Genomic DNA, 69,343 nt, shown 5'->3' with positions numbered 1-69,343 from the left:
GCTCATAGGGCAAAGGTTCTGATACCAAACCTCTTAATCTCAAGTTCGTGTGCCCAATGAGCAGTAAGCCAACCACTGAGACATGTGCTGGGAGATGGAGAGAGGCTCATTCGAATTGGCCAAAATGAAAAGGCAGGAAGATAAGTTCTCTCAAATATGCCTTAATAAAGAAGAAAGCAGAGGGTCTTTATAGAGCTAAGAGGCTTAGGAGGAGGAGTTTCAAAGAAACAAAGGGGAAATCCATGTTTCTTTCACTCCAGATAAGCCCTTGGGAAATCAGACTTCTGGGCATCGACAGTAGCTGGGGGTTGTTTATCTGGTGATTCTAAGTTCCTTGAAGACATTCTTTTTCGTCCGCAAAACAAGCTCATAAATCCTTGTGACCCTTGAGTCACCCCTCGAGTTAAACAAGAAACTAGCAAACTAACAAGATTAACTTCTTTTCATCTGTGTCTGTGTTGGGAACAAGGTTGAAGGTTTATCCTATTATTACATACCTGGCTCCAGTTCCATACCGAGGGAGGCAAGCAGAGAAGACCAGAGGCTACCGTCTGCTCAAAACCCAAAGCAGTAGCTCAGACACTTTGCCCAGGGGAAGAGCAGACCATAAGAAAAGAGAGCCCCAAGCTCTCCCCAAAGGAGTTGACTTTTATTTGAAACAGAGTTTGGAAAAGTTCAATCATAAGAGCACTCTTGAAAACAAATCTCCTCTTAATTTAGAGGAGCAAGCTAAATCATAGGCCATGTGGTTCACTGGAGAGAACTAGGGAAAGTGACAGCTAAGGTCATAACAAACCTCAAAGCCTGGCCTCAAAAATTACCCCCTGCCAGCATTTGACTGGGTCAGATTGCTGAGGAATTTGTGCCCCAGGGCATCGTTAAAAACAATAGAGCAATCAGCTGGTAATTAGTGGAGCCTAAGGGCTGGGTGTGATACAAAAAATGAGTCACACAGCTAAACAGAGAAATCAAAGAAAGAGTAATGAAAGAGAGCCCTGCAGAAACCACTGCCATTCCAGGGTGACTGTGCACAGCCCCAAGGCTGAGCCTCTAAGAAGGGACACCAAAGGCTGCACATGGCAGTGGGTAGAGTGGAGGGGGAGAAACTTCATTAAAACACACTAGCCAAGTCACAAAACAAATAAAAAGAAAACAACAACAGAAGCGAGTCCCGTAGAGGGGGCAGGGGGATCAGTATCCAGAGTTACTGCGATGTGTTACCAAAAATGTTCAATTTTTATTAAACTTGTTTTTTAAATAAGACATGCAGAGAAACTGGAAAGTAACATTCATACACAGGGAAAAAGCAGGCAACAGAAATGGCCTATGAAAGGGACCAGATATCATATTTAACAAACAGAGACCTCAAAGTTGCCATTATAAATATTTTTAAAGGAAACCACGCTTAAAGAAGTAAAGGAAAGATCAATTTCTGGCATGACAGCATGAGGAGCTCCACCGACCCCCTCCTCAGTGGAACTGGTGAAAATTATTTAACAAATTTTTAAAAAAATTTTTATTGAGTTAATGATAGGTTACAATCTTGTGAAATTTCAGTTGTACATTATTGTCTGTCAGTCGTGTTGTGGGTGCACCACTTCACCCTTTGTGCCCACCCCCCACCCCACCTTTCCCCTGGTAGCCACTAATCTGTTCTCTTTGTCTACATTTTTAAATTCCTCATATGAGTGGAGTCATACAGAGATTGTCCTTCTCTAGCTGGCTTATTTCACTTAACATAATTCCCTCAAGGTCCATCCATGTTATTGCAAATGGAATGATTTTGTTCTGTTTTGCAGCTGAGTAGTATTCCATTGTATATATGTACCACATCTTCTTTATCCATTCGTCTGTTGATGGGCACTTAGGTTGCTTCCACATCTTGGCTATTGTAAATAATGCTGCAATGAACATTGGGGTGCATAGGACTTTTGGGATTGCTGACTTCAAGCTCTCTGGATAGATACCCAGTAGTGGGATGGCTGGATCGTATGGTAGTTCTATTTTTAACTTTTTGAGGAATCTCCATACTGTTTTCCATAGTGGCTGCACCAGTTTGCATTCCCACCAGCAGCATATGAGGGTTCCTTTTTCTCCACAACCTCTCCAACATTTGTTACTATTAGTTTTAGTTATTTTTGTCATTCTAATGGGTGTAAGGTGATATCTTAGTGTAGTTTTGATTTGCATTTCCCTGATGATCAGCGATGATGAACATCTTTTCATGTGCCTATTGGCCATCCGTGTATCTTCTTTGGAGAAATGTCTGTTCATGTCTCCTGCCCATTTTCTGATCGGGTTGTCTGATTTTTTGTTGTTGAGTTGTGTGAGTTCTTTATATATTATGGATATTAAGCCTTTGTCAGATATATGACTTGCAAATATTTTTTCCCAGTTAGTGGGTTGTTTTTTTGTTTCAATCCCGTTTTCCTTTGCCTTGAAGAAGGTCTTTAGTCTGATGAAGTCCCATTTGTTTATTCTTTCTATTGTTTCCCTTCTCTGAGAAGACATGGTGTCCGAAAAGATCCTTTTAATAATGATGTCAAAGAGTGCACTGCCTACATTTTCTTCTAGAAGCCTTATGGTTTCAGGTCTCCCTTTTAGGTCTTTGATTCATTTTGAGTTTACTTTGGAGAATGGTGAAAGAGAATGGTCAATTTTCATTCTTTTACATGTGGCTTTCCAGTTTTCTCAGCACCATTTGTTGAAAAGACTTTCTTTTCTCCATTGTATGCCCTCAGCTCCTTAGTTGAAGATAAGCTGTCCATAGATGTGTGGTTTTATTTCTGAGCTTTCAATTCTGTTCCGTTGATCTGTGCACCTGTTTTTGTACCAGTACCATGCTGTTTTGATTACTGTAGCTTTGTAGTATGTTTTGAAGTCAGGGATTGTTGATGCGGGGTCGGTGAGCCGAGGAGTCGAAAGAAAGATTTCTTAGACTCTTAAGATCTGGCAGTAGTGCTCTTTTATTTAGAGAGTAGAATAGCATAGGGACAGGACCCATGGGCAGTCAGAGTTTCTGCTGCCGCTGCTTCTGCTGCCCCCGCTGGCATGGGGACAGGGCCCATGGGCAGGTAGAGCCACTGCTGCTGCCCCGAGTTGAGGGTTAGGGCTAAATTTAAGGCATAGGTATATGATTCATCTCTTTACAAGACAAAGGAAAGAACATGAAAAAAGTTAAAATGGTATCAGTGCAGGTGGGGTCTGGTCGTTGGGTGATCCCATGACTTTTAGACAAGAATCAAATCGGATTAAGTAAAGGTTAGAAAGGTTAGACGCCACCACCCTAAACCAGTTACATGAGATTGCCAGACAGCAACCAACTTAAGTTCTTGCCTTCCCCATTAAGAGTTTCTAGGGACAAGGTCATCTCTCCTCTTCTTCCTGGTACAGAGAGGGAGGCACCTTTTACAGATAGAGATTTACCTTACAAATGTAAATGTGTCCCAATAAGGGCAAGTTCCATTTCCCAGAGCCTCCTTCCCTGTCCCAGTTTGTCAAAAGCAATCAGCCCCAAACAATCCCGATGGGAAAGAGACATATCTTGGGGTGGCCAATTTCAGGTCCCTACAAGGTCACCCCCCCTTCCTTCACAAACGCAAATGTCTCAAAAAGGCAAGCAAAATTCCAGTCCTTGGAGCCTGCTTCTCATCTGTAGTTTTAAAAGTAACCAGCCTAAAAATCCTCATCATAAGCCGTTTTAAAATTAAGCAGCCTAAAAATCCTCATCAATTGTGATGCCTCCCGTTTTGTTCTTTTTTCTCAGGATTGCTTTAGCAATTCGGGGTCTTTTGTTGCCCCCTATGAATTTTAGGATTCTTTGTTCTAATTCTGTAAAGAATGTCATTGGGATTCTGATTGGGATGGCGTTGAATCTGTAGATTGCTTTAGGTAGAATGGACATCTTAACTATGTTTATTCTTCCAATCCATGTGCATGGAATGTCTTTCCATCTCTTTATGTCGTCATCCATTTCTTTCAGAAAAGCCTTGTAATTTTCGTTGTATAGGTCTTTCACTTCCTTAGTTAAATTCACCCAAAGTATTTCATTATTTTTGTTGCGATTGTGAATGGTATTGTGTTCTTCAGTTCTTTTTCTGTTAGTTTGTCATTAGAATATAGAAATGCTACTGATTTATGCAAATTGATTTTATACCCTGCAACTTTGCTGTAGTTGTTGATTACTTCTAAAAGTTTTCCAATGGATTCTTTGGGGTTTTCTATATATAAGATCATGTCGTCTCCAAACAGTGAGAGTTTCACTTCTTCCCTCCCTATTTGGATTCATTTGTTCCTTTTTCTTGCCTGATTGCTCTGGCCAGGACCTCCAGTACTATTTTAAATAAGAGTGGTGATGGAGGGCATCCTTGCCTCATTCCTGTTTTCAGAGGGATGGTGCTCAGTTTTTGCCCATTAAGTATGATGTTGGCTGTGGGTTTGTCATATATGGCCTTTATTATGTTGAGGTAGTTTCCTTCTATGCCCATTTTGTTCAGAGTTTTTATCATAAATGGCTGTTGGATCTTGTCAAATGCCTTCTCTGCATCTATTGAGATGATCATGTGGTTTTTATTCCTCAGTTCGTTCATGTAGTGTATCACGTTGATTGATTTGCAGATGTTGAACCATCCCTGTGTCCCTGGTATGAATCCCACCTGATCATGATGTATGATCCTTTTGATGAATTGCTGAATTCTGGTTGCCAAAATTTTGTTTAGAATTTTTGCATCTATGTTCATCAGTGATATTGGCCTGTAGTTCTCTTTTGTCGTGCTGTTCTTGTCAGGCTTTGGTATCAGAGTGATGTTGGCCTTGTAGAATGTGTTAGGAAGTATTCCATCCTCCCTAATTTTTTTGAATAGTTTGAAAAGGATAGGTATTAAATCCTTGCTGAAAGTTTGGTAGAATTCCCCAGGAAAGCCACCTGGTCCTGGGGTTTTATTCTTTGGGATGCTTTTGATTGCTGTTTCAATCTCTTTCCTTGTGATTGGTCTGTTCAAATTGTCTGCTTCTTCTTGACTAAGCTTTGGGAGATTGTAGGTGTCCAAGAATTTATCCATTTCCTCTAGATTATCCATTTTGTTGGCATATAGTTTTTTGTAGTATTCTCTTATAATCCGTTGTATTTCTGTGCAGTCTGCTGTTATTTCTCCTCTTTCATTTCTGATTTTGTTTATTTGAGCTTTCTCTCTTTTTTTCTTTGTAAGTCTGGCTAGGGGTTTGTCAATTTTATTTATCTTCTCAAAGAACCAGCTCTTTGTTTCATTGATCCTTTCTACTGCCTTTTTCATTTCAAAAGCATTTATTTCTGCTCTGATTTTTATTATTTCTCTCCTTCGGCTGACTTTGGGCTTTGTTTGTTCTTCTTTCTCTAATTCGGTTAGGTGTAGTTTAAGATTGCTTATTCTGGATTTTTCTTGTTTGTTAAGATGTGTCTGTATTGTGATGAATTTTCCTCTTAATACAGCTTTTGCTGTATCCCATATGAGTTGGTATGGCATATTATCATTTTCATTTGTCTCCAGGTATTTTTTTATTTCTTCTTTAATTTCTTCAATGATCCATTGCTTGTTCAATAGCGTATTGTTTAGTCTCCACATCCTTGTGCCTTTCTCAGCTTTTTTCTTGTAATTAATTTCTAGCCTTATAGCATTATGATCAGAGAAGATACTTGTTATTATTTCAATTTTTTTAAATTTGTAGAGGCTTGCCTTGTTTCCTAACATGTGGTCTATCCTTGAGAATGTTCCATGCGCACTTGAGAAGAATGTGTATTCTGCTGTTTTGGGATGAAGTGTTCTATATATGTCTATTAAGTCCAATTGTTTTAGCTTTTCGTTTAGCTCCACTATTTCCTTGTTGATTTTCTGTCTGGATGATCTGTCCATTCATGTGAGTGGGGTGTTGAGGTCCCCTACTATTATTGTGTTGTTTTTAACATCTTCCTTTAGGTCTGTTAATAGTTGCTTTATGAACTTTGGTGCTCCTGTGTTGGGTGCATAGATATTTATAAGTGTTATTTCTTCTTGATGAAGTGTCCCTTTGATCATTATATATTGTACCTCTGTGTCTCTCTTTACCCACCTTATCTTGAAGTCTGTTTTGTCTGATATAAGTATTGTGACATCTGCTTTCTTTTGTTTGCTATTAGCTTGGAGTATTGTCTTCCACCCCTTCACTCCGAGCCTGTGTTTGTCCTTGGAGCTGAGGTGTGTTTCCTGGAGGCAACAAATTGTTGGATCTTGTTCTTTAATCTACTTTGCCACTCTGTGTATTTTTATCAGAGAGTTCAATCCATTTACATTGAGGGTGATTATTGATGCATGAGGGCTTAATGCTGTCATTCTGTTGCTCGTTATCTGGTTTTCTTGCATTACCTTTGTTTCTCATTCTGTGTGTTTTAGCTTACCCATTGACTTCTGCAATTTCTTATGCTGGGTTTCTTAGATTTTTCCTTATTTATGTTTTGTGTCTCTGTTCTGTTTTTCAGTTTAGTGGCTACCCTGAAGTTTGTATTCAGATTCTCGTGTATAACATAGTCCATTTTCTAGTGGTCTCTTACTTCCTTAGCCTAGACTGGTTCAGTCCCTTTCCTCCTCCCCTCCTAAATTATTATTTTCATCTCTTATTCCAGTTCGTGTTATGAGTTTGTGGTTAGAGTGATAAGATCGTCTTTGCTTTGGTGGTTTCCTTCCCTTTATCCTAATGCTATAGTTGAATATTTGCTATCCTATTCTGGTTCTATCTATTTGTCCCTACTCTGTGTTTTGTGACCCCTTTCTCCTTTTTTTTCTTTTTTCAGGTATGAGAGCCTTCTTGAGGATTTCTTGTAGTGGAGGACTTTTGGTTACAAATTGCCTTAACTTTTGTTTGTCTGGAAAAGATTTAATTTCTCCCTCATATCTGAAGGTAATTTTTGCTGGATAGAGTATTCTTGGCTGAAGATTTTTATCTTTTTAAAGTCTTGAATATGTCATTCCATTCTTTCCTAGCTTGCAAGGTTTCTGTAGAGAAATCCACTGAAAGTCTGATAGGAGTTCCTTTGTAGGTTATTTTCTTCTGTCTTGCTGCCCTGAATATTCTTTCTTTGTCATTCATTTTTGCCATTTTTACTACTATATGCCTTGCGGTAGGTCTTTTTACATTGACAAATCTAGGAGATCTGAAAGCTTCCTCCACACACATTTCTCCCTCAATCCCTAGATTTGAGAAGTTCTCCTTTATAATTTTGTTAAGCACACTTTCTGCTCCATTTTCCTTTTCCACACCCTCCGGTATTCCGATAATTCTTAAATTGGATTTCTTCATTGAATCTGCTAGTTCTCACTGATTATTTTCATTTTTTTAAATTCTTAGTTGTCTTTGTTCCTCTGTCTGGAGCCATTCAGCCTGTCTATCTTCGATTATGCTAATTTGCTCCTCTATGGTGTCTACATGTGCATTCAGGGACTACGTATTCTGTTTTATCTGATCCATTGTATTTTTCATCTCTAATATTTCTGGTTGATTCTTCTTTATAGTTTCTATCTCTTTTGTGAAGTAACTCCAGAACTCGTTGACTCATTTCTCTATAATTCCCTTTACCTCATTGGGTTTTTTGATGATAGCTACTCTGAACTCATTTTCACTTAGTTTACCTATTTCCAAGTCCTCAGGACTTAATTCTGTGTTTCTACTGTTTTCCTTCTGGTCTGGAACTTTTATAAATTGCTGGATGGTAGAGGAGCGGTTTTTGCGCATGATGCTATTATTCGGTTGCAGTTACAGCCTGTCACCACTAGATGCGGGTCGAGAGCCACGCATTCTGAGCCCTCCACCTTCAGCTGTGATGGTGGCGTGCACCGTGGGTTGGGGGAGGAGGGGCACTTTCTCTCGCCTGCCGACCTGGATTCCGATCAGCTCTAACTTTCTCATGTCCCGGGTCCCTGGCTTGATGGGGTCCCCACACATGGAAGCTTTCCCCCGTTAGAGGGTTTCCACTGCACAGGTGGTGGGAGTCCTGGACGATCCCCAGACACGCGGCCCCTCCCCTGCTCCTTCCGTCACTTGCAGCAGCAATCCCAGACTCTAGGGGAGGAAGCAAAGTTCTCTCTTACCCCGTCCCAGCTCCTCCGAGAGCGGCTGCAGCCTCTCTGACCTCTGTCGTTTTGCTGCTGTGGGTCTCTGATGATCTCTGTATTAGAGTTATTAGTTGAAATTCAGTTCTTCCGGGTTTTGGTTGTAGTTTGGAGGGGAGAGAGTCCCGGGTCAGCTCACCCCGCCATTTTGCTGATGTCACTCTGCCTAAAGTTTTTCAAAAATCATTCAAAGCCTATAGAAATGATCCTAATGGCAAACAGCAAGGGAAGAAATATCTATTCAAGAAAACCTATGAAAATTTGGTAAGAAATGTGAGTCTATGACATTTGAACCAAGACTGCACCTCCCTTTTTCTCTCCCCATTCAGAAATTCCACTCCAGACAGCTGCAGCCCAAAACACAGGACTCCCTCTCCCTCAGACAAGAACACAAGGCCCCTCTTCCCACAACTCACAGCCTGAGGGTTTTCTTCCCAGGAGGTGCAGGACTTGAGTGTCTCCTGTCCTGCCCCAGCCACCTGTTACTGAAGCTAAGTCCCAGCTGAGTGTGTTTGGGGGCACCCTTCTTCTGTTCAGGCCCTGTTCATGGAATGAAGGCTCTACCTTGGGCATAATGCACTGAGAATAACGGGGCCCCAATCGCCCTTACCTCAGCTTGTGAAATGATGGTTCCACACCAGGAAAGGGAGGCTGAGAGGACTTCAGGCTCCTGCCCCACCCCAGCTCCTGGAGTGGGAGTGTCACTCAGAGAGAAGCTTTCCATTGTCCCTGCCCCTACCTCCAGAGCCCTAGATCAGAGATTTTCGCTGTGGGGGGAGCAAGTCATAAAACATGTAACTCCTATTCTCTTCTCAAATGATGTGACTTTGTTTGCAACAAAGTGACAAGAAATTTTCACATCTTGAGGTATACGGGGTAGGTATTCTGGCCTGAACTAAAGCCTGACTTATGGCCTATCAAACATACATTGTACATCTGCTCTAACCATTAATATGAAGAATGCGTTAGACATTATCCCAAAGGCAAAGGGTGCATCTTTTCTTTCCTACAACTGCCAGTATCAGTAGTCCTGAAGATGTTTCCTTTCCGGGACATCAGGGTCATGTTGACCTGCTAATCTGCAACTGAATACCTCTTTGAAACTTTGATGAATATACATCTTGGGCATGTTTGATGTATGTCCTAAGAGGTATAAAACTGCACTGAAAACCATGCTTCTCTGGAGCTCTTTCTTCCTTTGTGAAGGCTGCTTTCCCAGGTTGTAATCCTCAGCTTGGCTCAAGAAAAATTCACCTTATTGCTCCTATCCACAGAATGGTCATTGGTTATTTGCATCAAGAAAAGCACGGAGTTCAAGCCTAACATGCTCTCAAGAATGGAGGTGGCTGTGAAGAAAGGCAATAGGGAGAAGATTCATGGGTTTAATGAAAATACAGGCTCAACTGTGGACTAGCTGGTTTGCAGGAGGGAATGGAAGGGTAACACAAGTAGGAGGAGTCCCTCTAAGGTCAGAACAAACATCAAAAACTGACATCAGAAATTATTCCTTCCATGGAGACAAACTATGATTGGATTCGTTTGTAGAACAATTTACGCCCCAGGACATGGTTGAAAACAGTAGAGCAATCAGCCAACAACTAGTGAAATTAAGAGCTGGGTGTGGACAGGGCAAGAGGGGAAGAGAGCCCTACCAACACCACTGTCATTCCAGGGTGACTGTGGACATACTCAAAGCGGCATCTTTCTGAGGAGCAACAGAGGAGATTTTACACTCTGTGTGTGTGTGTATGTTGGGGGTAGGGGTGGGGCAGCACAATAGACTTCAGTGAAACAATCCGGCCAGTCACTAAAAAATAAACAAGCAAGTGATAATAACAAGCCCCAGAGGAGGGAAAGAAGTACCTAAGGTTGCTCCAATATATTATAAAAAATTTCTAGTTTCCAACAAAAAAAATATGAGCCAAAGAAATAAGAAAGTATGACCCATACATCCCAAAAGAGCAGCAAGAAAACTGCCTGTGAGAGTAGCAAGATGACTTAACAGAAAAACCTCAAAGGAGTCATTATAAATACATTCACAGAACTAAAGGAAACCGTGAGTAAAGAAGTAAAGGAAGGTATGATGACAATGTGGCATCAAATAGAAAATATCAATAAACAGACAGAAATTACTTTAAAGGAACCAAATGGACATTCTAGAGTTGAAAAGTACAATAACTGAAATAAAGAATTCACTAGAGGGGCTCAACAATATACTTGAACTGGTAAAAGAAAGAATTAGTGATTTTGAAGATAGATTGAGAGAAACGAAAGCCAAAAGAGAGAGAGAAAAAAGAATAAAAACAAATGAACAAAACCTCAGAGAACCTTGGAACAATATTAAATGCAACAACATAGATGTGATAGGAAGACCAGAAGGAAAGTTGAGAGAGACAGCAGCAGACAAAAATATTTGAAGAAATAGAGGCTGAAGACTTCCAAAATTTACTGAAAAAACAATAAAATACACATTCAGGAAGCTCAAAGAAGTAAAGGAAGATAGGAAGACAATGTCCCATCAAATAGCGAATAATAATGAATAAATAGAAATTATATACAAGAATCAAATGAAAATTCTGGAGTTAAAAAGCACAATGAGCAAAATGAAAATTTTGTTAGAGGGGCTCAACAGCAGATGTGGACTAACAGAAGAAAGAATCAGAAAACTTGAAGATAGATCAATGGAGATCGTGCAACTGAAGAACAGAGAACACAGAATGAACGATACTGAACAGGGCCTCTGAGCAATGTGGCATATGCTTAAGCACACCAATATACATGTAATGGGGGTGCCAGGGTAGAGGAGAAAGAGTTGTGGTTGGGCTAATTTACCACAATAACAAGTAAGTAAGTGAGTTGGTTATCTTTTATTATTTTTTGGCCTCTTCTCCTTACTCCTCACACTAGCCTGTTTTGTGATAGAATGCTCCTGTTTTTTGCATATTGGGAAACTGAGGCACAGAAAGCCATATTGAACGGGACAGGGTACGCAGCAGATAAGTGGCAGAGCCGGAACCCTGCCCAAGCCCACTCCACAGCCTGCACACTCATGTGTACGGTAGACTTATCAGTGCCCTTGAGCTGACGCCCTGGGAACACGGGTGTGACTGACCAAGCTGGGCTTTTTACCAGCTGGAGGCAAGGAGGATGCCCGCCATGGGAGCGCGGTGGGCGTTAGTGAGGGCGTTAGAGATAGCCCGTTCCAGGACCTGGGTGTGGGTGGGTGATCTGAGGGAGGAGCTAAGGAAGTGGGGGATTTGCTGTAGATTGAGTGCTGTTAGAAAGCAGGGGACAGTTCTATGATTGAGCTCTTTCTAGGTGACACGGTGACCCTATTTGCGTCTGTTTTTAGACAAAATTATGAAGCAGCCTTGTTTTGCTTCATTTAATCCTGGTCTCTGAGTAACCTCGGTAAACTCCGAGGTTGATAGTCTGTGAGAGTTTTTATGTCCCACAGAACAAAAGGGGCTGGCTGAGAGCCTCAGGCAGACTCAGGATCATATTGAGATCTAGCTACGAATGTCAGATCAGTTCCCGGTGTCAGGGGCAGCTTTTTTGTCTCCCAGTTCCTCTTTTGGCCAAGGACAAATGACGTCAGGCCTCAGGACATTAATTCATGGTGTAAATTTTTACCCTCGTCAAGATTTTGTTGATGAAGATCAGAAGTGTGTGCATGAAACACCCTCTGTAGTTGGTCCAAGGCTAATCTCTGCTTTCTTTCTGTCGTAGGATGAGTTGTTGAACCATCTGATGTGACAACGGCTGTGTAGAAGCATTTAAAGCTCTGGACAGGGCATATAAACCAGCTGTAAAATAGGCAATTAACACAAACAAAATGGCAATTAACGCTTGCAATGGGTTCCAGAATCTAGCTGAGTCTGTTTTAGACACTCTGGTCCTTTTTCTTTCAGCTTAGTCACCGACTGCTCTATCTGCCCTGGAGGACTTAGGTAGGCGTAACAAGAAGTATTTGCTGGAGCACTAACCCCCCTTCACTAGCTGAGAACAAATCAAAGCCTGCATGATTGTCCGTGACGCTTTAGTGCATGATGCATTTAGATTAGTTTGTTGGGCCTTCGGAACAGAAGTGCCATCATTTCTGACTTTTGTGAAGGTTAGAGACAAGTTTGAACCACCTTTTCTAGCTGTTTTATTCCCTTTGCGGGATTGTATTTGTAGAGTATGCATGAACAGGGAACCACTTATCCCTTCTATAAGCTTTTTAAAAAATAACTTGTGTTTATTTTGTTTTAGAAGCTTCTGGATACTCTTTTCAGGACCTATGATCGACTGGAGGGCGGTAGTTTTCAACATCTGGATACCTCCAACAATTGCTCAGAATATACGGGATAAGTTAGAATATTGTAGACAAGTATAAGGCTGATGTCCACATGAGAGGTAATATCCTACTGGAGTCCACATTATATTGGGAGTATAAATATCCTTTATTATAATAAGAATGAGTAATTGGACATGTGTTTCTAGATTTATGGTGCCTTGAGCCTTCACTGATACCAATACAGTATTTCAAAGTGGCCTTTTGCTTAGTGCTCCTGAGGTTTTTTTCACCCAGCAATCTGACTTGGAACTTGTAGACTGAACAATTGTTGGCGCTCATTCAGGGCTAGGAAGAGTTCCAGCACGGAAAGACATTGTAAGACACGGGGCTAGATACTGTCTTCCTTGAAAGACTGTTGTACTTTGTTCTGGAGTACAGCTAAGCTACTAGAGATCAGTTTGATCCTTTCAAGCTGTCTGTTAGCAGAAAATCCCACACTTTTTAAGGAGTTCAGCAATACATTGGGCCAAACAACGTAAAAGTCACAATGTCTAGCTCCAATTAAAAATCAATAGGCATATCTCATAAAGGAGGGAAATACTGACATGAGCCGCTACATGGATGAACCTTGAAGACATTACGCCCAGTGAAACTAGCCAGTCACAAAAGGACAAATACTGTATGATTCCACTTATGTGAGACACCCAGGATAGTTAAATTCATGGAGAGAGAAAGTAGAAGGGTGGGTGCCAGGGGCTGGGGGAGGGGATGAGGAGTTAGTGTTTAATGGGGACAGAGTTTCAGTTTTTTAAGATGGAAAAAGTTCAGAGACGAATAATGGTGATGGCTGCACAACAATGTGAATGTTCTTAATGCCACTGAACAGTATACTTAGAAATGGCTAAGATGGTAAGTTTCATGTTATATATATTTTACCAATATTTAAAATTTTTTCCGAAAAAATCAGTAGGCGTGAAGAGAAGCAGGAAGAGAAAATATATTTTCAAGAGAAAAATATATCAGCAGAATCAGTAAGAGATCTGTAAGAGACAGAGATGATGGAATTAACAGACAAAGACATAGAAACAGCTATCATAAATGTGCTCTGTGTACTCAAGAATGCAGAGGATCAGGAGAGAAAGAGAAGCTATTAAGAAAAGAAAGACTAGCTGGGATTAACAACAGAGTAGATATTACTGAGAAAAGACAGAGAAAGAATGACGAGAGAGAACAAAAGAAAATCAGCAACTTGGGACAATGTCAACTAGTCCGGCGTACATGTCGTTAGAATCCTAGAATGAGAGAAGCAGAAAAAAATTGAAGAATGATGTCCTGAAATTTTCCAAATTTGATGGAAACCAAATTTGATGAGATCCAAGAAGCTCAGTGAACCCTAAGCACAGGAAACATAAAGAGAACCACACCAAGGCACATTCTATTAATAATTAGTTTAAATGTAAGTGGCTTAAATTCTGCAAACAAAAGGCACATATTATTAGATTGGGTAAAAAAGCAAGACCCAAATATGCTGTCTATAATAAACCTACTTTAAATATAAAGACACAGATAGTTACAAGTGAAAGAATGAAAAAAAGATATACCACGCAACCACTGAAGAAAACGCACCTGGAGTACCTGTATTAACATCAGACAAAGGGGACTTCAAAAGGAATATTGCCAGGGTTACGAGAAAAAATTTCATTATGCTGCATTCAAGAGGAAGACATGGCATTCCTAAATGTGTGCATGCCCAAATGACAGGACTTCAAAATACACGAAGCAAACCCTGATAGAACTGCAAGGAGAAAGAGACAAACCCACGAGTACAGTTAGAGAGCACAGCATCCCACCCTCCTGAGGATAACCAAGCAGACAGAAACTCTGGAGCGACGGAGAAGTTTCGGCAACACTATCAACCACGGTGACCTAATTAACATTTTCAAAAGACTCCATCCAACAATGAAGAATCCTTTTAGACTGTTCCTCTTTCTCTGAGGTTCCAACACAGGCAGGTCCTCTGATCGAGCAGGAGGTGTTCTTGCTTTCTCCTGATTCTCCTATAAGCCCACAGGGGAGAGACCTGCTGTGGAACTGAAAGGCTGCCATAGTCTACACTCTGATGGCGTGTTTGAGGAGGCCCCTGGAAAAAGGCCCCTGACTTGGTTACTCTGTGCCTTCTTATGGGAAAGGGGAACGACAAAGGGTGGCAGCCTCACACCGTGCTGGAGAAGGACCATGGCTGAAGCACATCCTTGCACCGCTTTGGGCCTAGAGAATAATGACACTGGTTTAATTGGAGATACAGACAGGATGAAAACGGCTTACGGAAAGCATAAGCCATGACCATGTGTGACACACCATCCTTCAGAAGGGCTCAGGTAGAAGAAATCAAACCAGTCACCAAAAAAATTAGAAAAGTAAGGGATAGTGTTTAAAGAGGGACACTCCTCCTGTGATACTGCCATACTTCCAGCCGGCAGGGAAGCTGAATCTGAGAAAGACAGTTGGCCACTGTGGAGATCTGTACCAGATCGTAGAGAGGTAAAAGCTTTTGTTGTTTCATTAAGTAACTGCAACTTTTCTGACTTTGATTCTGTTGTCTGCAAAATTTTTCTCCGTAGTTGACCTGTGTTCTGCTTTTTTCTATTTTCTGTCCCTCTAATTAATGAGTCCAAATTCTGGTTTCTTTTTACCTGTGAAGGAGTCCAGCGTTTATAGCAAAGGATTCCTCAAGAGTTTGGGACCCCTACTATTTTGTCATTTTGCAGGAAATCGTGGGGAACTCTGCCCCTCCAGGGGGATCTGTAATTATCCAGTGTGTAGTTGACTTGCTGGTAGCCTCAGAAACTACAGAGCAACACAACACCGACTCTTAGGCCTTGTTACAATTCCTCACCTCGCAGAGACATAAGGCCTCATTAGACAAACTGCAGTATTGCCAAACTGAGGTCAGATATTTAGGGCATTTTCTGTAGAAGGCCACAAAGTGTTAGAATATAGGAGTGAGCCCACTTTGCAGATGAAATGGCCTACAACAAAAAAACAACTTAGACAATTCTGAGGGACTGGCTGGATATTTTCCACAGTGGGTTCCAGCTTTTGCAGAACAGACAAAACCCTCTGATTGGTAATAGAAGATCCTCTGATTTGATCCCTAGAATCTGAAGAAACTTCTGAACAACTGAAATTGGCTGTAGTCTCTCCCCAGGCTCCGAGGTTTCCAAATTTTGAAAAAACATTGCACATGATTTCCCATGAAAACAAAGGCACTGCTACCAGAATTTAACTCAAAAGTTGGTGTTAGACTCTTGACTAACCATGTATTTCTGCATGCTCTGAGCTTGCGGCAGCAGCAGCCACACTTATTGGAAGGGCTCAAGCCCTTCTCGGGGTCATGTGACTTATCCACATGTCCCGCACGCAGGGACACCTATCTTTCAAGTGCATAAGACCCAGCATTGTAGGCGCCAGAAGACTAGCTATGAGCAAGCGTTATTATCCAACCCAGATGCTGTGCTTGAGAGATGCAACGTCCTAAAACTCTGCTGCCCCTTTACCAGACCCTGACCAAAGAGCCAGTCGTGGCTGTACAATGGCAGCAGAGGAAGACGTTAGGCCTTGACCTGATTCGTCTGACATTCTTGTTCAAAGTTCAGATCTAATCATGTTTCCTGCTGGGTCATGTGTCAGGATGAAAACTGCCGAGTTAAGACTTCCTGCGTTGTGGTGGCTGCTCGTGAAATCTCGGAAGCTTAGGGTTTGCCCAGAATTAAACCAGCACAAGCCGAGTGAACTACTGGCAGTTGCTTGGACCACAATTCTCAGTTCAGGACTTAAATTGAATCTACATACTGACCGTAAATATCTGCTTAGGGTATGGCATGCAGCTGGGCAAATTTGGAGAAATGGGGCATTCTTGGCCTTGATGGGAACTAAAATATCTCACGGAAACATAAGGGCTGAATTGTTAGGGACTTTACAACTCACACGTCAGCAATCATTGCAGCGTTCACATGGGGCAAAACGACAGTGTCTAAAGGAGATGGTTTTGCTGACAGAGCTGCAGAAGCCCCTGTTAAAATGCAGCAGACCCCAAACTTAGAAATCCCACTGATAATACAAGTAACTTCTGTTCATTTTCAAAAATATGCTTCACAAGAGGAAATGGACAAATGGGTTGAGAAAAGGGCTAAAAGAAATTCGACTGAACTCTGGGAATCAGCTAACAAAATAACTCCAATGCCACACCGCCCATCTGCTCGATTAGTAACGTATCATCAGCAAAGTCACAAGAGCCAGGCATCTGGGAGGGATCTTAAATGCACAGGACTCTTCCCGTGCCCACTGGCAGATGACTTATGCAAAGGCATCAGCGACGTGCTGTGCATCAGCACAATTCTTCCCACATCACTGCCCAGGTCAGTACGGGAGCTTTCCCAGACCAGCTTTGCCAGGCGCCTGGGGGTAGTCGGACTCCGTAGATTCAAGGGCTGTGGAAGGTAAGAGATTTCATCTCATTATGGTTTGCAGGACATCCAGATGCCCTGAGTCCACTGTCATTCAGGAATCCTGTAAATCTTGCTATCAAACACCCTGTCACCCTCAGTCCTCCGGACGAGTAAACTGGATGAATCCAACTCTGAAATCTTCATTCAGCAGCCTACCAGATGAAAATGGCCTAGAGCTTTGCCGTGAGCCTTGTTAAAAATGAGAGTGACCCTCCCAGCAAGCATGGTACTGCTCCCTTTGAACTTACTAACTTTTGTTTGGCAGGCCCGTGAATTTGGGTCTGAGACCATGTCCTGTGCCCAATTTAGCTGAATCCCCCCATAATCATGTGGAATATTTAAAAGTGCTTCTCTCCTCTCTAGAAACCCTGAGACTCAAAGTCATAAGGACCTGGAAGGACCCACAAGAGGAGGTCTGCCACCCCACCTGCAGGGAGATGTGACGGACAGAAAGGTGCTCCGGAGGAAAGATGGCCGTCACCACACTGGGAGGCACCCTTTGCAGTGTTTTGATATGGCTGCCAAAGTGAAGGAGAAATCCAGTGGGCTTCCTGCTTCTGAGGGAATAGAGCAAGGTTCCCACAAGGACTTGAAACTTAAGTTTTCTAGCATCGCTGATATTGGTACTTGAACTCAACTGAAAAGAGCTTTTCTGGTGAGGTTATTATTATCGTAGACAGCCCTGCTGTCTTTTTCACAGTAGTGATTATCTCGATTACTTTAAGACTCACAATTTACCAGAAACAAACGTTATTTGTAACGCTGCTGGTCTTTCCTTACTCCCAGTAATAGTCTCCACAATCACACATTTCTGATCAGCTCCCTACTGTACTCCCAGGATAGACATGGTCTGAACATAGAGGTCCAACAATCCGATTATCAGCAAAGTGAAGCTGGGACTATCTTCCAGAGTAATTTTTGGTATTACTAAAGTAAAAGTAACTTACATGCGTTCAATACTATTAAAGAAAAAGTTATGCATGACATTTGTTAAAGCACGGTAAGGCAAACTTTATCCAAGAGGGGCCGTCCAGGCAAGGGACCACTGCGAGAGGCTTCTCGCAGTGGGGAAGAGAGGTTGGGCTCAGCTCCAAATACAGCAAGGAAACGTGGGAATTTATAGCCGAGGAGCAGCGTGGGGGTCAGCGGATGGAAATGACAAAGAAAACATCAGGGATAAGGAGGGATTCTGGCTGAACTGACCCAACAAGAGTTTGGCTGGAGGCAGGCCAGGGGGGATCAGACAGTCTCTGGGGAGTGAGGAACCGGATCAGATACCGAGGGTGATCAGATGTCAGGGGTGGGGGAGGAGGGATTCTGGCTACACTGACTTAGCAGGAATCTTGCTACAATTGGACAATGCAGAGACAAACACAGAAGCCCCAAAGTCAGGCCTAGTTGACAAGAGAGTCAGAGGAGCCCGAGCAGAGCTTGGTCAAGGAGAGAACCTTTGTCAGTGCTCAAGCCCAAAATTTGATACAAAATGTCTGAGGCTAACAGTTTTCCTAGCTGGAATCGTCTCCCCTGGGCCCTCCGATTGTGGAATCTGTTTATTAAGGGGCCTGTTTGGGGCCATCCAAGGACAAAAAGACACCTATTAGATACAGTCCTTGGAGGAATAGAACAGGCAAGGTCTAGCTAATGACTTTTGATGTTAATACTTTGACTACCAAACTTGGTGCTTTGGGACAGTTACAAAAACACATGGTACAATTGCAATGGAAATGGGGGGAAACTTGGAAATGGACTATTGGGAATAATTTAATGGTGGAACCAAAACTCACCACAAAGGTCTCAGAGGTGCACAGCGGTCCAGCAGCTCGGCAATTGGTCACAAGCTGCTCTGAGGTGTCACTGGGAGTTCAGCATGACCAACCTGCACGGTAGGAGAATTATTGATTTGGACTGATGTGAGAAGCTGCCTATAGGTGGGTTTGTGCTCAAGACATATTGTAAGTAGAGCCCTGGACAGTCAACACTGGAAACTACCCTGCTGAGGGGCCCATAAGAAGGCTTTGACACTAGGTAATGGCCAGGGTGTCTTTATGTTTTGCATCTGGAAAATACTATTTAGAATGCTAGACCAATTACTGAAGGGCCTAAATTATCATGTAAGTGTGGACTTACTTGTGCAATTGATGGGAACTCAGGAGAAATGTATTGGGCTTTACAAGAAAAACTCTTAGAAAGTTGGACTATTAGGCTCTGGTGGTATGCTATTCCTTAGGCTTAGATTGAGTAAGACTTTGGGTAACTACAAAATAATACACAAACAGTTGATCATGTGAAAGTGCAAGCAATAAAGACAACACACAGTTTGTCGAATTAATACATGCCGAAGGAGAATTTTTGCACATTGCAAATCAACAGGCTCCCCCAAAATGTGGCGCCTTGGCACACTGAACATTTTAAGCAGAAGGAAACTGAGAAGCAGCGGGTTCAGGAAGGACTCTGACCTCCCCTGAAGGGTGATAAGCTCTATGTGAGAGGGGCCCTCCTGTACCCGGAGGAAAGGAGAGCCACATCTCCGAAGACAGAGGGAGTGAGAGGACGCCGAGCGAACAGTTTCCTCCAGTTTACGGCACTTAGCGCACGTCCTCTTTTGCTGCATCACATTCTTCCACAACTTCCCAGTCTTCCTCAAACCCGGCACAAAAACACTCAGGCGTAACCACTTCTTCGGGTCTTTTCCCTACGAAGGCTCCCATGTCACACAAAACTCACATTAAATCAATGTGTGTGCTTTCCTCTTGTTAATCTGTCTTTTCTTACAGGGGCCCAGCCAAGAACTTAGAAGAGTAGAAGGAAAGGATAATTTTTCCTCCCCTACATAATCAAGAATTTGCTTTAAGGGGCCGGCCGCGTGGCCGAGTGGTTAAGTTTGTGCGCTCAACTTCAGGGGCCCAGGGTTTCACCGGTTCAGATCTTGGGTGTGGACATGGCACTGCTCATCAAGCCACGTTGAGGCAGCATCCCACATAGCACAACCAGAAGGACCCACAACTAGAATATACAAGTATGTGCTGGGGGGCTTTGGGGAGAAGAAGAAGAAAAAATGAAAAAAAGAAGATTGGGAATAGATGTTAGCTCAGGTGCCAATCTTCAACCAAAAAAATAAGAATTTGCTTTAAGCATTTGCCATGGGTATGACATGTTTAATGGTTTTTCCCCAAGCCCCATACTGCACTGCATTTTTAATTGATCCCATTGTGGTTCTGATCATTTCTTTGATTTGGATTTTACTGTGAACTTGCTGAATATTTAGATGGCTGCAAAATGCCAAGAGAAAGGTAGAAACAGCAGTGGAGAGCATTAAAATTGGAGTGTCACGATAGAATATTAACAAAAGGGGGGAAATTTAAGGGTAAATAAAAATAAGATTGAATTTTCTTTGTTACAAAAGGGAAAGAGAATTTTTCTCCTTTCCCTTTTCTTAGAACTTTTCCTAGAGAAAACTCGTTTTTGTAAGGACTTCCTCTGTCCTTCCAACATGTGTGCAACTCTTTTTAAAGGCCAGAATTAAAACCCAGGAGCATGCTTCTGAAGGGCCTGGGAGCCATGTCTTTTCAGTGTCAACATCAAGGAGGACAGTGCCCCTCTCCCTGTCACAGTGTGAGCTTGGCCGAGGTGACTCAACGATCTGCTCAACATGGAGATACGAGAAATTTTATTTTTCCTTCGGATAGAAGCAATTAACTAGCACAGACGGCCACCCCAATTACCAGGCGAATTTAGGGTGAACTGTGAAAGCAGGTACAGCAAATGGGGCTGTCGAGTTCCCTCGCCTGAGAAGTCCTCATACCTGAGAGCGTGCGTGTAATGGGTTGTATCTGCTCCGTGTGAAAATGGTGGTGGGGCCGGCCCCGTGGCCGAGGGGTTAAGTTCGCGCGCTCCGTTGTGGCTGCCCAGGGTTTCCCCGGTTCGGATCCTGGGTGCAGACATGGCACTGCTCGTCAGGCCATGCTGAGGTGGCGTCCCACATGCCACAACTAGAAGGACCCACAACGAAGAATATACAACTATGTACTGGGGGCTTTGGGGAAAAAAGGAAAAATAAAATCTTTAAAAAAAAAAAAGAAACTAGTGGGATTTCTTTTCTGTCTTTGTAATCTCATTTTCTCATTTTTTAAATAGCATATTACCCGTGGCACAGCCCAGTCTGGTTTAACGTTTATTCAATAATAGAACTATTTCTTTTCTACATTTGTGGAGAGAATTGTCTGGGTTGGCAGGAGATTTTATTTTTTTTAATTTTTGCCTCAACAGCACAAAGTCTGCCTTCCACATTATTGTAGGCAAGAGTTTTACCAAACGTTTTGTCTTGACATAAAATGGACCCAGCAGCGTGTCTCGTTGGCGCCCCCCAGCCAGCGATGTTCAGGTTTTCATTAGAGTTCGCCCCACTTCAAGGAGCAAAGGCCTTGTTAGGCGGGGGAGGGCGGGGTGACGGCCAGCTCACCCACTTAATGCAGGGACGGCTCCTGCTTGCTCCCGGCACCGTGTAACGGCGGCCAGCGGAGTCAGGGCTCCAGCTCCGGACAGTCAAGCAGTGCTGTAAGAAAATGCCACAGACTAGGGGGATTAAAACAACAAACATTTATTTCTCACAGTTCTGGAGGTTGGGAAGTCCCACATCAGGATGCCGGCAGATCCACTGTGGTGGCAGTTCAGGGCCCACTTCCTGGTTCATAGATGGCTGTGTCCTCATGTGGTGGACCGGGCTAGGGTTCTCTCCCAGCCTCTTTATAAGGGCACTAATCCCCCTCATGAGGGCTCCCCCCTCGTGACCTAATCACCCCCCAAAGGCCTCACCTCCTAATACCACCACACTGCGGATTAGGATTTCAACATACGATACTGCGGGGGGCGGGGTGGGGGGGGGAGGTCACAAACATTCAGTCCTTAGCAGGGCTTAAGAATGCAGATTCCTTTTAATTGTGGTACTGCCATCTTCAACACAAGGGAGGCCTCAGAAGCAGGAAGCACAAGCTATGTCAGCAGATCTCTAACCCAGAAACATGTCATCTGAGAATCTTAGAGTCAGTGACCTTCAACAGGTCATAGAAGAGAAAGCAGTCAGACTTCAGCACACTGCCGAGACTTTGGCACAGAGGCCCGTGGGCTCTCGTCAATTATAGAGCCGATTCTAGAAGCTCAGGAAGCCCCCTAATTGGGTTTGGGACCCAGAGGCCTGGTTTTGGGGTCTGGAGAGAATTGTAGGGTGAGAAGGGCTCACCTGAGCAAGGAATATGGCATCAGGAATCCTGGGTTCAAGTCCTGGCTTCTGTCTGACTGGTAGTTTTACTGAGACCCATTTCTCTGAGCTTTTGTAAAAATAGGTACTCTCCATATTACATGAGATGGTTTTAAGGCTTCAGCGAGATGATATTTGGGAAGATGCTTTGAAGACTGTAAGGCGTTAGACCAATACTACTTAATATGACTCCTCTTGCCTCTGCAGAGCACTCCACACCCCGAACTCCGCGGGGCCAACGCCTCCCCTTCAAACAGCAGGGAGAAGCAGCCCCACTGCAGTTCCCTCCAGCGCCGCTGGGTGGCATTCTAGCTAGACAACACCCTCCCTCCGTGACTCCTCTGAGGCCCCTCCAGTCTTGAGCCTGCCAGCCCCCAAATCTGGGAGGTTTTGTAGCTCGTGTGTCTGCCAGATGATGATAAAAGGACCCGGAAAGATGCTTCCAGGAAGCCTTTCTTGACAAACACCACACATAGTCTAGACCCACCCCACCCCGCCCCCCAGCCCACTCCTCAAAAGTTAGAGAGAATCACCCTCAGCCCTCCGTCTTCACCCCACCCATCCCCCACCTTGGCTTTGGGATTTCTCTGCATCATTATTTTGTCCCCAGCTTGCTAACTGCAGCTTCCGCTGTTGAGCCATGTGTCCCAGACCACTTCCTTCTGCCTCTGTCCGCCCAGCACTGTTTCCCAGAGCTGGACCGGATCGAGGGGAAGAAATCACCAAAGAGGAGCATGTCAATTTCCGCGCATGAGCCTCACGACACCCCTTCTGTGTCTGTGGGGGAACGCCAGCAGGGGGTCGGGAGTTCAGGGCTCCCCTGCTTCTGCCATCGGTCAACCGGGGAGTGCTAGCTGAGCCCTCCCGTCTGTGGCTTGCACCTGCAAGAAGCAGGGTTTGGATGCAGTGCCGCTGCTGTAACTCTGAGACGGGAAGCTGAGGCGGGGAGGAGAAGCAGCAGGTGGACGGCTGACCCCCTGCAGAAGCAGTTCTGGGCTCCTCCACCCTCCACGGCTTTAGAAGGACTCCCCGTCTGTGCCTCCACTACCTCCTTCTGCCAGGACAGATGCCACCTGTTCACAGGGTTATCTGAGGCAGAAGAGACCAGGGAGCAGGGACCCTGAGTCCTAGGCGACAAGCCTGAAAAGGTGGCCGTGCCCTTGGCCTTTGGCCTGAGTGAGCCCTCTTGCATCTCTCAAGTGGGGGCCTCATACACTCAGTTCCCAGAGCTCTTGAATTTTGGTCTCCCTCTTCCCATCCACAGGTTCCCAAAATGGAGTGCCTCAGTTCACCTCTCCCCGCCCCAAAGCCCCCTGGGGTCTGAATTCAAGAATTGTTACAATAACTTAGGGGGAAGCTGACATTCAAGCACACACATTTTATTTTTCATAGAATGCACCCATTAATCCTTTACAGTTGAATAGCCTGGAAGTCTTCCTAGTAGGACTTTCCGCCCCGTGGGAGAGGCGCTGCAACCTCAGGTTCCCTGTGGGGCTGCACCCGGGTCTCCTGCTAGGGCGCAACAGAGGGGTCTTCTCAAAGGCTCGGGGAGCAAGGGCGTGTTCAGGGTGGGCTGTGTCCCCTGTGCGGTCCCTTGCAGGACGTTCACAGACTGCTAGAGGGCTATCTGCTTTAGCTCAGCATGCAATGACAGGTGTTTTTCTTTGGCATTTAATCCGTTGCTGGGACGGCATTCCACAAAGAACAGGGGCACGCTGCCGTCTGCCCAGGCTTGACAACGGGCACAGCCACACGGGAACATCGACAGGGATCTCGTTCGAGGTGCACATGCGGACTCCCTGGGCTGAGGGAGGAGGGGCGGCCCTCTTTTGTCGTGTTGGGGCCACTTTGGGAAGAGTCGTAGGAGCGAGATCCTCCACTCTGGGGTTTAGGCTGCTGTCCACCACACCCGGACTCTTCACTTTTGCCCACTGGCCTCTCCTTCTGTCTTACCCTCATCAGTGCTCCCTGTCCTGAACACTGAGGTCACTCCACCTGGGGCTTCTCCCATCTGTGAAAGGACAGGTCCCCTCTACCCAAGAGGAGACTTCCAGAATGGCACCTACTCCACCTTCCTACAATCCAAGGTCATCTGGGGAAATACGCCAGGGTGGGGAGGGTGGACCTCACTCTGGGTGGGAGACGCTGGGGTCAAGTTTATCTGGGAACCATGGCAGGTTAGCAGTCATCTGCAGCCAGAAACCGGCCCTATAGTCTATTCAACGCCCCCAAACCCCCAAATACTTCCTCCCGCCCCAGGAGGCCTCCCCAGGGTCCTGGAGCCACCTGGATTCTCCAGTTCAGCCAGCCGCCTGGACAGTGGGCATTCACCCAGGTCAGTGTGGTACCTGGGGACCCTCAGAACACCACCCTCAACCCCTCCTCTCGGGCGCTTCCTTCCCTACCCTCCTGGCATCTCTCCCTCCCGTCAACATCTCCTGGGGGCTGTTACTCCTCCTGGAGCAGGGGCTCTCGGTCCCCTTCTTGCACCCTCTCATCCTCTTCCTTCTCCATGCAGCCCACCGTAGCAGCCAAACCAGCACCCACACCACCCCCAACCACAGCAGCCCCCGTGGCCCCCACTGCAGCTCCAGCTGCCACCATCCCAGCCTCTGCAGCCAGTGCTGCTGCCGCCATGCCTGCGCCCACCACGCCCCCCGCCAGGCCCATGAGCCCAGCCCCCACGGCGCCCCCCACAGCAGCCAGGTGGCCACAGAAGCGCATGGTGTAGGAGTCCATGAAGATCTTGGCCTCGGCCTGCAGCTCAGCCTCCAGGGCCTCTAAGGCCTGCTCTCTCTCCTTGCACAGCAAGGCCACACCGTGGCGAGCCAGGATGGCATCCTTCTGGGTGGAGAGAAGGTTCCGCATGGTGTCGGGCAGGACCCGGAGTGCGGAGAATATGCGTTTGGTGGCCATATCCTGTGACAGGGAGGAGGAAAGAAGGCGCCCTGACCAGGAGACCCAGGAGCCCTCCCATGTGTGGGCCCCACCTGGTGGGACACTTGGCCTCCCACGCAGCACCTGCGGGCTCACCTGCTGCCGCACGTATTCCTCAAACTCCTTTTTGGCAGCTTCCACGGTCCTCAGGTCGTGCAGCTGGGCGGCCATCTGTCCACAGGAAAACCCAGGCTACCTCCCTCCTTCTGCCTGCTCTGGGCATGCCTATTCTTCATCACCATCCCAGGGCACTTCAACCTTGCCTCCCTCCTGGCCCTGGATCCTCCTGGGGAACTCCCTACCTCGTCCGGAGAGGTGAACCCTGGCCCCGTCCTCCCCATCCAGCCGGAGAGGTTCTGCAGAGACATCATCAGAGGGGGTCAGGGTGGGCAAGGGGCCAGGTGGGGTCTGCTGGTCCTTCCTGGGGGTGGTTCGCACCTTGATTTCCTGAGCTAACTGCTGCCCTGTGAGCAGGCGTCTGTCCCCCCTGGCCACGGGGCGCCCCTCGCTCCAATACCCCTGGCAGCGGCTCTTGGCATGCTGGGGGGCGGCACTCAGCACATCCAAGACATAGGCACGGAGGTGGTGGGAATCGTCATCTGTGTCTGAGGAAGAGATTCCTCCTGCTGAGGAGACCGGGGGCTGAGCAGGACCGGGCTTTGGGAGGAGAAAGGGTATCAGAGGCTGGGAGACGCTGGCTAGTGTGAGGGGGCTCCGGTGGCCCGGAGGAGGGCAAGCTAGGGAGGCCTTTGCCCCTGGGGACACTCACCTTCCGGGTTTCCGTGGGCTCTGCTTGCCCACCGCCTCCCTGGAGCAGGCAGGAGGTAACAGCGGGCTCGCCTCCCTTGGAGCAGCTCCTGAACCTTAGGGTATTTCCTGGATGACTTCTGAGAGATTGGGGAGCACTCTGAGCTAGGGGATCCAGCCTCCAGTTCTTAGCTCGCCTACAGGACCCCTCCCGGGCTCCCCTCACCTCCTGCCCAGTCCTCCCGCCCCCTCCATCCCCTCCTTCTGCACCACTCACCTGGATGATGTCACCCACATGCCCCTGCCCTGCCTTGTTGGCGTGGGATGAGTCACGAACTAAGAGATCCAGGTGCTGGAAGAAAAGGGGTCCTGACACCAGCAGCCAGAGGGTGTCAGGATCTGGGGTGACAAGTCCAAAATGGGTGTCTCACCTGGATTGGCACCATTCCATAATGCCTGCCCATCACCTCAGCCACATGGACAAACATCTAGGGGCAGAGCAGAGGGTCACAGCTGGGCCACTCCAAGGACTGTGCCTCCCCTCGCCCCCTGGGCCCACTGTAGGACCCATGCTCCCGGTTCTCAGCTCCAGGGCTCTCCTGTCTCTCCCCCAACCAGGCATCTTGTGCTTCACCCTCTACCCTCAAGCCCACCAACCCAGTTCCAGTGTCACGAGATCCTAGGCCAGAACTGGAAGGCACCTGCTTCCGGTTGGGCCAGTCCCCTGGCCTTATAGTCAGGGCAGAGACGGGTGGCACCCCCAAGACCAGATGTCCCCTCACCTCCAGATAGTCCAGGTCTGTATCCTTCAGCTCCTGGGAGGTGTTGAGGATCTGGAACCAAGGAGAACAAGGAGATGGAAGAGCATCTGTGAAGGCAGAGACACTGGGAAGACCCCGGTGAGGAAGGAGCTTGCAGGCACTCCAGGCGCCTCAGGCCTGGGAGAGACCAGCCCAAGGGGCCTCCACAGCTTGCAAGGCTAGACCGGCCTTGAGGAATGGAAGGCAACCTGGGAAATGGTCCTGCAGATCTTCAGCTGTCCCCAGGGACCTTCAACGAACCTTTAGAACAAACCATGCTCCCCCTTCACTGACCAGGGGCACTCACCAGGGGCAAGCTCCTGCCCCGACCTGGGCCCATCTCCTAATCCTCCAAGAGAAGAGGTTAGCAGTGCCTGCCTCGGGACGCCGTTGGGGTCACGAGATGGGACAATGGGTGCACGCCCAGCCCAGCGCCCGTACAAACGTTCATGGAAGTCCTCCCCCACTGCCTTCCACTGCAAGGATGCCCTTGACCCCCAAGGAGTGATCCCCTCTACTGCCTCCCCGAAGCAGCTTAAACACGCCCCGCAGAGCAGGGCCTAAGGGGACCATGGGAGCCTCCCGGCGGTGGGGCAGATGGCACCGCCCCCCTTGCAGGGACCCCCCCAGAACCTGTTGGGACCCCGGACACAAAAGCTTGTGAGAGCAGGGTGACCATTCCCAGTGTGCTGAGGGCCAGACCCGACTGAGATGCCCCGGGTCTGGAGGAAGCTGAGCTGGGGGGGCGGGGGGCTGCACCCTCACCTGGTAGGAGCTCAGCATCGTGGTGAGGGCACACAGCTTGGTCCTTGTTTCTCTGCTGAGTTCAGGGCTCATGGCATCTCCCGTGTCTACCAGGAACACAGCCACCTGTGTGGGAAGCAGGACGGGGGACAAACGGAGGAGCCAGGCCTGCCTCACTCCACCATACTCTCCCCCTAACCTCTGCCCACCCCATCTTCTCACCTTGCCCCCAAAGATTTTCTGGGTTCCCCTCCTCTTTGACCATCTCTGTTCTCTCTCTTACCCCTCCCTGACCCAATCTTGACGTCTGCTGCCCTTTCCCCCCTCACCTTCCTCCCCTCTTTCCCCAGCAGGAAGGGGTGGCTCCACATCCATATGCCCCTGGTGAGGCTATTGGCACCCCACCTGAACCCCTGGAGGGACCCCCCTCCTCTCGGCCAGCCGCTCTCGCCGGACTCCTGTGGGGCAGACAAGCGCAGCATCAGTTGGTCCATCGTGGCCCCATTCCCCTCCCAAAGCCAGGCTGGGACCCCGAACCTACCCCCCAGCCCCGCCCTTACCAGGCCCGGCAGGCCCCGCAGCAAGTGGTTGAGGAGGAAAGTCTTCCCTGAGTGCTGCTCCCCCAGGACAGCAAGGAGGCAGACGGGGGTGTCCCGGGCCAGGGGGTGCTTCAGGCAGCGGTTGATGGCCCCCATCCTCAGGATGAGGCCTCCGGAGGCATTGATTCGCACCAGCAGCAGCGGTTCTGCCCTCACGGCACAGGTCTCCTGGGCCAGGAGGAAGAGGGTCCCTGAGCATCCAGCTTTGGGCGTCGGGACCCAAGTCTGCAGTGTGTCCAACCCTGAACTCTGTTCCCACCCCGACATTCCAGAATAGGGCCGAAGCCCCCTGCCTCCTCTGGGATTGGCCCCGGGTCTCTCTGTGCCCCCCACTCCGCGGTGAGGCCGGGTCCCCTGACCTGGAGCACGGGGGGCAGGGACTTCTGCGGCAGGAGCTTCATCTTCTCCCCCAGACTCCGGAGGCCCTTCTTCTGCTTGCATATCTTCCGGCACTCGGGGCAGCAGGGTGGCTCGCAGCCCGGGACGCGGTGTGTGCTGAAGCACCGCGTGCAGAAGTCGTGGCCGCAATCCAGCGAGACGGGCTCGCGTAGCCTCTCCAGGCAGATGGAGCAGGCAGGAAGCTCCCGGGGGGCTGTGGGCCGGGGCCCCAGGCCCAGCTCCAACTTGGGGAATGGCGTGCGGGACCTGGGGTCAGAGCGGGGTGTGGGGTGCAGGGGCACAGGCCAGGGATTCAGAGGGCAGGCTGCTCCCAGAGAGACCACACTCTGCCCATTCCTCACTGACTTGTACCCCAGAGCTTAGGGATCCCAGAGCGGGGGCAGCAGAGCAGTGGGGAGAGTGAGCCAGACAGGGATAAAGCCTGCATGGAACCCTGGGTCTGCCACACCACCACGTACCACCAGGGGCAAGCTCCTGCCCCGACCTGGGCCCATCTCCTAATCCTCCAAGAGAAGAGGTTAGCAGTGCCTGCCTCGGGACGCCGTTGGGGTCACGAGATGGGACAATGGATGCACGCCCAGCCCAGCGCCCGTACAAACGCTCATGGAAGTCCTCCCCCACTGCCTTCCGCTGCAAGGATGCCCTTGACCCCCAAGGAGTGATCCCCTCTACTGCCTCCCGGAAGCAGCTTAAACACGCCCCGCAGAGCGGGGCCTAAGGGGACCATGGGAGCCTCCCGGCGGTGGGGCAGATGGCTCTGGTTCTTAGAAGATTCCTTCCACTCTCCTGCTCTCAGCTGGAGTCGGCCTCCCTGAGCACCCACTGATTTCCCCTGCCGCCTCCTCCCCAGCCTGGCCGATCCAGCCTCGAGCTGCCTCCCCTGGGCCGGCCCTCTGGAGGCTCGGGGCCACAGGCCTCCCTGTTTGCTCCTGGACCAGGCCCACTGCGCCAGCCCCACCGGCAGGCCCTGCTACTTACCAACTGTTGCTGCTGTTTCCCATGAAGCTCCGTTTTCTCTCCTTGGAGAGAAAATTGGGGGAAAAAACAACAACAACAACGAAAAGGTTTTTAGAAGAGAATCTAGACTTCTATCTTTCTCCTGGGTTCCGGTGGCCCCTCATCCTCCCTCCACAGACCCATCCCCCAGCCCCAGGTGGCCCCTTCCCGCCCCAGCCCTCCTCCCCAGATCTCAGGACTGAAGACTTGCCTGTTTGCCAAGCCGGTGACAAAAGGAAATGACTGACAAGGCGGACCTCGGCATGGGAGGCTGGGAGTGGGGACAGGGTCCAGAAGCAGAGGCCAGAGACCCAAGAGACCTTCAGCCAGTGGCTGGTAAGGATGGCTTTGCTCCTGGAAGGGCTGGCTGAGCTGTGGCAGGTGGAAGCTGGGGTGGGGGATGGTCTCCCCAGGGGAGATGACTCCGTCAGAGCTGGAAAATAGATGTGACAGTCGGGAAAGAGGAGGCTGCCTCTGGACTCACCCAGGGGGAGGAGACAGGACTGCGGGAACCAGGGCTCCGGAGGAGGGAGGGACCGAGCTAGGCTCAGAATCCCTGGCAGAGGCTGGGATGCAAGCAAGCCGAGGTGGTGAGTCGCCATGGAGACGGAAGGGAAAGATAAGGACAGGGAGGGGGAGGGTGGATGGAAAGAGAGAGAAGCCATATGGATGCACAGGCAAAGATGAAACCGTGGGCAGTTACTGCCCCTGCTGGCCCAGGCGGGGTCCTTCCAGGGACACCAAGCAGGGTGTGCAAAGGGGGGAAAGCACAGCCAGAGCTGCCCTACTGGACGAGTATTCACTGAGCACCTACTATGTACAGAGCCCTGTGATGCCCCAATACCACCTCTGGCCCTCACACCCCCGCCCCTGGGGGCCAGTCCCAGCTGGCACCAAGCTGGTCTCATTGGGGCCAAGTCCCAGCGGAAGCTTTCCTCAGCACCCTCACCCCACCCACCCACGCCTGGCTTCTCTGACATCGGCTACGTGTCACCTGGCATCTTCCCCTTTCAAGGGCTTTCACCCTGCTTCCAGCTTGTGACAGTCACCTCTGGACCTTCTAACCACCGTCTACCCCCCAGTGCACAGCCAGCATAAACTTCCACAAGCAGAGCTGACCCCATGTTGCTCAAACACCTGCTATGGCCCCTACCACCATCACGTTAAAATCCAAACTGCCTGGCCTGCAGGCACGGGCCTGGTCCCCCCTCTCCAGCCTTCCCTCTCGCCCGCCCTCGCCTGCCTCTGCACCTTTGCTCTGTGTTCCCAATGCCTGCAGCACGGCTCCTGCTCATTACTCCTGAGAGACCCTCGGGGGCCCAGGTCAGGGGCCATGTCCTCCTTGGAGACTCCCTGCCTCGTCCCTCCCAACTGGATGTGATCTCACCCTCAGGTGGCTTGTGGCTCAGGGACCTGATTTGTGACAGATTCAGTGTGGCCCAGACTCTGGTGTCAGGCTGATCCAGGCTCGATTCCCAGCTGACCCATACGAGCCAGGGCCCTGGGTGCCTCCCTTCACCTCTCCAGGCTCTGAGGGGTCACACTTACGTAGAGAAAGCCACTTGGCCAGGCGGAGAGTCTATTCTTAAGCCCTAAGCTAGGATGTAGAGGCGGTGGGGCATAGGATTCATACCCTGGAGAAGTGTGGTGAAGACCGCCCCCAGCAGAGGACACCCCTGCAGCCAGAGCTGGATCTTGTCCACCCCGGTCTTTTGCACTGGGGACCAGAGGGCCTCTGTCTGTGGGACTGAATCAAAGCCAGAGAAGCAGCACCATCGACTCAAGCCCCTCTGGGCTGGCAGTGAAGCCTCGCCTAGGACGGGAGCAGGGCAGAGCTGCGTGCCCAGTCTCCCCTCTTGGCGGAGACCTGGCTTTTCTAAATCACCCGGGCCTTGCTTCCCTGGCAGGGAGATGCAGCGAGAGCTTCGGCGCTGGACTCTCATGGAAGTTCTAAACCTGCCTCTGTCCCAGCACGAGATCCTGGTAAGTTGCTTTCCTCTGTGAGCCTGCTTTCTCAGCACTGGGCAAAGCTGTAGCAGAGCGGATGGGCACCCAGTCTTCCCCGAGCCACACACTGGTCTCCAGGCCCTTGGGGTGCAGCCGGGAACAGAAGAGACAAGGTCCCCTCTAGTGGGCACATGGACCAGTGGGAGACGGAATGCACCACTGTGATAGAGTGAACCAGACTGGTGGGGGTCGGGGTGGGGCACAGGGGTTAGGGCGGGCTATCCTGGTGAGCAAAGGGGCGGGGAAAGGTTGTTCTAGGCAGAGTGAACCAGAGGGGACGTCACCCGCTGGAAGGAATGAAGGTACTCAGGTGGTGGGAACACTCACCGAGGCCAGAGCCAAGGAGGCCTGGGCATGCAGGACCTGGTGAGTCATAGGAAGGGATACGGGCCCATCAATGGGTGTCCCAGGAGTGGTCCAGCCAGGTAGACGTGTGTCACAGGAGCATCATGCTTAGGGATGGCTATGTAATTTGTGGGCCTGGTGCAAAATGAAACTGCCGAGCCCCTCTCAGGGGCAGGAAAGTCAACCCCTCTCCCCACAAGCCCACCGCCCCAACCCACGGCCAATGGGTGACACCAAGAGAGGCCACCTTTATGCTGGGACATGCTCCGTAGATGGATTAGGGGTGAGCAAGAGGTCTCACCGAGTTTCAGCCCTGGGAGAGGATGGCTGCCACCCTGTCCCACCCCAAGGTGCCTGGAGCCAATCCGGGTCCCCAGTTCTCCTGAACCCCAGTTCAGGCCTCCAGGTGGTGGGAGTGCCAGGGAGTGGGAATGGGTAGCCCAGAACCCGTCCTGGGGAGGCAGTGGGAGGCAGGACATGCGGGGAATTGAGGCTCCAAGCCCCCAGTGCATGCTCCATTTTCCCATCAGACTCCACTTACGAAACTCAAACTCAGAGGTGAAAAGATCAAGTCTCCAGACGGCAACAACAGAACACTGACGCCCAGGCACAGGACCTTCTGAAGGCTGCCCTGAGCAACTGCACAGCTACACTCCTGCCAAGCCAGCCCTGGGCACTCTGGCTTCTGTATGGACAAGAGGTTAGAAGGACAGGGCTGGAAGCGGGCAGGGAGGCCAGCCTACAAGGAGTGGAGACCCCACCCAGGCCCCGGGCCGTGCAAGAGACGCAGTGGGAACAGACCAGGCAGAGAGGCAGGTGGGAGAAACTTGGAGCTCGCTGTGGTGGTGGAGAGGCCGGCCTGCTCCTCTGCTCTCAGAGGCCCCTGGCAGTACCTGGGGCTCGGAGGGGAACCCTTGCCCAGCGAGGCCGACTATGAGGTCAGGTGCCGCAGCCGCCTTCTGTCCATTAGGCTCCGCAGGCCTGTGAGCAGTTCTACAGTCTCTGACAATGTTTGCAACTTGATGGGGAAATAAGTGTTCCCAAACTAAGAAAAGAAAACCTCAAAATCAAAAGTAGAGCCAGCTCTGATGACCTAGGAGTTAAAGTTCGGCACGCTCTGCTTTGGCGGCCCAGGTTTGGTTCCTGGACATGGAACCACACCACTCATCTGTCAGTAGCCATGCTGTGGTGGTGGCTCACACAGAAGAACCAGAAGAACTTACAACTACACACAACTATGTACTGGGGCTTTGGGTGCGGGAAAGGAAGAAAAAGGAGGCAGATTGGTGACAGATGTCAGCTTAGTGAATCTTCCTCTGCAAAACAACAAAGTAATACCCCTTCGTTCAGTGTCTGCTGCCCCTCACATCAGCTCGCATTGTCACATGAAATTAGATTTACATCACACAAGTGCCACTGAGTGAGCAATGTTTATCGAGCACCTGCTGAGCACCGAGCACTGAGCTGGACTCCGTGGTGTCAGCGGTGACCAAAACAGAGAAAATAATAGCAGTTACGTGTTCATGCACAACAGCAAGCAATTTGTTCTTATCAAATTCAACACTGTTAAAGGCTATACAAATCCTTTTTAAAACCTCATGGCAAAATTTTAATTCCATGTAGCTATGGGGAACACTTGTCTTGACATGTTTGCTGTGATGTCAAGGGAGGCCTCCAGAGGGTCAAAGGGCTGGGGGCCTGCCATGTCCCTGAGCCTGGCACGTAAGGCCCGCCCAGGAGGCCCTCTGTGCCTGCACAGGACCACGCTGTCTGGAAGGGAAAGGAAGAAAGCCCACTCTGTCCAGTTCCCTGTTTTCTAACTTGGGTGAGGACTCCACGCAGGTCCCCCATGGTGCCCCGACCCCCCACAGGGACTCACAGGGACAGTGAAGACGACGCTGAGCCAGGCCTGGCCCTGCAATGTAGACAGACCCCAGGTGCTGCTGGGGCTGAGAGGTGACTTCAGTGAGAGCGGAGTCCACAGGGAGGGGCTGGGGCCGGTGGGTGGTCCTGGGATTCAGGAGCTTGAACTGAGGGGAGGGAGGGAGTTCCAGGCCCTAGAGACAGACTCGTTCACTATTTCATCCATTTGTCCCTTCATTCACCCAACAAACATGGACTGGGTCGGTGTGAGGTTCCGGGAATGCAGCCATTAGCAGCCCCGACAACGGCCCTGCCCTCAAGCTTGCAGAGAGTGAGAGAAGCACAGACTCGGACGGAGGCCCAAGGCCTGTGCACTGACTGCACCCTTCAGTGCTATTCTCAGGGTGGGAGCCTAGTTGCCTGTCCATTGGCCAACAGCCTGGTGTCAAAGCTTCCTTCACTGGACAGAGATGACTGTGGTGTCTGGATTCAGAAGGGGCCCAGGGAGGGCCAGAAAGAGGCCCTGGTGTAGCCCACCTGCCCACAGCTCAGTGGCCAGCAGGACAGCTCCCGGCTGGGCCTCAGGGGCAGGCGAGGCCCCGAGGCTGTGCTCACGGCAGGATTTCCTCTTCCTGCCCCAGGCAGCCGTTCTTGTACTGCCCACCAAACGGCCCTCCGTCCCCAGATCCTGAAGCCAAAACTCCGGGCACCTCATCTTGCCCTGGCTCCTCCCTCTCTGTGGGACCAGGTTCCTGGTAGCTCAGCTCAGGCTGCTTACCTCCTGACCTCCTGACCTCTGGCTCCAGCTTCTGGGCTGGGACAAGATGAGATGGTGGAGTCACTTCCAGAATAATCAGCTTCAGGAGGCAAAAACACAGTCTCCCAGCCTGGGACCCTGTTAGGGAGGCTTCTGGGTCCCCTGACGCAGGCGGGAGCCCCTTCACACACACAGACACACACTCACACACTCACTCTCCTAGACCCCATGCAAATTCACACACATTCACAGTCAAAATACTCCCACCTTCCCACACTCCGTGTACATACCCACATTCGCTGCTCTCGTCTGTACAGACCTGCAAATGCTCATGCACACGCATGTATAGATGTAGTCACACCTACCTGCACTTAGACTTACACACTCATTCCTTCCTCGAACATTAACACTCACAGGCATTCAGGTGTCCACCAAGACATCACACTCGTGCCCACTTACACATGAGCTCACACTTACCTCCATACATGCACACACACATAGCACATATTGCGAGATAAGAGAAAACATGTATACTGGTCTCTGCCCCCGCCCCTGGCACAGGCTCCTAAAACCCCTGTCACTTCCTAAGTGATAAGAACACTAGGAGTGTCTCTGGTTCTAACATTTGGGCTTTGACCCCGTCCCTGACACAGAGCTCCTAAATCCCAAGGAATTTCCTGGATGACAGCAGTGTCTTTTGTTCTAATGAGGTGACTCTGGGGGGACTCCTGGATGGCTCCTGAATTGGGCTGATCCCCCACCAGAAAGACCAAGCCATGATTGGAAGCTTGGCATTGTCAGCCCCAGGCCCATCCTCCAGAGAGGGGAGAGGGCTGGAAACGGAGTTAATGGTTGATCGCACCCACGTGAGGAAGCCTCCAGAAATCCCAACAGCAGGAGTTTCAGAGAGCTTCTGGGAGGGTGGCGCACCCCAGCTCCACGGGGACAGAAGCTCCTGCACTCGGGACCCTCCCAGACCTCCTCCTGTGTGTCTCTTCACCTGGCTGTTCCTCTGTGTCCTTTATAGGAAACTGGCAATAGTAAGTAAAGTGTCTCCCTGAGTTCTGTGAGCCGCTCTAGCAAATTGATGGAGCCCGCGGAGGGGGTCAGAGAACCCCTGACTTGTATCCAAGTTGTACAGAAGCTGTGGGGACCTGGGGACCTGCTACTTGCAATTGGCACCTGAAGTGGGGGCGGTCTTGTGGGACTGAGCCCTTAACCTGTGTGTGTGTGGCGGGGGGGGGTCTGACGCTGTCTCCAGGTGGACAGTGTCAGAACTTAATTAAATTGTAGGACACCAACTGGTGTTGCAGAGTTGATCGGTGGGGCAAAACCCACACATCTGGTGTCAGAAGTGCTGTAAGTGTGGTAGCAGTGTGAGAGGAAAGCAGAAAGACCCAGCAGAACTGTAGGTTTTTCCAGTACACATATCCTTACCCACATGTGCTGCTCCAAACACTTTGTGTGCGTGAACTCACCCTCCACAACACAACCTGTGAGGGAGGTACTGTATTATTTCCACTTTACAGATGAGGAAACTGAGGCCAGAGAGGTTAACTCACTTGTCCAAGTCACACAGCTATTAATGGCGGAGTTGGAATCCAAACCCGGGCTCCCACACCCGCGCTCTCAACCACTGCATTCTATGGTTTCTTGGCTGGCAGAAATAATGTCAATTACAATAATAAACCTGGGGAAGAGCTTGTGTCCTTTTGTGTCTCAGTTTGCAGTCACTTACCTCAGAGGGGGAAAAAATTATTCCAGCCCCAGTCTATGTAGAGTATTAGAAACGGGCAACTGAGTTCTGGCTGGTTCTGACCCCAGCTTGTTTTGTGGCTTTGGGCAAGTCACTGATCACTTGGCCTCAGTTCCCTCCTGTTGGAGGGTCCTATTCCTTTCCCACTTCCCCAGGCAGGCTGGCATGGCGGGTGCTGGTAAGCACTGGGTCCCTCCCATTCTGGTCCTGCCACCTGGATTCCTCTGCCTCCTCTGTGCTCCTGGGAACCCAGCTGGACACCCCCGCTCTGTCAGGGAGGTGTGGGCTGTGTGGAGGGTCATCACACCCTCCTTCACTGGCACAGCTCTCAGGGCCCGTGCCCTTCTCCCAGAAGATCCAGCCCATCTGTCTCCCCTCATCTTTGCTCAGCTTCCCAAGGACACTTCCTGCTGGCTGACTGGGTGGGAGAAAGTGAAGGAAACACGCCCAGACCTGGGACCCTGGGGTTGAGGTGACATCCCTCCTGGCACCACCACCCTGAACCCAGACATGTTCTTCCCCACTCCTCCTGCCCAAGCCACTCCCAGCCCCCTGCTCTCTCCAAAGCCTGAAGCCGAGCCTCCAGCTTACCTCACCACCGCCACACCCCCAGCCACAGTCTCTCTCCCTGAATGCAAACAGCTCTTTCTGGCTGTGGCCAAGGCAAGACTCAGTCATTCCTCATCTTCCATGTCTCTCCTGAGCTGCTTCCTCCTCCACAGTCTGTCCAGCAGGCCCACGTGCCACTCTTGGACTGGGAAGCCTGTGAAGGTCTCTTCTGCAGGTATTGCCAGGACAGCCCAAAGACCAACCCTGATCATCGGGCAAAACATGCGGTGTGCTGACTCCACCCAAGGTGTCCCAGATGCCTGCCAGGTGAGTGAGGAGTCCACCCATCCACCCACCCATTTATCCATCCACTCATCATCCACCCACCCATCCATCCATCCATCCATCCATTCATCCATTCTCCCTTCCTCCAACCATCCATCCATGCATGCACTGATTATCTACCCATTCATTATCCATCTGTTTATCCACCCACCCACCTAACCATACATTCATCGTCCATCCATTGATTAATCCATGTAGCCACCATTCATTTCCCATATTCTTTCATCCATCCATTCCCCAACTACCCACCCACATCTCTCTCCATGCAGGCACACATGAATGATTTCCTCCACCCAGCCATCCACCTATGCAATCATCCATCCACTCATCCATCCATCCATCCATTCACCCATCCATCCATCCTTTCACCTATCACTTATCCACTCATCCACGTGTCTACCCATACAACCATCCATTCTTACACTTATCCATCCATGCATCCATGTTACAAACATTTAATGAGTACTATACAGCAGGCATCATGCTGGCCCTGGGAGTAAACTGGTGAACCTTCAAGGTGCTTCCAGTCTAGTGGGAGAGACAAAACAGTCATTAGATGAATCCTGGGTGATAAATTCTCTGATAAGGGTGAGTGAGGGGTGAGGTAGGAGGACCAAGCAAAAGCACCTCACTCAGATCTGGGCATCTGGGAAGGCATCCTACACAAGGTAATGCCCAAGGTAATTCTCAAAGATGAATATGGGTTGGCCAGCAATGGCGTGGGGATGGGTGGACAACATTTCTGGCAGAAAGACCAGCACATATGAAGACCCAGAGGTGCCAGGTAAAGAGCCTAGCTGGAGTGTAGTTTGTGAAGTGAGCAGAGGTAAGGAGAACAAGACTGGGGCGTATAGGGGCACATAAGGCCTCCACTCTTTGACATCATCCCTCTGTCCCAGCCCCACAGTGCTCTCCTTCAGGGCTCAGGAGGCCACTTTCCTGTCAAGTCGAGGCCTCTGGATGCTGTCAGGGGGTGGGCTGTGGAATCCCCAACCACCCTGATGTCCATGCCAACATGGCCGCCCTCATGCCCTGGCCCCTCACCCCGGTCCCAAAGGTACAGCAGGATGTGGTTCCCGTGGCCCCAGGCCTGTGGCCATCCCTGCCAGGCCCAAGCAGCCTTAGGGGTTAGGCTCTTTCAGGCGAAGGAGAAGTAGGTGTTAGAGCAATAGACGAGGGCCAGGACCAGAGACAACAGAGCTGGAGGGAGGCGCCAGCTCCCCAGCAGCTGCCATATTCGGCTGGCATCTTTTAGTTTCAAGTAAAGATCAAGAAGAGGCCGAGCATGGTGTGGAATTCCTGCTTTTATGAAGAGAAAACAAGGTAGGCTGCTGTCGGCTCAGTCAGGCTCCCCATGAATGAGGGCTCATGTCCCCCTCCCACAGATGGCCATGGTTACAAGTGGTACCTACTTTTGACTTGTGTTCAGAGCTGGGTGGGGGAGGGCAGTTAGCGGAGAGGGACACCGAGGCCCGTCCCTGAACTCTACGGCTGGGCAGGAGACAGTCCAGATGCTGGAGAGGCCAGGCCCATGTGTGGCTGCTCATGACCCTGACTCCTAAACCTGGCTCCACCCCCTCAGGGACTTCCCATCAACAGCTGGAGGAAGGTTCGAGCTCCCCACCCTCCCTTTCAAAGCCCCCACCATCGATTCACTCCCTGGCTTCCTGAAGTAATGATTCATAATCGTAACACAGCCATCCAACATTTGCTTAGCGATTTACACTTCACAATGCGCTGCCACGTGAGCTCCTCCATTGATTCCCACAACACATGACTATTAGCCCTGTTTTTTAAACAGGGAAAATGAGGCTGGGAGAGCTGAGGAGACCTGCCAGTGACAGCGGTGGAAGGAAGAATCAGGTGCCCTGACTCGCGGGCCTATGTAACCCCTTCACCCCGCCTGCCATTTGCTGTGTATTTTATCGCAGCCAGAGGGTCTCCCAACATTCCCGCCCCCACGCATTTGCCTGGCCTCGCCCCTGCCTGGGACACCCTCACTGTTCTCACCCGGGTCCAGGTTGGCTCAGACTTCCTGCAGGGAGCCTTTCCCCATCCTTCTCTCTCCCTGTTTGTTCCTCAAATATTTAGGAAATGCCTTCTAAGTACCAGGCATGGAGCTGGATGCAGGGGCTGCAAGTAACAGACAGGGTCCGTGCCCCGAGGAGCGAAAGGGCTATGCACAAAGAGGAGCCAGGCAGCGTCCTCAGCATGGTCAGTGCTGGTGTGGAAGCCCAGGGAGCCATGGGACCCCAGGGGAAGGCCCTCACCCAGATGTGGGGGGTCACTGAGGCTCAGTCTTGTGGGATGAGTGGGAGTTAACCCCCTCGTGAAAGGTATGGGGGCATTCCAGGCACAGGGAACAGCCTGTGCAAAGGCCAGTGTGGGTAGGGCTGGAGCACAGGGTGAGGCTAAAGTCAGCCAGAGTAGAGGCAGGGTGAAGGGAGTGAGGTCTCAGTCAGCAGAGAACAGGTTGCGGAGGGCCATGTGGCAAATCTTGGACTTTACTTGCATGACACTGGAAAACACAAACAATTTTAAGCAGGAGGCATGTGATCAGAGCTGTGTCCTTGAACCGTCACATTGCCCAGGTGAACAGACTGGAGAGACACCTGCTGTTTTGGACAGCCACTTCTCATCAGGGGCCTTCGAGTGTTTAACCAGTCCTCCACCAGGCCTCTAGTGACAGACGTCACGAGTGTCACTAACGCTTTGCTATCACAAATGGGGCGGTAACAAACGTCCACGTTCTTACATCACTTCCCAGCTGGGTGAGCGCGACGTAAAGACGTCCTCACCAACACAGCGCTTTGTCACGCTTTGTCACTCATGTTGATCATTGCCAATTTCAGATACCGATGTCGAAGGATGTTTCTTATAGTTAACTCAGCATTTCCAGTTTGGTCTGGAGTTTTAAGCTTATCCATCTGCCATGTTGCCTAAAACAGAGGCTTTTTGGGTTTTTTTTTTATTAAAGGGGAAGATTTAAAGCATCCTAAACTTCCACTTATAAATAAATAGTTGATGATTAAATAGCTAGACACGGTAGACCCAGGGTGACTCCAGCAAAGCTGTTGGTGGTTGCTGGGCACCCAGAACACTGTCTCTTGGACTGGGTCCATTCTGGATTAGAACTGGGGCTGTTTCTCACATACAACAGGAGTATGTGGCACCTGCTATGTGCCAGCCACAGGCTCCTGGCTTGCAGCAGACTCAGCTGGGCCTCAGGGGCTCGCTCTGGCAGCTCACCTGGCATAGCTGGCAGCAACACCAGAGGCCCCTGCCATGAGGGCAGGTGCGGGCAGGGAAGGCCCCACAAGGAGCAGCACTTCAAGTGCACTTTGAGAGAAGAGGAGAGGGGAAAAGGGACGGCGGGCACCACAGGCAGAGGGAGGAAGCCAAGCAGCGGCTGGGTGGCCCTAGCCACTTCCAGTCTGAGAGGCTTCTGGCATATTAGTAAGTGAAGTAATGCCAAAACAGGGTTATAGAAGCAGAGGCATATTTTTAAAGTTTATACTGCATGCTTTAAACAACAATAAATTCATCTGGCGATAAAAGTCTGAGGTCTAAATTTGCGGCCCCCGGTAGCTGGCCTGTGACAGGCCCTGTATGAGTTCGCTGGGGCTGCCCTAACAAAGCACCAGACTGTGCGGCCCAAACAACAGGAGTTTATTTTCTCACAGTTCTGGAGCTCGAAGTCCAAGATCAAGGCGTTGGCAGGGTTGGTTCCTTCTGAGGCCTCCCTCCTTGGCTTGAAGATGGCCGTCATCTCCCTGTGTCCTCACATGGTCTTTTCTCTGTGTACGTCGTGTCCTAATGTCCTCTTGTCGTAAGGACACCAGTCATTGGATTAGGCCCACCCGATGACCTCATTTTACCTTAATTATCTCTTTAAAGGCTCTGTCTCCAAATACCATACAGTCACATTCTGAGGTCCTGGGGGTTAGCACCTCAACATATGAATTCTGAAGGGACACAGTTCAATTCATAACGGCCCCAAGTGGACAACTAGCATGTGAATCCAGAGAGCATGAAGAGAGAAGCCTGGAGGGGCTGGCAGGGGCCAGAAAGGCCCTGGATATCACGCTAAGAACCCTAGACTCTGTCCCTTAGCGATAAAAGGGGATAACCAGAAAAGTAGCATTTTCAGGAGGGCGCTGGCACCCTTGCTCTGGCAGTTGGCGTGTAGATAGGAAGGGGAGAGAAGCTGGGGGGCCGGTATGTGGGGAATGGGAGGGGGACAGGAGACCCCTGGAGACTGGAGCTGCCTCCTGTTAACCCTCACAACCCCCTGAGAGGGGAATGCACCTCCTCCCCATTTTACAGAGGAGCAAACTGACACTCAGGGAGGTTGAACGACTCCTTCAGTACTCACACCAGTTTCTGACATTGAAGCTTCAACAGCTAAAACAATCAGGCCTAGGGTGGCCCAACAAGCATTTGCTGAATGTAATGAAAAAAGTAGAAAAGCCAAAACTCAAACATGGGGGGACAAGAAGGTAGCCTGCAGAGGCAGGATGTATAGTTGGGGAGCACTAACTGATGTGGGGGACAGTGGGAGAGGAAGGAGGAGGTGACAGTGGTGAAGCTGGAAGACCCCATAAGTACCTTTCTGGAGGTTCACACTGGCACTGCTGGCAGCCAACCCACCCTCATCCACCATCCTCCCCCAAAATCAGAATCTAGACTTGGCCCCAGACCCCTCCCCAACTCTGCACCACCCCCATTTCGACTCCCATACCACCCACCCGAGTTCTGGAGCATCCAGGCAGTCAGCCAGGAAGCTGCAGGATGTGGCCAGCTGGCCTAGACAACCTTTTAGTGCAGACCAGACCAGCAAAATGGTGGGTTCCTTGGGCAGCACCCAGGCTTTGGCAACATACGGGTTCTGCCCAGCTCACTGGGCCAAGTCACACCCCTCACTCAAGTTCAGTTTCCCCAGCAGTAAAACTGAAGATAATCATTACTCCTGTGCAGGGTCACTGCAGAGAGCCTGACACGCAGTTGGTGCTCAATAAATGCTACCTGTTGATCAGCCTTGGAGGGAAGCCTGGGTCATTCACCTCACTGTGCCGGGATCTCCCCATGCGCCATTCCTCCCCTACCTTGGCTTTCAAGCCCCCCTCCCCAAGGCCTCACTCCTTCTTATTTTTCAAATAAGAAGCCAAGAGATTCCTACAGAAGCAGGACCTTAGGGAGTAGGCATGAGGACAGATGCCCAACAGATAAAGTACCATTTTCAGTTAATTTATTACATTGATAATGATGATCACACACATAACTGGGGTCCTGACATATGCTGAGCCCTTTATACAACAGAATCTCCAATTCTCCCTGCATTCCTCCAAAGGTGGGGATTTGGTTCCATTATACAGATGAGGAAACTGAGCTTATTCAAGTTACTCACAGCCAAACCTATCTAGCTTCTAACCTCCCTCCCTCCCTGTCTGTCTGTCTGTCTGTCTCTGTCTCACACACACTCACTCACACACACACACACGCACACACAGTGTTTCTCCTTGCTCTCTCACACCCCTGGCCCGCTGCTTTCCCCTCCCAACTCCACAATCCAGGGCTGGGCAGAGTCAAGTGGCCACAGCAGCCATGCCCTTAGCAATCCACAACACAGCCTTTTTGTTGACGAAATGAAGGTGGAGCCACTGTGAAATGAGGTTAGGTAACAGGAAATTAACAGCTGACCCCAGAGGTCAGGAAGGAGGGTGTCCAAAGGCTGGAATTTGCTTCTGCTTTCCGACAACAAGTCTGGCCACAGCAAGGGCAGGAGTTCCCCACCCGGATCAGATGGCCTAGGCTGCTCGATCCCAAGTGACGTTCCAGTGCCAAAGAGGAGGGAGGCGGTCAGCCAAGAGGCCTGAGCAGACTTGGGAGCAATCCACGGAGCCCAGCCCACCACCCTGCTCCACCTCCCCCCCCCCCCGCCCCCAGCCCCCACTGCAGGGGCCACCAGGAACAGAGGACAGGCCTGAAAACCCCAGGCTGCCACTCCCTCCCCAGTCTCTCATCAATCCACCCTCCACCCACAGCCAGCCCAGTTTTTTAACAATGTGAATCAAAATGTGTGCTTCCCAGGGCAGAGGAGCCAGCTGGGCTGCTGAGAACGTTTCATCCGGGTGCTGGCTACCAGGTGCACACATCTGTGAAGACAGGTCCACTGCAACGTATGGAAGTTACACTGCATTATAATGTTTTTAAGGGACTTCCACTTGTAGGAAGATGGAGTGGATGTGCTTTTTCCTATTCCTGTGTGAAGTACAACTAAAAACCCTGGATGTTGTATATAAGGCAAACCTAAGAAGACTGAAAGGTGAAGAGAAAAGGGCAGACAGGCTGGGGACCTCGGAACCTTAGAAATGACACGGAGGTACGGTGCGCTGGGTTTTCTTTTCGCCTCATTGTCCCAGACTTGGGACTGTAGGAGCCAGAAACCTGGTAGTGCCAACAGGCACAGACAAAAAGGAGCCCCAATAAAAGCCTGTTCTCTCTGACCGAAGAACCAGGCAAGGCACAGCTGGGTGAGAGAGAAAACTCTTAAGACAATAGCCACCCTACTCCAGACACATACCACAGAAAAGATGCAGCCGCCCCCCCACCAGCAAAGGCCAGATGAAGAGCCCAGACATCACCCCCCAACCCTGTGATGTCAGAGAAGGCTAGGTAGGTAGCCTTGACTTTCCTCCCAGCTGGTAACAAGTGCTCTCCCAAATCCCAAGGTGTTAGTGGAGGCCACGTGGGGAGCCAGAACTCTCACCCCATTTAGCAGGGGCCCCTCCTGGAGTGTCAACAGAGGCAGGAGGAGGAACCTGGACTTCTGCCTTCACCTGGCATCCTAAGGCAGCGCCCAGCTTCCCCTGCCAGAGGGGCGTCCGAGACAGCCAGCTAAGACAGGTCTAAATAGGATGTGGTGTCTCCAGATTGAAAAACGTCCAGGTTTCATGTGAAAATCACTCCTCACACTAAGAACCAGGAAGATCTAACAGTGAATGAAAAGCCGATCAACAGAAGCCAACACTGAGACGACAGAGACGTGAGCGTTATCTGACACAGCCATCGCGACAAAACGCTTCAGCAAGCAATTAGAAAGACACTGGAAACAAGTGAAAACATAGAAAGCCTCAGCAACAATAAAGGCTGTAAAGAAGAACCAGATGGAAACTTTAGAACTGAAAAATACAATAACTGAAATAAACAGCTCAAGGGACGGGCTCAACAGCGGAATGGAGTGGACAGAAGAAAGAGTCAGCAAATTGAAAGGTAAAGCAAGAGAAATGACTCAAGCTGACAACAGAAAGCAAAAAGACTGGAAGAGAAAGCCCCAGAGACTCAGGGATCTGGGGAACTTTGTGTCACTGGAGTCCTGGAAGGAGAGGAGAAGCAGGATGGTGCAGGAAAAGCACTCAAAGAAAGAAAGGCAGAGAACTTCCCAAATTTGACAGGAGACACACACCCACCAATTCGAGAAGGTGAGCAGACCCAAACAAGATAACGCCAAAGAGATTCAAGGCAAGACACATCATAATTAAACTTCTGAAAACTAAAGACAAAAAATAGTTAAAGCAGCCAGAAAAAAAATCTTATCTATAGGGGAAAATAATGCAGATGACACCAAATTTCTCTTCAAAAACCACGGAGGCCAGAAGGAAGTGGCACAGTATTTTTCAGGGAAGAAAAATCTACAGGCCCACGTGGTTTCCTAAGGAAGGAATCCTCAGACAAAATCTTTGGGCACAAGGAAAATTTGTAGTTGTTCTGGATTTAATTCAGCGCAAATATAGTTCTTTACCTCACGCTTACTTGACACCTGTCTAGATTTAAAAGTAAAACCCATAATACAAAGTTTCCCAAAAAAATCTTTGGGACCTAGAGCCAGGCAAAAAGTTGTTAGACGTGACACCAAAAGCACAATTCATAAAAGGAAAAATTGATAAATTAGACTTAGTCAAAATGTAAAATATTTGCTCTACAAGGGACTGACCTTGTTTAGAAAATAAAAAGACAAGTCACAGAGTAGGAGAAAATATTTGCGAGCTACGTTTCTGAGAAGGACTACTGTCTAGCCTATAAAAACTGGGCAGTGGAAAGGAAAGCCTCCCAGTTCCAACGTGGGCAAAGACACGGACAGACATTCCCCTGAAGGAGAGCTACGACAGCACACAGCACAGAAAAAGACAGTCAACATCATCGGCCATTAGGGAAATGCAAATTAAAATCACAATGAGATACCATGTATCTATCAAAATGGTTAAAATAAAAAATAATGACAATCTCAAATGCTGGCAAAGATGTGGAGAAATGGGATCACTCACACATTGCTGGTGGGAATACAAAACGGTACAGCCACTCTGGAAATCAGTTTGGTGGTGTCTCAAAAAACTAAACATGCAACTACCATATGACCCAGAAATTGCACTCCTGAGTGTTTATCCCAGAGAAATAAAGAATGATGTTCACACAGAAACCTGTACACAGATGTATAGCAGCTTTACTCCAAATAGCCCCAAACTGGAAACAACCCAGATGTCCTTCAACAAGTAAATGATTAAACCAAGTGGCACATCCATTCCATAGCATACTACTGAGGAAGAAAAAGAGAGAAACTATTGATATATGCAACGACCTGGGTGAATCTCCAGAGAATTACATTGAATGAACAAAGCCAATCCCAAAAGATTATATGTTGCATGATTCCATTTATATGACATTCTTGAAATGACAAAATTATAGAAATGGAGAATGATTGGTGGCTGCCAGGGGTTCAGGAGGTGGTGGGGGAGGAGGGAAGTACGTGTGACTCTAAAAGGGTAGCCGGAGAGATCCTGTGGTGATTGACATGCCCGGCGTCTTGACTGCATCAATGTCAATATCCTGGCTGTGATATTGAACCATAATTTTACAAGATGCTTCCACTGGGGGAAACTAGGTGCAAGATACACAGGATCTCTCTGTATTATTTCTTACATGTGAAGCTAAAATTATCTCAAAATAAAAATTCTAACTTAAAAATAAAAATTTAAAAGAAACAAGTCCTTTCCTGCTTAAAATTCTCCAATGGCTTTATGTTGCCCTTTGGATAGTCTGAAGTGCTCCTGGCTGCCAATGCCCTAGGTGGCCTGCCTGCCGCCACGCGCTCTCTCCCTTCCCTTACCTCCCCTCACTCGCTCTGCTCCAGGAGCACTGGCCTCCCCACTGCTTCTCAGCCACTGCAAGCACAGCCCACGAGAGAGGTGCCCTCAGCCTGGAACGCCGCTCCCCTCCACCGTCTGGCCCACTCCTACTCATTCTTCAGGTCTCAGCTTAGATTTCCCTTCCTCGACAGGCCTTCTCTGACCCTCCAGTCTGAGTGGTCCTCCTCTCTTTCAGGGGGGACACACTGGACTTTACTTCTGTCACTGCTTTTGATGATTCAGGGCCTGCACATAAGGCTGGCCACAATGCCTGTGTTGGTGGGACACCAGGACAATCCCCTCGAAAGTGCCACTGTACAGAAATGTATCACTTAACAATGGGAATACTTTCTGAGAAATGCGTTGTTAGGGAATTTTGTCACTGTGCGAACATTAGAGTGTACTTACTCAAACCTAGGTGGTATAGCCTACTACATACCTAGGCTGTGTGGTACTAATCTCATGGGACCACCGTCATTTACGTGGTCCATCGGTGACCAAATAGTTGTTATGTGGCACATGACTGTACGCTGGGGTGTCCCCTTTTTGGGCACCAGAACATGCCCTGAATTAGCTGCAGTCAGCGAACCTTCGATTAACATCAGGTTGACTCTCCTGTGTCACTGCTGGGCGTGTGAGCCAGTATACCCACTGTGGAGGGTGTGTGACCACCTCTCCCATAGCTAACTGCCTGCTACCCATGGCCCAGCATCCATGCCTGGGCACACATCTGAGGGGAGTGGCAGCTTATGTCCACAGAAGAAAGACCACGAAAGTTCAAGCAGCCTTACTCATAATAACCCTACAGGAAATAGCCCAAAGGCCCACTTACAGAGAATGGGTAAGTAAATTATGGCGGATTCACACAACGAAACACTATAAAACAGCAGCTTTCAAAGAGCTTGGTCTCAGGGCCTCTTTGCTCTCCTAGTAATCATCAAGGACCACAAAACACTTCCATTTATGTGGTTGCATCCACTAACATTGACCATGTTAGAAATTAAAAATAACAGGTTAAAAGACATGTATTTACCAATTTGTTTAAAATAACAATAAGAAACCCATCATGTGTTTACAAAAATATTTTTATAAAACTAACTGTATTTCCCAACACAAAAAATAATCAGTGAGAGGAATGGCATTGGCCTTGCATTTTTGCAAATCTCTTTGTTATCTGGCTTACTCAAAAGCAGCTGGCTTCTCTTGTCTGCTTCTTCATTCCGTCTGTTGAGACGCCACACACTGCGCAGCCTCTGGAAAACTCCCCTGTACACTCATGCGAAAACCAGAGTGGAAGAGGCCATTTTAGTATTATTGTGAAAATCATTTTGATCCCTCAGAACCACTACACAGACCAGTGAAAAAAGAACAAGTCATTGTGCTAAGGAAAACAAACCAGACACCAAAGACCATATACAGATTCTTTCCATTTCTATGAAGTTCAAGAACAAGCAAAATTAACGTAAGATGAGAGGAGTCAGAGTAGTGGCTACCTCAGGTTGGGACAGAAGCGTACAAACTTGGAGGGGCACAAAGGGAAACTTCTGAGAGCCGGGAATACTCTATCTCCTGATCTGGGGGCGGTGACACAGGTGCTCCCCCATGTAAGAATTCATCGAGCTGCACACTTAAATCAGTACACCTGCTCCCTTTTCTTTATGACTGTTATACTTAAATAAAAAAGAAAAATGGGGTCGGCCCAGTGGCGCAGCGGTTAAGTGCGCACGTTCTGCTTCGGCGGCCCGGGGTTTCGCTGGTTCAGATCCCAGGTGCGGACATGGCACCGCTTGGCACGCCACGCTGTGGTAGGCGTCCCACATATAAAGCAGAGGAAGATGGGCGTGGATGTGAGCTCAGGGCCAGTCTTCCTCAGCAAAAAGAGAAGGATTGGAGGCAGATGTTAGCTCAGGACTAATCTTCCTCAAAAAAAATAATAATAATAATAACATCTAGGTGATATACCTTGAACTTGGCTTCAGCTTTATTAGTATCACCAGGATGCGACTGTCCTTTAGCTTGTAAGGATCAGAGGTCAGTTGTGAGGCCCCAGCCCCCAAAGGCATGACCACTCTCCATAAGAGCCAAGACCACCCCCATCCAGCCAGGGCAGACCTGGGAGGTTGCCAAACACCCACCTGGTGATGCCACCACTGGATCAGGAAGACCCAGTCCCATATGGGACACACAGGTGGCCCAGACAACACACCATTCCCCACCCCTGCCTGGCCCCACCCTCTGCTTGGCTCTGGGCAGGACCTGTGGTCCTACCAGACCTGGAGGGTAGAGGAATACATTAAAACTGGCTTTGGTCTTTCTCATCCTGGTGGGTCTCTTCTCTGACACATGACCAACTTTATTTTCAGAGAAAAGAGGAACTTGCTCTTAGTTCTCCCTCAGGCAGAAACTAGACTTTAAGGCTTTGTTTAAGCAGCTGAAGACAACTGTGGACAGGGCTTGGAATCCTTTACAGCCCTTCCTTCTCACGGTTTATAATTACATAAGCCAAAGCCCTTCCTCCATCGACAAGGCCCTAAGAACCTACCCCATCTCCTCGTTGAGCTCTTCCACTACATTCCCACTTTTATCCTCTCTGCTCCAGCCACCCCAACTGACTCACTCTCCCTCAAACATACTGGCACACTCCTACCTCGGGGCCTTTGCATGTGCTCCTTCCTTTGCTTTACTGTTCTTTACTCAAATATCTTCATGGCTGCCTCTTTCACTTCCTTTAATTCTTGATTCCAGGAGTATTTATTCCAGGGATCAACAAACTATGGACCAAACCAGCCCTCACCCATTTTTGTCAACAAAACTCTACTGGAACACAGCCATACTACGTGGTTATGAATTGTCTATGGCTGCTTTTGCACCACACGACCTACGACAAGAAATTATTTAGAATAAGATGAAATGTGTAAATAATTCAGGGGTTTAAATCTGGTGGATTCATCTCTTACATTTATTTCCTCTTCCTTCCAAAACCCACTAAAAAAAAATAGAAAGAAAACATAAAAAGTTATCAATCCTCAAGTAGTCCTGCTCAGCCAATTTCTGTGTTTGGTTTGTTTGTTGTGTAAAAATAAAAACAAAATGCTTCCATCTGGTTGTGCCGCTGTAGTCAGATGTTCTGTTCTATGGAGCAGAACACACTTCTGATCCATCAGCCATAGCATGGCCCTGTCCCCCTGGGCCCACAGAGCTCCCTAACAGGTCCCAGAGCTTCCTCTCAAAGCTGAACAAATCAGCAGCAGGCATTTGGAGAAAGCCTTAGATCCTTAGATCCTTAGACACAAGAGAGTGACCAAAAAACCAAAGAAAGAAAAGGAGGAAATAGAGACAATGCAGGAAACAGAAGAAAAATTCACAGATTACAATTCATCCTCAAAGAAGAGAAGAGATATAAGTACAAAACAAAACAAAACAAAACCCTGCATGCTTCTAAAATGGAACTGATTCAACAATAAGAAAACCACCAAATTTTAAAAATGGACAAAAGATCTGAACAGACACCTCACCAAAGAAGACACACAAATGGCAAACAAGCATATGAAAAGATTCTCCACATTATTTGTCATTAGGGAATTGTAAATTAAAACAACAAAATTGTACACCTATTAGATGGTTAAAACTGAGAACGCTGACACCACAAAATGCTGGTGAGGACGTGGAGCAGCAGGAACTCTCATTCGTTGCTGGTGGGGATGCAGAACGGTGCAGCCACTTGGGAAGACAGTTGGGCAGTTTCTTAGAAAACTAAACATACGCTTACCATGCGACCCAGTAATTGTGCTCCTTGGTACTTACCCAGATATAGCAGCTTTATTCATAACCGCCAAAACTTGGAAGCAACCAAGATGCCCTTCAGTAGGTGAAGGGATAAGCTGTGGTGCATCCAGACAATGGAACATCACTCAGCGCCAAAGAGAAATGAGCTATCAAGCCATGAAAAGACATGGAGGAACCCTAAATGCATACTGCTGAGTGATATAAGCCAGTCTGAAAAGGCCACATACTGTATCATTCCAACCACATGACATTCAGGAAAAGGTAAAACGACGAGAGACAGTAGAAAGATCAGGGGTTAGGTGGGGAGGGTAGGACGATCAGCAAAGCACAGGGGAATTTGAGGGCAATAAAACTATTCTCCATGATACTTTAATGGTGGACACACGTCAGTATACATCTGTCCAAACCCACAGAATGTACACCACCAAGAGTGACCTCTGAGGTCCGCTGTGGACTCTGGGTGACTATGGTGTGCTGATGCAGACTCATCAGCTGTAACAAGTGTCCCGCTGTGGTGGGGGGCGTGCATAGTGGGAGAGGCTGTGTGTGGGGACAGTAAGGAGTATATGGGAAATCTCAGGACCTTCCCCTCAATTTTCCTGTGAACCTAAAAGTGCTCTAAAAAAGCAAGTCTATTGTTATTTAAAAAGGAGCAATTTTTGAACTGCACAGTTGCAATGGGTAGATTTTATGACATGTAAATCTCCATAAAGCCTTAAAACAAGGGGGAGACGGAAAACAAAAACATTATGATGCCTAATTTTTTAGTCAATACAAGTGTTAGACATTAAGGGTATACTCCAGAAATCAGAATTAAAAACACAGAGATGGAAAATGTCAGAGAAAAGATAAGAACAAATAAAGAATCAATTCAGAAGGTCCAACATCCAACTAATAAAATTATCTGAAAGAGAACAGAGAAAATTCAGGGGAAGAAAAACAGCCAAAGAAGAGGCAATAAAGAGGCATATTCTCAGCACGAGGGACACGAGCCTCCAGTGTGGAGGGGCTGCAGTGGCCACACAGTAGAGGGAAAACACCCAACCCAAGGAGGACTCAAACACCAGGCCGGGGACTGCTGCTTTTCAAGAGAGGGCCTCACAGTACCCTTTCTTTCCAACTATGTGCATGCATTCGATTCCTCAGAAACCAAAAACCTTCCATCTGCATGTTCTCTCCCCAGTATGCAGCACACTTCTCACACATCAAAAAACCAAGCTCCTAAGTTACATAAATCCCAGAAGGTAGACAGAGGACAGAAGGTCGTATCTCAACAGAACCTAATCTCAAAGGCCTTCAGGGTCAAGTTCAAACATCCTAGCAGGCGCTCAATACCCTCCCCATGTCCAACCTGTCTCTTCTCCCGGCCATACCCTGAGCTCAGTCAGCTGAACTCACCCCACACTATGAAAAGAAGTAGGGAGAGACACCAAATCCCTCCTAATTTCCCCCTTTAAAGAGAAGGAAAATCGGGCTGGCCCCATGGCCGAGTGGTTAAGTTTGCGCGCTCCACTTCAGCTGCCCAGGGTTCCCTGGTTCAGATCCTGGGCACGGACATGGCACTGCTCATCAGGCCACACTGAGGCGGCGTCCCACACAGCACAACCAGAGGCACTCACAACTAGAATATAGAACTACGTACTGGGGGGCTTAGGGGAGAAGAAGAAGAAAAGAAAGAAGATTGGCAACAGATGTTAGCTCAGGTGCCAAACTTAAAAAAAAAAAAAAAAAGAAGAAGGAAAATAAGGGGCGTAGGGACTGTGTTTCCCAGCACGAAAGCCCCGGGTGGAGCTTGGACCCAGTGTCAGCCATCACCTCTGCCCCCACGGCCTTCTCTCCTAGCCCCAGCCACCGAGCCTGCTTTCCTCTTCGTGATACTTGTCACCACTGCACTTTAGTTTCCCCGTTTCCCTCTCCAGCTCCAGGAGGGCCGCAGCCTGTCTCTCCTCACCGCTGTCTATACAGTATGGGGTTAGAGAGTGGCTCGTGTGTCCCAGGTAAGTGTGCATTATGGGCTGGACCGTGCCCCCCGAAGGTCATACGTTGAAGCCCTCACCCTCAGTACCTCAGAATGTGACTATATTTGGAGACAGGGCCTTTTAAGAGGTGGGTTCAAATGAGGCCACTAGAGTGGGCCCTAAACCAGTGCAACTGACATTCCGCAGCGCCCCCTGGGACCCGAGACACCACGTCCCCGTCCTGCCAACGCCGTGCAGGCCCTGCCCTCCGCACGCAGCCCCGCTGGCACGGCGACCTCGGGGATCGCCCGGCCTGGGCGCCCCAGCCACAGCCTCTCCTGCTGGCGAGCAGCCCCGTCTCTCTCTCCGAGCCCCTCACTTGACCTGGTCCGGGGGATACGCCCCTCCCCTGCTCCAGCTCTCTGCCCCTAGGAGTTCCCTTCAAAACCCCTGTCCTCACCCTTGTGTAGCTCAGGCTGAACGGGGCGAGCAGAAGAGGAGGTGGCACGTCCCACAAGAGGTGCCTGACACTGCGGGGAGACATCAGTGTGCCGTTCCACAGGCTGCCAGGCTTTTACAACAAAACCAAAGGAAGACCTTGCGTCGGCCAGGGGCCTGGCAGGAAGCAAAAGGCAGACTCAGCCTCTCCGTTTTGTTTTTAAGAGAATTTAATGAAGAGACACTTCACTTGCGTGCAGGCAATAAGGAAGCCAGCACAGGGTGTGGAGGGGACTAGCATGGTGGGAGCCATTACCATCCCAGGCTGCAGGGCCCAAGCGAGGAAATGGGGTTACCAGAGCCGCGAAGGGGGTTATGGCAGGAGCTGTAACCGGGGGTCGGGGGGGCGGCACAGCCACTGCCAAAACTACAGTCCTGGGCACCACGGGAGCCATGGAGAAACACCCAACCTCTCTCTTCTCCCATCTCCTGCCGGTGCTTCCCATCGGCCAAATCCAGCCAGAAGCCAGGGGCCATAGAACCCAGCGAGGCTCTCCATACAGGGCAGCACCCGGGCACAAAGCAGGATGGAGAAAGGTGGAGTGGAGAGGCAAACGTCCAGAGGTAGGCAAGTGACCCAAGAAGACCAGTGGGATGGATGCTCCCCACCTCCTGGAATCTGGCTCCTGAGCAGACAAAGCCATGGGCCTGTCCAGTGAGCAGCATCACCCTGACAGACTGTCCCTCCTACACCACCACCACCACGAGGGCTGATGCCCAGAGCCCTGGAGCAGCCTCAGCTCCCACCCGCTCCCAGTCGAGCTAGCTCTCCACCCTCCCAGCAACACCTGGAGACCCTGCAGTCCTCCCAACAAAGTCGGTCAGAGTTGGCGTCTGCTGCTGGCAATGCAAAAGCCCTGATATAAACATCTTCACACATTTGAGTCCAGGGTCTTTTTCAAACAGATAATGGGCAGGGCCATCGAGTTGCCTGGAGAGCCAAGAACAAAGCTCAGAGCTTTGCAGCCCAGGCGAGAGCCAATATCACTCAGCGCTGCACTGGCAAAGCCACCACGAGCCAGCCAGAGACCCTAGAACCCAGACGCCGTGGGGTTACCACCACCCCAAGAACAGTCTTCATTTCCTGCTTCTCAAATCAAGAGCTCCCCAAATGACTCCCAGGGCAGTGCATCTGACTGGCTAAACCACGGTGATGTGCCCTCGACCCAACTGCAAGCAAGCTAGGAAAGCAAGTGCCCCACTTTCCGGTTAGGAGGGAAACTCCCAAGCATGGGAATGTCCACTAATAAGTGTACCTTTTTCAATACGTCGGAGTATTTCCTTCAGACAGTATCTTCAAACGGGATTAATGCCTCTTGGGACGTACTGCCCAATTTCTTTCAAAGAGTTAAACTAATTCCACCTCGATCCAGTGAACAGAGTGCCTGCTTTGCCACACCCACACACGTTATCAGTAAGTTTTTTAAAAAACTAATTTAATAGGCAAAATATATTGATATCTCATTGCTTAATTCTCTCATTTCTTTTTTCTCTTTTTTTTGGTTCCTATGTTTGTTTATTAGTTATATTCTGCAAAAGTCTTTGATACTTGACTTAGGACGTGTTTTATTATTTGTTTTGACGACTGATTTTTCATTATTTTCCTTTCTGTAGCCGGTGCTAAAATTAGCTGGCATGTGCTGAAAGAAGAGAGATGTCTTACGATTAGGTTCAGCTGTGTCTAACAGGAAAAACAACAGCGGCTTAAACTAGATACTACCAGCTTCTCTCTCTGCTACATAGGAGGCCTAGAGAAGGGCAGTCCAGAGCTGGCCTCAGAGCCACTCCACAAAGTCGCGAGGGGCCAGTTCCTCCTTGATCACCTCTCCACCAGCCCCGACAGGGCCTCATTCTCACTGTGCAAGGCGGCGGCTGGAGCTCCAGCCATCATGCCCAGCCACAGGACGGAGGGAGGGCAGGAAGAAGAGGGAATAGCTGTCTACTGCTATAACACTTCTGTTTGCATCTTCTTGGCCAAAATTCAGACATGTGGCTTCACGAAGGGAGGCTGGACAATCAGCCCAGCTAAAAATCAAGATGTTCCTCCTCAGGACGAAGGGAAGAATGGGCAGTGAGAGGCAGGGAACTGTCTCTTCCACAGACAAGGATAAAAACCATGCTGAAGACAATCCATTCACGTAAGAACCACCATTATGTTTATGACAATGACAGCTAATATTTACCAAACAGTTACTAATTGTGGGCACTGTTCTAGGCACTTGATATGTATTAACTCAGCCCTTGCCACACCCCTTTGAAGAGGATTGTATTACTTCATTTTACAGAGGAAGAAACAAAGGCACAGAGAGGCTAGGTAACTCATCCAAGGTCACCCAGCTAACAGGTGGCACAACCTGCATTTCAATGCAGGCAGCCTGGCTCCAAAACCCCAGGACATGACACAACTCTGAAGTGAGGCAACCCCTACTAGCAATTACAGAACCAAGCCAAGGAGGCCAACAGGGCTTATCCAAGAGTCTTATCAACTCAGGAATGAAAAGAGGGGACCAGAGCCAGAGCTGCCTTCTTACTTCATGCCTCTGAATATTTCATTTGTTCATCCCTTTGGCAAACGTTCTTTCATAACACACATTACATTTGCACTCTGAAGCCTGTGTTTGCCACTCCTTGGGGCAGATAACTGTATACCCAGCAGCCAGCACAAAGTAGGTGCTCGAAAGATATTTGATCTGTGAATGAATGCTGTGCCCGGCCTGCTCTGTGCCGTGCTCTGTGATGGGTGTTGAGTGTCCTGGAATGAGAGCCACAAACCCTGGCACTCATGGCCAACCAGAGGAGACTGACAGGTAGGCCCAACAGGGAACAGAGCAGGCAAAGGAAGGGGAAGCCCCACGGCAAGAAGTGTGGTGTGGCTACATTGTACTTTATGGTCAGTATGGTACGTTGGAGCCAGACTTAAAACTCCCCTCAAGTCCAAGGTGAGAAACTCAGCCTCAGCCCTGAGGTGAGGGAGCCACCCCAGGCTTTAAGCAGGCGCTAACAGAGCAGCCATCTAGAAAGGCTGTTCTGGCAGCCTGTGCAGAGGACGGAAGGAGGGGGAGCCCAGAAGCAAGGAGATCTGTGAAGAGGCTGGAGCAGTGAGCATCCTGGCAAGAGGCTCCAAGGAGGCCTGGGGCCTGAGTGGAGGAAGGAGCAGACGGGCCTAAGGGATGGTCGGGAGGCCAACAGGACAAGACCTCGGCTCAACAGGGGCAAGGGGAGAGGTGGGTTTTCAGGGTTGAGGATGGGACACTGGTTGAGGCGCCTGGAGGGAAGTCTGAGGTGGGACGCCAGCGAAGTGAGCGGTTTGGAAGAAGGAAGGGGGGTGGGGTGAGGTGAAGAAAAACAAAAGAGGCCTCATGCTCGGGTGTGTGAGCCAGACAGATTGCCCAGGGAACTCTGCGGGAGGGGAAAGGAGGGGGCCTGAGGGGGCCAGAGCGAGGCGGGCTGGAAGGGGGCTGGAGAGGGGCCCTGGCTTCAGCTGGGGCAGACAGCAGTTGGACGTCTGCAGGCTGTGCTCATGGCTCAGAAATGTCCCAGCCCTGCCAGGAGACTGCCTGGCCCCCGCTGCCCCTGTCCCCCACCCCCAGCCCCAGCCCGGATCCCACATCAAGAGCTCTGAAGCTGCACCCCCCCAGCCTTCTGCTCCCCCAGAATGGGCCTCCCCTCCCCAGAACCCAGGCATGCCCACACCCTCCCCACCACTGCTCAGCCTTCCCCCAATGCCTGATGAAACACAGGCTAGGAAAGGAAAGGGAGAAAATAAACAGACATCTGAAGGGGGGCCATCAGGAAGCAGGGGATGGGCTAGGGGTACCAGGGGGCCCACAGGTCCAGGGGGCAGGCGGTGGGGGATCCAGGGAGCAGTCTGAGCTAGCAGGGAGTTAACGTCTGCAGTGCTCTGGCCTGGACAGGCCTAATGAGACACAGGTGGTCCCCCGGCCCCAGCCCCGCCTCCCCCGGCCCCCGACAGTGTAAGCGGATGCTGGTTCAGTGCCGGGAGAGGGGGGTTCTGCAGCTACAGGGGGCGGGGTTGGGGAGGCTGGCCCGAGCCCAGCACATAACTGTGGGCGGCTGCAGTCTGGGGCAGCAGACACCCAGCCGCTCTGAGCTGAACTGGCAGCATGAAGGTACGGGCCTGGGGAGGAGGACTCAGGGCACTGCGGGACAGAGCCCACCCTGTGGAGAGAACCCTTGCCAGACAGAGGGTTGTGAAGGCACAGGGAGTTTTCACGATCCAGTTGAAACTTTCAAGCTACGAGGGCACTGAGCCTGTCCCAGAGTGCGGGGTTTCTTAGGAGGGGAAAGAGGGACCAAAGGGTAGGCAAGGGGTTTCTGGCGGGGGTGGTTTGTGTGATGCGGCCACTGCAGAGAAAGCAGAGGGCTCCAGGGCTGGGGGAGGGGCTGCAGGGAGGTGACCCTGTTTTCCTGTTGCCAGGCCCTCCTGGCCCTGCCGCTTCTGCTGCTTTTCTCCACACCCCCCTGCGCCCCCCAGGTCTCCGGGATCCGGGGAGATGGTAAGCAGCCCATGTTCACAAACACAGCCTGGCCATCGGGGCCGGGCGAGGAGAGGCTGGGTATCTGGGAGTCAGGCCTCACGGCTGAGCCCAGCCTGTCTCCTCCTATGAAATGGGGCAGGTGGATGAGCCGATCAGCACTCCCCTCTAACAGAGATCTTGCAGTTGGTTGTGGCAGAGTCCTTGGGAGGAAAACTGGCGTGATGAAGTGTCTTTTATGCCTTAGTGGCCTTCTCCTCACCCTCCCCGCCCCCCAGCTCTGGAGAAGTCTTGCCTTCAGCAGCCCCTGGACTGTGACGACATCTACTCCCAGGGCTACCAGACGGATGGCGTGTACCTCATCTACCCTTCAGGCCCCAGCGTGCCCGTGCCCGTCTTCTGTGACATGACCACCTCGGGTGGGAAGTGGACGGTGAGTGGGAGGAGAGGGACAGAGACCTGTTTCTAGTCCCCACTGTGTGACCAGGCTTCACCTCTGTGAGCCTCAGTTTCTTCATCTCTAAAATGGGGATAACAATACCTGTGGCATAGTTTGTGAGCTGCTGCCAACACAGGATTCCAGGTGCTTAAGGTAGGTTAGTGCATGTAATCCTCACAGCAGTCCTGGGAGGAAGGGACCTTTTAGAGACTAAGAACTGAAGCCCAGAAAGATGAAGTAAGTTGCCCAAGGTCACACAGCCAGCACAACTCATATCCAGGCGGTTGAATTCTAGAACACCCCCCTCTTAACCTCTTCCTGGCACTCAGCAGCTGCTCACTGAGGGGCCTGATGCCAGCATGCGCCTTGTTTTAGGCCCCTCAAGTCCTTTAACAAACCGCCTCAGCATCACAGGGTCCGTGCCTGGGTGAGGCCCCTGCCCACTGGACCCCTGACCGTCCAGGCCCATCCTCTCTGCTCCAGGTTTTCCAGAAGAGATTTAACGGCTCGGTGAGTTTCTTCCGGGGCTGGAATGACTACAAGCTAGGCTTCGGCAGAGCCGACGGGGAGTACTGGCTGGGTAAGGTGGGGCCCAGGCGGGCTGGAGGGCTGCCCCAGAGCCAGGGCCTTGCTGACCAGCTGCCCCTCCTCCCCAGGGCTGCAGAACCTGCACCTTCTGACGCTGAAGCAGAAGTACGAGCTACTGGTGGACCTGGAGGACTTTGAGAACAACACGGCCTCTGCCAAGTATGCCGAGTTCTCCATCTCGCCCAACGCGGTCAGCGCCGAGGAGGACGGCTACACCCTCTACGTGGCAGGCTTCGAGGACGGCGGGGCAGGTATCCCCCGCCTGCCAGCCTAAGGAGGGACCGTGGGGGGAGAAGGCAGGGCTGGCACTGCCCAGCTGGCCCCTGACCCCCTTCAGGCCCCTCCTTTCCCCTCCTGGCCTGGAAGGGCCACAGCTGCCTGCCAACCAGCTTGGGCCTCAGCTCTGGAGAGAAGCGGTGTCCGCTCACTCCAGGCAGCCCCGTGAGGAGCAGCTGTTTCTCTTCATTGCAGAAGCACAACTACCCAACATCTGGCTCAGGGAGGGTGCCCCATCCTGCCAGGCTGCCACGTGATGTCTCTCTCAGCGTCACTCGTTACTGCCGTCACCCTCCTCCCTGCCAGCTCGGGGCTCAGCTCCCAGCCTCAGCAGCCCCATCCCTCTTCTCCTCCGCCAGGCGACTCCCTGTCCTACCACAGTGGCCAGAAGTTCTCCACTTTCGACCGAGACCAGGACCTCTTTGTGCAGAACTGCGCAGCTCTCTCCTCGGGAGCCTTCTGGTTCCGCAGCTGCCACTTCGCCAACCTCAATGGCTTCTACCTGGGTGGCTCCCACCTCTCCTACGCCAATGGTATCAACTGGGCCCAGTGGAAGGGCTTCTACTACTCCCTCAAGCGCACCGAGATGAAAATCCGGCGGACCTGAGGGGCTGGCCCCGCAGGCTCTAACCCTCGCCTGGCTGCTCCAGGTATCCACGAGTGCTCCCTCTGCAGCCCCTGCCCCACCCCAGGGCCCCTGATATGCTGGTTCTGCTGCTCTCTTAGCACCTGCTCCTCACAGGGGGCCTTGTGGCTCTAGCCCCAACTGATCCCGTCACAGCCAGGGCATCCATCTCTAAGCCAGGCCTCTGTCCCCCTCCACCTGAGGCTAAGCTGCCAGCAGCTTCCCAGGCCTCCTCTGAAAGGCACGGCCATCCCAGCCTGCACGTGGCTGGGCTCCATGAGTCTCTCAGTTGCCTCTGCCCTATCTCAAAGGCTGAGAGCCGGGAGCAGCTCTCCCAGACTGCAGGCTTTTGTGTTCCACCTTAGCCAGCTCCCTTACCGTGGACTCCTACGTCTGGGGCCACCCTAGCATGCTAGACTGAGCTGGTGCAGTCTGACCAACACCCAGTGTACACCAGACCACCTGCATGTGGCTGCCATTGCCACACCCCAGCACTTTCCCTGGCTGTTCTCAGAGTATCTCCCATCCTTCGCCTCCCTCTCACCAACTTATTTCCCAGTGGTGAGCACCATGGACCCCCGGCCCCACTCACTATCATACTGAGCTTCTCCCCTGCCTGTCCCAGGCCCCCAAAGCTCAATATCAAACTGTATTTCACCACGGCTACTGCACGCCACCCTAGAACAGCCATAACCAAGGTAGGCATAGATGTGAGGTCTCCCCACCAACCCCAGGTTGAGTTTGACCATGTGCGGGGGCAGAGGACCACCTCTGTGGGGCTGGAAACGGGTGGGGACTGGAGGTCTCAATAAACCTCAAGACTTTAACGAACTGGCTTTGACTGTTGTGCATGCAAATGCATTTGCTTGGCCCCCAAATGTGGGGACCTGGCTCCTCCTTGCTCCCTTACTGACGGCACGCTGCCCTCAATTTCAAAAAGACAACTGGAGTTAGGCACTGAAGGGGACCATATATTTCACGGGCCTCATTTTGATGGAAAAAAATCGTGTAATAATAATAATAATAATAATAACAACAACAATAATAATAATAAAAATACAATACTGAAAAGGATCGCTCCGGGAGTGGGGGTTTCCTGATGGCTTGGTGGTGGCTCAGGTGACTGCTTAAGGCTGCAGGGTGGGTCTGAGATGAACCTGCAGAATAATCCAAGCCGAGCTTCCCCTGCCGGGCCCATGGCTCCAGCCCTCAGGGATGCTCCTGTGGGCCTTGGAGCTGGGTCGGCCCGCCTCTGGCGGCAAGGCACAGGCTGTGGGCCTCAGGGCTCCTGGAGGTCAGGCAGGTCAGCCAGCAGCATCGGGGAGTCCATCTGAATCTCACGCTGCAGGGACTCAATGTCAGCAGGGTTCATGCCGTGGCCCTCAAGCCAGTCAGCAAGAAGGGAGGCTGAGAGCGAGGCCGAGTCCGCTTGGCTGCAAGGGAAAGGGAAGCAGGGAGAGTGGAGGGGAGAAGCGCTGTTAGCCTAGGGGCTCCCTGACCATCCCACGGGCAAGCTCCTCCTACACCAAGAACCCCTGCCCACAGCCCCATTCTAGCTCGGTCCAGCCATCTTACCCATCCTGTGGCCCGTCAGCCACGCCCATGTCGAAAGACTGGTTTAGGAATTCCTCCAGATCAAAACCAACACCATAGCCGGCCCCACTGCCCTTTGGAGTGCCCGAGAAGACAGGGGGCAAGGGATCCTCCACCTGCAGGGGATGACAGCAGGTTACAATGCAGGCACCATCAAGAGCAGGCTGAGGTCTGCAGGGCCCTGTCCTGATGCTGCCAGTGACTGTCTGGACACCCATGGGTGACAGCACCAGCTTCGACAATCACTGAGTGCTGGCTGGGGCCCACCTCCAGGCCGGGCACTTCCCTGGAGGCATCTTACTTGTCTCCCAACAACCTGCTCATCGCCATTCTGTTCCTTCCATGAGCAGGGGGACAAATTCACAGAGATAAAGCTCCAGCTCCCACTCAGTTTTCATAGAACAAGGACACATCCAAACCTCTCCCATCCCCCTGTCCCCAACAAACAGCAAGGACGTCCCAAACCCATTTTCCCTGGGCCCGGATCCAGGTGTGCCCATGGCCTGGGCCTCTCCTCTCACCTGCGACTTGGACAGCTGCTGGGTTACCAGGTTGACATCGGGTGACTCTGAGGTGGAGGGCTGAGGGGCCCCCCCGGGGTCTGGAGGGGGTGGGCCAGATGGGAAATAAGGCAAAACACCCAGAGTGCTGGGGCCAGGCAGCCCGGCAGGTGGCACAAGAGACTGGGGGGCCAGGAGGCTAGAGGAGGTGGTGGTCTGGAGAGCAGGGCCAGGGATGGGCCCAGGAGGGCCAGCAGGGTGGGGAACAGGACCAGGGGCTGGGCAGGCAGGCTGTGGTACAGGACCAGGGGTGGAGCCTGCAGGTTGTGGTGGGGGGCCAGCAGGCTGGGCTACAGGGCCAGCAGGAGGGCTGGCGGGCCGCGCTGGGGCGGGCGTTGGTACCAGGGCTTGGGCTGGTGCTGGGGTGGGGGCTGGGGGCTGGGCCATGCGAGTCCAGCGCTCCAGCAGGCTGCGATCATTGTCACTGAGCACCAGCCCAGCCAGGGGATCAGTGGAGGGGCCCCCAGAGGCCCCAGCTCCTCGCTCCTTGCGCTCCCGCTCCTGCCGACGCTTTTCCCGCTCCTTGGCTCGCTCCTGCCGCCGCCGCCGCTTCTCTTCCCGCTCCCGCTGGCGCTCCTGGGCTGTCACTGGCTTCCGAGGCTCAGGAGCTTCCAGGGGAGCACTAGGGCCATCTGCAGGGAAGTTGGGCAGGGGAAAGGTAAGACCCTGAGGCCCTGTCCAAGTCTGGAGTCACTCCTCCGCCACCCCACCCCCTGGCCAGCCACTGCCTCCACAAGGCACCTCTGAGCCGGCTCCGCAAGGACTTGAGCAGGGCAGCTTTGAGGGCTGCCTTGGTGTTGTCTGAGATGGCACCTTCTCTCTTCGGAGGGGCTGGTTCACTGGGCGGCGGGGGTGGCTGCAGGGTCAGATCAATGGTGTCAGGCGCAGGACCGGAGCATGGCGGTGGGGCTGGAGGAGGTGACTCCATGGCACAGTCCCCACTGGAAGCCCATGGACTGGGCATCTCAATGTCGGAGCAGCCAGGCTCACTGGCCACAGGCTGCAGGGAAGGCTGGAAGCGGATCTGCTGGCGAATGCCCTCACGCCTTGCATGGAAGTCCTCAATCTCAGCCACAATGGCCTCCTTAATGCGCTCCCGGGTGAGGGCTTCACGGTCAAAGGCAAAGTCAAAGGGTGGGGCACAGTCAGGCTCATCATCAGGGTCATGATACTTGGCCAGGAAGGGGTGGCGAAGGGCGGCAGCTGCTGAGATGCGGGCGCTGGGCTCAAAACGCAGCATGCGCCCCAGCAGTGAGAGGGCCTGGCGGTCAGCACCTGGATACACTGTCTCCCAGGGCACAGGCTGGCGCGGCGGCAGGCTCTGGATGTAGGCCCGCACCCTCTCAGCCCCCACAGCCTGAATCACAGCTGGCGATGGGGTACCCAGCACCATCATGATCAGCTGCAGCTGGTGCACGTAGTTTTTGCCTGGGAAGAGCTGGCGTCTGGCCAGCATTTCACCGAAGATGCAGCCCACAGACCACAGGTCAATAGCCTGGGTATATTCATGCAGTGAGAGCATGAGCTCAGGGGCACGGTACCAGCGCGTGGCCACATACTCAGTCATGAAATACTGGTGCTCAGCGGGCGAGGTGCACAGGCCGCGAGCCATGCCAAAGTCACCAATCTTGAGCTCGCAGTTCTCATTCACCAACAGGTTGGAGGGCTTGAGGTCACGGTGGATGACCTGAGCTGAATGCATGTACTTGAGGCCCCGCAGCAGCTGGTACAGGAAGTAGCGCACGTGCTCCAGCGTAAGCGGCTGTGAGGAGTGGATGATCTGGTGCAGGTCACTCTCCATCAGGTCCAAGACCACATAGCTAGAAGGGGCAGGGAAGAGAGACATGGGTTGTCTCGCCCACACTCCAGTCCTATCTTCACCACACCCTTCTGGCTTCAGACACGTAACAACCTTACCCTTCGACTCTGTAAGGGCCAATGGCATGGTATGGTACGAAGATTCTAGATTCTCTATGACTTTTCCATGAACTTTAGTGAAGTTGTATCACTTTTCTCTCCAGACGTAGTTTCCCCATCATAGAAAAGATGGGGGTGGACTAAACCAGGTCTGGCCAATAGGTTTAGTTTTGGGGCCATCTCCATTGTTTGGTAGTGCCTGCTTGAAAAACTATGATGAAATTACGAAGCCTCCTCCATTTTCTGTAGAAAAGTTCTGAGATTGATTAGTGATGTCTGCTATGGGAGTAGGAGGGTGCACTTATGGTATGAAAGTCCCACATTTGCCATCCTATATACTGAGATTCCATAAAACCGCCTGTACTCTTCCTGAGGAATCACAGTCATCCCGGACAAAGCCGTAAGGGAGCACTGGTACTGGAACTGTGGGAATTTTCCCAGCCTGCCACGTTAGGTTCAGCTGCCCTCCCAGAACTTCAGCAATATGGTCCCAGCCTTCAGAAAAGGACCCAGTTCTGCCTCCCTCTCCCACCCCTGCTCCTTACACAGATTTGAACTCGCCATAGGGCACGGTGGGCCTCAGGATGTCCTTGATGGCAATGATGTTGTCGTGCTTGAAGTGTTTGAGAATCTTCAGCTCCCTGAGGGTCCGCTTGGCATTGGTCACCACGTCAAAAGCGTTAGGGATCTTCTTAATGGCCACCTGCTGGCCTGGGGAGCAGAGAAAAGGCAGACAGCATAAGGCACGTGGGGGTAGGTGCGCGCGGCCCAAGGCCGCTTTCAACACCTCCCTGCCAGGATGCAAACAGCGGTCACGCGCCAAGCCCCCACCGCCCAGCCCTGCTGCGCTCAGCACTCGCCTAAGGGCTCAGGTTCCCCCACATCTGTCCCCTGAGGCAGGTGCTAAGAGCGCAAAGGTAGCGACAGGAATCCCTGGCGCAGCCCGCTGGGGGCTGCACAGCCGGCCAGAGGCAGCCTGGACCGCAGCCCTGTGCCCACTCCGCCTCGCGCCGCGCCGCCCGCGCGCTCGCGCCAGGCTCTGCCCCGGACATGAGGCCGCCCCGGCCTCACTGGGACGGTCACGCAAGGAGGGAGCGGGCTGCCGGGCCGGCATCCAGCCCCCGCGAGCAGCACGCCCAGCGCAGCCCGGCACCCGGGCGGCACCCCCGATCCGCGCACCGGAGCGGGACCCCCGCCGGCCTCCTGCCGGGCCGCGGCCGGGGCTCACCGGTGAGGCGGCGGCGCGCGGAGGACACCACGCCGTAGGCGCCGTTGCCGATGGTCTCGATGATCTCGTACTCGTCCCCCACGTCGAAGGTCACGTCGAAGGAGCGGGCTTTGAGCAGGGCCAGGTTCTTGGCCGCCACGGAGGCGGCGGCGCTGGCGGGCTCCGCCTTCACAGGCCCGGGGGGCTCCCCGGAGCCGTCCTCGCCGTCTTCCTCCTTCAGGGGCTCGGCCATGGCGTCTGCGTGGAGACGCGGGAAAGGAGGGGCCCGCCCCCCGGGCCTCAGTTTCCCCTCTGTGAGGCGGGGCAGGACCAGGGAACTTCCGAGTTCCCGGAGCGGAGCCAGCGGGAGCCGGGGAGGGGGCGGAAGGGAGCGCGGGCGCGCGTCGGCCGCGCACACCCGGGGCTCGGCGCCGAGCGCGGGTGCGGGCGGACGCGGGCCGGCGGGGGAGGCGCCGCGAGGCGCGGTCCAGGAAGGGCGGGAGGGCGGGGCGCTCCGCTTCCCTCGCCCGCGTTCACGCACGGCGCCTCACCTCGGCGTCGCCTCGCGGCTTTCGGGGGTCCCGGGACCCCCCGACCTCCCGTCCCCGGTGGAGAGGCACTCCAGGAGCCGCTCACTCACTTATTCAAGGCCGCCGCCACCACCTCGGCGTCGGGCTCGCCCTGCCGGCCCCCGCCCCGCCTCCAAGAACACGCTCCTTCCAGCCTCTGGCCAATCGCTGGGCGGCCTCCGAGGAGGTTCCCACCCCTCAGACTTGCGGCATCCAATCCGGGCCCACCGGCCGAGGAAGCCACGCCTCCACCCGCGCGCGCGCGCGCCGCTGTCCAGCTCGCCGGCGGGAGCCGCCCAGAGGGCGCCCGGCTCTTCCCAGGGGTGTGCTCCCGGCCCGGCGCCGTCTTCTGACGCATGCGCGCTGGCGGCCCCGAGCGCGCGTGAACGGAGGGCAACGCCCCCGTACGTGCGCGCGCGCGCGGGCGTAACCCTAGCTATCGGCTCGGGCTCCTCCAGCCAGTGGTAGGTGGTCACGGGAGGTCGGAGGGGCTAAGGTGCTGGGGACTGTTACCTTGGCGGCCGAGTCACGAAATCCCCCTCTTTTAGGCCCTTCCTCTCTTGTCAGTCCCCATCGCCCGGGGGATTGTGCCCCACCATCTTCTGGATCAGTCGGGGAGCCGGGCTGTGAGAATGCATGATCCCGAGTAGAGGGTGATCCGTCACGTCCAACCACAGAGATCCAGGTCCTCCAGGATTCTAGAGCGTCCGGCCTGAAGCTGCCACTGACTTCCGGTGGCTGGTCCTCTCCGCGCAGCTTCCGGGGTCCCTGGGCCTCGGCTGGCAGTTTCCCGTGTCCGGCGCGTTGTCTCCGTGCGGCGGCTGTGTCCCACAGCGTCCGCTGGGTGGGTCGCGGCGGGGCTGAGGGGTAGCGGGTGGGTCGTCCGGCCTCGGCCTCTCGGGCCAGCAGAGCCCGCGCTGGAGACCAGGTGCCCTCGCCCCCTCCAGAGCCCCGTAGTTCGTTCATTCGTCCAGCACGTGCTTAGCGACCACCGTTCCCGCTCGGCCGGGTGTCCAGGTGGTGGAGGCGACGTGGTGGGCGGTGGGAGCGGGGGGAAGGTGTTAAGCAGGGGCTCGAGGTGGGGCTGGAAGGAGGAAGGTTCTGGAGTGCGGACTCCAAAGGTGGCTTTCTCCACCAACTGCGAAGAGCGGGAAGGGCCGAGCTCGAGCCGGGGAAACAGGGAGGCGGAGGCTGGGAGGCCGAGGAGCGGAGGAGCCAGTGTATTGAATTAAACGAAAGAATTTACCAGCTCCTCAGAAGCTCTTCTCTTTTCTAGTGGTGACAGTTTCTTTTTGTTAACTCTTTTCCATACTTTTGCACTGAATTTTAAGAAGTTTGTTAGAATCTAAACATTAAGGTAGAAAAGTAGATAGTACTGCATTTTTAAAAACTCAACAAAGAAAAATGTATTTAGGAGTATTAGGTCAGCCCCAGGATAAATAAATATCTAGTATTTAGACAAAGATCATATGGGCCTCCTGAGTTTAAAACTATAAATTTGTTTCTGATTTTCCTGACAGTTTAGTAAAAAGCCGAATTATCTGTCACACGATTTGCATTGAACATTAATAAATCATATTCATGGGAAGCGGACATTTTTTGTCACTGAGGTCTGAAAGAATTTCTCCGATGACCTTTCTTTAGGTGATACAGTGGACATTCTTCCCTAGCTCTGAGGCACGTGCAGTGTAAGGCCTGCGGGGCCCCTCAGTGGAGGTAGAGGTTGTACAAAAGCAGGACACAAACACGTCTCCAGGGGGCCGGGTGGACAGCTGTGTGATGATGCTGTCTAACCCAGGAATAAAACCTGAAGTACCAGAAGAGACTCATAAACTATGTATCTTCTTAAGTACCTCTCTGTGACTGTTTCAGCAAGGCTGGGTGTACAAGTTACAGACTATTCCACAATCTCTGCTAGAGACTCCCTGCTTCTCATTTACCTTTCAATCCCCTATGAGCTGCTTTGCCTTTCCCCTCACTCGGCCCTGAATCTGTCCTGGAAAAGTTATCAATCATCAAACTATAGTGAAAGCCAATGGACATTCTTCAGTCCTTGCCTTACTGAGCTCTGCTGCATGTGACACGACTGACCTCTTCTTTAAAAAGGAATGTTTCACGTCGTTCAAAACAATGTAAAAAGGTTTAAGTGAAAAATCTTGGTCCCACTTCCGGATGCCTGCCTTTTTTTCTTTTTTTTTTTAATTGAAGTACCGTTGGTTTGTAACATCAATTTCAGGTGTACATCATTATATGTTGATTTCCGTATAGACTGCATCGTCTTCACCACCAGAAGTCTAGTGGCCATGTGTCACTGTACACATGTGCCCCTTTACCCCTTTTGCCCTCCCATCCCCTTTCCCTTCTGGTAACCACCAATGTGTTTTCTATATCTTTGTGTTTGTTTGTGTACCTTCCACGTATAAGTGAGATCATATAATATTTGTCTTTCTCTATCTGACTTATTTCACTTAGCTAATACCCTCAAGGTCCATCTATGTTGTTGCAAATGGCAAGATTTCATCTTTTTTATGGCTGAGTAGTATTCCATTGTGTATATATACCACATCTTTATCCATTCATGCATTAATGGACACTTAGGTTGTTTCCACGTCTTGGCTATTGTGAATAGTGCTGCAGTGAACATTATAGTTTCTTACTGGAAATAAGAAACAAGCAATACAGAGTCAACACAAGTAAGTACAAATACGTGTTTTTATTATCCTCCCCTTCAATTACACAAGGTAGCATTTTACATGCACTTTTCCTGAAGATCATTAAATATCCATAACCAGAGAGGTCCCTCATTCTTTTTTTATAACAGCTTTTTTGAGATATAATTCACATACTATAAAATTATTATAGTGAGCAATTCAGTGTTTTTCAGTGTGTTCACAGAGTTGTGCAACCATCACAACTACCTAATTTTAGAACATTTGCATCACCCAAAAAGAAACCCGTTAGCAGTGACTCCTCAGTTCTCCTCCCCCATCTACTTTGTGTCTCTGGATTTGCCTACCCTGGACATTTCACATAAATGGAATCTTACGATATGTGACCTTTTGTGTCGACTTCCTTCACTTGGCATAATGATTTCAAGATTCATCCTTGTTGCATGGGTCAGGATTACCTTCCTTTTTTTTTTTTTTTTATTCGCACCTGTGCTAACAACTGTTGCCAGTCTTTTTTTTTTTTTTTCCTAGTTTTTCTCCCCAAATCCCTCCAGTACATAGTTGTATATTTTAGTTGTGGGTCCTTCTAGTTGTGGCATGTGGGATGCCACCTCAGCATGACCTGATGAGCGATGCCATGTTCACACCCAAGATCCAAACTGGTGAAACCCTGGGCTGCTGAAGCAGAGCGCGTGAACCCAACCGCTTGGCCACGGGGCCAGCCCCTCATTCCCTTCTAAGACCAAATATGTTGCATTGTTTGGACATACCAAATTTTGTTTATTTGTTCATCAGTTGATGGACATTTGAGTTATTTCCACTTTTTGGCAATTATAAATGAGGATGCTGCTGTGAACATTTATGTACAAGTTTTCGTGTGGACGTTTCCAGTTCTCTTGGGTATATGCCTGGGGTTGGGATTGCTGGCTCATGTGGTAAACTTTTATGTTTAACTTTTTGTGGAACTGCCAAACTGTTTTCTCCAGTCGCTGCCCCACTTTACAATCTGAACAGCAATATTTGAGGGTTCTAATTTCTCCACATCCTCACCAACACTTGTTATTTTCCCTTTTTTTTTTTTTTAATTATAGCCCATCCTAGTGGGTGTGAAGTGGTATGTCATTGTTTTCATTTGCATTTCCCTGATGACTAACGATGTTCAGCATCTTTTTGTGTTCTTTGGGGAAATGTCTATTCAAATCCTTTGTCCATTTTTAATTGCATTATTTACCTTTTTATCGTTGAGTTATAAGAGTTCTTTATATATTTGGCATATAAATCCCTTATCAGATATAAGATTTACAAATATTTATTCCCATTCTGTGGATTGTCTTTTCACTTTCTTGATAGTATCATTTGAAGCACAAAAGATTGTAAAATTTGAAAGTTTTAGTTGAGATGAATTCCAATTTATCTGTGTTTTTGTCATTGTGCTTTTGATGTCACATCTAAGAGACCACCTCATTCTTTTTTACAGCTGCATAGTATCCATTTACAAGTGCAATCGATTTAACCAACACCCTCCAGGTGACAGTTAGATTCGTTTACATTTTTTGCTGTTGTAAACAGTGCTGTCATGAATCGTCTTGAACACACCATTTTGCGCCCTGCAAGCGTATCTGCAGGATAAATAGCCAGAAGTGGGAGTGCCAAGTTAAAGATTGTGCTTGTAATTGTAAAAGTTAATATCAAATTTCTGTTCTTAGAGATTGTACCCATTTAGACTTCCACCAGCAGTATGGGGGAATGACTCACACAGTGCTTTTTAAAAGCTTGGAATTATTTGCCTATGTTAAAAATGGGGCGATATCATAAAAATCAAGATTTCTGGGTTGGTTGGTTGGTATTTTTCAGAAAATCAGAAGATCTGTCAACATCAGACCTACATTTCCACATAGCAGTTATGGACTCACTGAGCAGTAGCCCCACCATTGGACGGGCGTGGGCTCTCCAGTTCACCACAGTCCCCACCGCTCCC

General features: G+C 50.8%; 3 protein-coding genes and 1 long non-coding RNA gene across 8 annotated transcripts; 2 read left to right on the top strand and 2 right to left on the bottom strand.

The window, feature by feature from the left end:
- Positions 1-23,521: 23,521 nt before the first annotated feature.
- RNF112 (ring finger protein 112) lies at positions 23,522-29,866 on the bottom strand. 3 transcript variants are annotated; one of them, XM_070482285.1, is made up of 14 exons: positions 29,592-29,866; positions 29,363-29,403; positions 28,345-28,630; positions 27,947-28,153; positions 27,716-27,844; positions 27,408-27,512; positions 26,625-26,675; positions 26,274-26,330; positions 26,120-26,194; positions 25,865-25,982; positions 25,534-25,721; positions 25,398-25,451; positions 25,192-25,266; positions 23,522-25,077 (listed from the first exon to the last, which is right to left on the bottom strand). In XM_070482285.1, the coding sequence occupies exons 1-14, from the start codon at positions 29,643-29,645 to the stop codon at positions 24,607-24,609; spliced, it is 1,911 nt and encodes a 636-aa protein (XP_070338386.1). In that variant the 5' UTR covers positions 29,646-29,866; the 3' UTR covers positions 23,522-24,606. The 3 variants fall into 3 exon arrangements, with proteins under 3 accessions (XP_070338386.1, XP_070338387.1, XP_070338388.1); XM_070482286.1 differs by having other exon boundaries at positions 25,534-25,718; XM_070482287.1 differs by having other exon boundaries at positions 25,534-25,700.
- Positions 29,578-36,063, top strand: LOC139040004 (uncharacterized). The gene is made up of 3 exons (XR_011493545.1): positions 29,578-29,716; positions 31,288-31,363; positions 32,263-36,063. It is a non-coding gene; the product is annotated as an uncharacterized lncRNA (long non-coding RNA).
- A 20,334-nt stretch (positions 36,064-56,397) lies between these two features.
- Positions 56,398-59,681, top strand: MFAP4 (microfibril associated protein 4). Its single transcript, XM_014851675.3, has 6 exons — positions 56,398-56,556; positions 56,865-56,943; positions 57,201-57,355; positions 57,845-57,941; positions 58,018-58,200; positions 58,585-59,681. The coding sequence occupies exons 1-6, from the start codon at positions 56,551-56,553 to the stop codon at positions 58,830-58,832; spliced, it is 768 nt and encodes a 255-aa protein (XP_014707161.3). The 5' UTR covers positions 56,398-56,550; the 3' UTR covers positions 58,833-59,681.
- A 120-nt stretch (positions 59,682-59,801) lies between these two features.
- MAPK7 (mitogen-activated protein kinase 7) lies at positions 59,802-65,371 on the bottom strand. Of its 3 annotated transcripts, none has more exons than XM_044745372.2 (7): positions 65,210-65,371; positions 64,149-64,385; positions 63,466-63,631; positions 61,745-62,823; positions 60,965-61,635; positions 60,426-60,559; positions 59,802-60,283 (listed from the first exon to the last, which is right to left on the bottom strand). In XM_044745372.2, exons 2-7 carry the CDS (start codon positions 64,378-64,380, stop codon positions 60,130-60,132), a joined length of 2,436 nt encoding a protein of 811 aa, XP_044601307.1. In that variant the 5' UTR covers positions 64,381-64,385; positions 65,210-65,371; the 3' UTR covers positions 59,802-60,129. The 3 variants fall into 3 exon arrangements, with proteins under 3 accessions (XP_044601307.1, XP_070338385.1, XP_044601310.1); XM_070482284.1 differs by lacking the exon at positions 65,210-65,371 and adding an exon at positions 64,679-64,834; XM_044745375.2 differs by lacking the exons at positions 63,466-63,631; positions 64,149-64,385; positions 65,210-65,371 and adding an exon at positions 62,921-63,060.
- Positions 65,372-69,343: the final 3,972 nt, after the last annotated feature.

This window comes from Equus asinus, chromosome 13 (genome assembly GCF_041296235.1).
Source record: "Equus asinus isolate D_3611 breed Donkey chromosome 13, EquAss-T2T_v2, whole genome shotgun sequence".
NCBI lineage: Eukaryota > Metazoa > Chordata > Mammalia > Perissodactyla > Equidae > Equus > Equus asinus.
Note: the sequence above shows the minus strand (reverse complement) of the source record. Positions and strands in the feature narration are given on the sequence as shown.

Excerpts from the sequence above, each read along its gene's own strand:
- MAPK7 (XM_044745372.2), bottom strand. The coding sequence starts at position 64,380 with ATGGCCGAGCCCCTGAAGGAGGAAGACGGCGAGGACGGCTCCGGGGAG. Across the intron at positions 61,636-61,744 it reads CTTGCGGAGCCGGCTCAGAG|ATGGCCCTAGTGCTCCCCTG; the intron begins GTGCCTTGTGGA and ends ACTTCCCTGCAG. Across the intron at positions 60,284-60,425 it reads GCTGACGGGCCACAGGATGG|CCAAGCGGACTCGGCCTCGC; the intron begins GTAAGATGGCTG and ends TTTCCCTTGCAG.
- MFAP4 (XM_014851675.3), top strand. Across the intron at positions 56,944-57,200 it reads CTCCGGGATCCGGGGAGATG|CTCTGGAGAAGTCTTGCCTT; the intron begins GTAAGCAGCCCA and ends CCCGCCCCCCAG. Across the intron at positions 57,356-57,844 it reads CCTCGGGTGGGAAGTGGACG|GTTTTCCAGAAGAGATTTAA; the intron begins GTGAGTGGGAGG and ends TCTCTGCTCCAG.
- RNF112 (XM_070482285.1), bottom strand. The coding sequence starts at position 29,645 with ATGCCGAGGTCCGCCTTGTCAGTCATTTCCTTTTGTCACCGGCTTGGC. Across the intron at positions 26,195-26,273 it reads ATGGAATGGTGCCAATCCAG|CACCTGGATCTCTTAGTTCG; the intron begins GTGAGACACCCA and ends CTTTTCTTCCAG. Across the intron at positions 25,267-25,397 it reads GGTTCACCTCTCCGGACGAG|ATGGCCGCCCAGCTGCACGA; the intron begins GTAGGGAGTTCC and ends TCCTGTGGACAG.